Below are 71,071 nucleotides of genomic sequence, written 5' to 3' on the forward strand. Positions count from 1 at the left end.
TACATTTATCCTTGTAGGATTTTATAGGTGGTATTACAGTAAGTATATTTTGATTTACGTAATCTCAAGTAGAATATCGAAGATCAACCAGTTCAAGCCACTTCCAAGGATTTGCAACTGGTATGTCTACCACTAAACATTCAAATTTTTACGGAAACAATTATAAATTTGGAAATATAAAATGAAACATTTTCCTAGTCTATAACTTTGATTTTTTGAAACCCAAGAAAATAGAAAAGGGAGTAGAGAAAGAAATCTATGAATACATTATTGAAGATAAGAAAGAAGTATCATTAAACAACAAGGCACTAAACATGTTTTTTGGCTCTCTAAGTGTTATAGAGTACTCTAGAGTAATTGGTGCATCAAGTGCCAAGTATGAGATAAACTTGAGGTAATTCATGAAGGTTTCACTCAGGACAAATAAACCAAGGTAAATAGGCTTCTTATTATATATGAGAACTTGAAGAAGCAAGATGAAACATTGAAAATGTGAGTGAAACATTCAACATAATCCTAAGTAAGCTAGATCTATTAGATACCATCTACATGGACGAACAAAAAGTTGATAAAGTTCTTAGAAGCTCACCAAAGGAGTGGATGCCTAAAGCCATAATCATTCATGAGTTTAGGATTGTCAAATCTATTAGACTTGAAGAACTAATGGGCACCTTCTCACTCATGAATGAGCTTAGATGAATTTAAAAAGGAAGAAGTTAGGGCTAAGAAAAATGCATTTGTATGTGATAATGATTGTTCCTCTAGTGATTTAGCATATGAATGACAATGAATTTTCATGTTTGTTAGAAGGTTTAAAAAGTTTATCAAGTTTAGAAAAAGGGAGGAGCTCAAGAATAAAGAAGGTCTCAAAAAAGTCAAAGAATCGAGAAAGAAAGCAACCAATGCTACAAATGTGGTAGTAAAGACCATTGCTAACTCCTCTTTGAAGAAGAAAGAAGAAAAGAAGTAAGCAAAAGAACCAATGAAGAAACCAACCAAGAAGCCTTTGAAAGTGGAGACTTGGAATGAAGCTCTCTCATGTTCAAAAAGTGATCGGAAGAGTCAGAAAAAAGAGGTTGCCAATATGGCAATCATGGACTTTGAATGTGGTATGTTATGATCTCGAAAATGATGAATTAATGTAGATATATTAATTGTGAAATGTGAGTATCTTCTTGTAGAAAACAAGAGGTTGACCAAGATGCTCAATCAAGAAAAGGTTGATAAGCACAATCTTGATGTCATGTACAATGAGGTAGTTTGCAGGTTAGATACCTCAAGAGACGAGCATGAAAGCATGGTAAAAATTCATTAGAACTGTACTAAGAAAATGCTTCAAACGATGCCAAGGGCAAGTGTGTGCCAAATGAGAAAAAGAGAAGTGTAGAAAACAACACAAGGAATGGTCCTAGAAACCCTAAGAATCAATGGAACATGAACAACTTTGCTAATAGTGATATTGTCCCATGTACCTATTTTGGAAATAAACGACACACCAACAGTGGAAACTGACATAAAACAAAGCAACTGAAAAAATTATCCCAAGGATATGGCAAAGAAAGAATAATCAGGCCAACTTTAGATGACCCAACGAAAAGGGGCAATCACTAAGAGTTGAATGTGGGACGATATGGAAGAAATATGCCTCAAAATCTATGGAAAAAGAGGAACATGATTTTTAAATTGCGGCTTCTATTTAGAACTCAAAGATGTAGCTAAAGTGAAGTTTGGAAGTAGGAAAAACTATATTTATGCTCATTAACCCTCTTGTACACGATGTACTCTATGTACAAGGTCTCGACTACAATCTCTTTAGCATTAGTCAAAAGATTTAAGGTTGTATTTGGGGGGAATGGATATAAAATATTTTATTATTCAAAACTTGTCTTTTTTACAAAAAGAAAAAAAAAAAAAAGGCACACAAGACTAGGATATGTGGCATGAAGCTTTTAAAGAAGATTCTCTAAAAGGATGCTCCAGAAGGTTTTCTAAATATGAATTTTGAAAATCAAGAATCATTTAGCCCAGAAAATAATTTCCATTACCAAGCTTTTTTTCTTTTATTGAACTATACCTCCCGTGGACACCGCTCTGTTATGAACCATCATGACTTCCATTTCTCATCTGAGATGGGCTAAACTGTAATTTTAAATCGTAAGGAGTATGGATCATTTTAAAAGTTTATACGTTTGTAAATACTGGGGAAAAAACAGGCCCGACTGAGAGATCCTTAAGAACAGAGGAAGAAGAGAGAGACGAGGGTGTTTTATTCAATCGCTTACTCTTCTCCATTTTCTGTAGATTTTTCATGTTCACCGGAATAAAAGGAGAACTGAACCCTTGTTAGTTTTTTTTCTTTCAAATTCCTTTGATCTACTCTCTGCCGAATCTCCGATTCAGCCATGGCCTGCATCAAAGGCGCTTCTAGATCGGCGACGGTCGCCTTTGCGCCGGCATCGCCTTACCTTGCCGCCGGGACCATGGCGGGAGCAGTTGATCTGTCATTCAGTTCGTCGGCAAATCTGGAGATCTTTAAACTCGATTTCCAATCCGATGATCCGGAATTACCCGTTGTCGGAGAGTGTGCCAGCACTGAGCGCTTTCATCGGCTCTCTTGGGGCGGCAACCTAGGATCCGTGTCAGACGAATTTGCCTTGGGTCTCATTGCTGGTGGTCTAGTTGATGGTAGTGTTGGTGTCTGGAATCCTCTTAAATTAATCAGGTAATTTACATCGAATTCACAATAAATTGACGGCAAAGTTAGTAAAATTAAAAACTTCACCTCTTTATTTGATCTGATGTTCTCATGGCTTCGTAAGTTGTCTATCTTAGATTGGAAGATTTTTGTTCTGTTGTGCTTCTTTCATATTCTTTCAGCATTCTGTCTGACTTCTGATTGTTATTTATTATTTTGTTGCTGTTCCTAATCTAATCTTTTCCTCGTTTATGATGTCGCTCCTAGCTGTATCTCTGCTTTTCCACTTTAAATTAAGGTTAACAAGGAATATTTTCTTGTGTCACTAGTCAACTGAAAAATTGATTCCCTTCTGTTTAAAAATTAAAATTTGAAGGCTTGTGATCTTGATGACGTCCGTCTTAATAAAAAACCGTAAAATATTACTGAGTCCTTTGGACGTTAGGAACTAAGATATAAAACTTAATTATCTCTGAGTTTAAGCCGTCTACCTAGATTCTCTCTTTTCTTTCTTTCTCTATTTCTTTTAAATTTCCGAAGGGCCTGTTATTCATGAGGGATGAGTGAAACTTAGTATAGCGAGCATGATGAAGTGCATTTTGGTGCTTGTCTATTGGGAAACAAGCTGTGACACATTCTGTAGTTTGAGAATCTCAATTTAGAGCTTGAGGTGCATGTTTAACAAAAAATTCGTGCCAATTCTATTTCAAGAGTTGTGCAGGAACATGTTGGTTCTAATTTAGTGAGTCTCTGAAATTGTATGATCTTCAGCATTTGCTTGGATGAACACATTTTATGCTTATTTCTTTGGTTTATGCAGTGGATAATAGATTTTACATGGAAATATGATATTTATCTTGTATCTTGTCACAATAAAATTGCAGTGCTGCTCTGATCTAACATACTTCAATAGCATAGAAGACTCTAATTTTTTTTTTCTATGTCATTATTGGACCCATTAGTTTTTTTCCCCAGCAGTTGTAGTATGCTAGAGCTAGATGTGTGTGTGCAGAGGCTTTCCGTACCTTTATAACACAGCAATGCAGGTTGCTGTCCACACTAATGTGTTTCACAATAGGAGGGTTTCTACGTTTTGCAAGAGGTCATCTCTCTGATTCGGGGGAATATCATGAATGTGGACTGCGAAATAGGTGTCTGATGTAGTCATATTTGCTGTGGTAAACTGTTTATTGGTGTTAACTTTGCCTTTAACTGCATCACTAGCAAGTCTTTACTTTTCGAAGGAATTTCCAGGTGCTAATCAGTAGTAACAGACCTTTCCCATTCCCTTACAAGTTGGGAAGTGTTGAAGAGCAATTATGGAAGTCTTACATGACTCTCATAGAAAAAGTTTAAAAGAAGGATAATTAATGTGGTCAAGTTTGTGTCTCATGGGAAGGAGCTGTAGCCAAGGAGGAAGTTTAGTATTATCAAATTTCTACTTTGTTAAGAGTTGTTTAATTATTCTAGGATTTATCTTTATGTAGTTGTTTAGTTCGATTATAATTAGGAGTACTATTCAGGGTGTAACTAGAACTTGGGTGGTTTAGTTTTATTATGATTGTATGTATTTCCTCTATTATAAATAGAGGCTTAGTGTACTCAAATTACTATAAGTCAATGCATTATTTATCTTTCCAGAAATTTGAGCAAGTTCTGTGAGTTGACTCAGTCAACCCATAAAGATAATGTGATCCTTTTCTTATTTATCATTTTTATTAGTTTAGGTTTGTATGCTACTTTTTCTTTCTCATTGATATTTTCCTTTTCCAGTACCAATTTTTTCCTTGATGTTCACACCTTCATACTACACTTTCCATATTACAAATTATACATTAATGGAAGTGATTTTGAGTTTTATTTCCAAGACAATTTTTTTTTTCGGTAATCGAAGTTTTCTACAATGAGAAATCGACATTTGAAGTAACAAAGGTCAAACAGTAAGAAAGGTTTGAGGTTACATTAGAAGGCTTAATTTTTCGAGACGTTTTATGCCATCTAGAGTGAAACTTTATGTGGAGCATTGTATCTCAAAAGAAAGTTCAATGAGTCTAGTTTCTAACTCAACAAACTATTTATTAGTTTGATGTTTCTAGAGAGAGCTATCAATATTGGAAGACTCAAAGGTCATGGTAAAAGTATGTTGCTTTTGGAAATCCGAATTTTAAGCTTTTTCCTCAGATAAGTCTTTGTATTTTAACTCTGGTTGTTTTTCCTTGGAGTACATAAATTCTGGGCTCCAAATTTGTATTTTTTTTTAATTGCATGCCTCATCATTTTACAAACATGCACATCATAGTCCTTTCTTCTCTATAAAAATCCTGTTTTGCATGTATCATATAACAACTATGCATGTCAAAGTTTCTCTTTGTTTCTCTCCGGCCATTACCTTCAATTCATATACCATAAATTTACTCCTGTATGGAGGAAAATTACTTTGAAATTCCATCTTCAAGAAACATTTCTGCTGAACAAAATTAATTTGTTTCCCACATGCCCCTAAATTAGGGTTTGAGGTTGTTTCAAAAGAGAAACAAGGGATAAGAAGGGCCTATTTCTCACCTTTTCTATTAGAGTTTTCTATTTTGTTTTACTAACTTGTTGCTATTGACTCTTAGGTTAAACAAGTTCTTTTATTCAACTCCCTTTACTGCCCTTAAGTGTCATTGAGGTTCCCCAAAAGTTTCTATTTTTTTTTTTGGTCAACTATGGTAAACGTTTTGCTCCCACTTAATGTTACTTCACTCATTTAATAAAATTTCAAAACACATGATAGAAATCTGGTATTCTAATTTGTTTTATCCTTTTTCTTTGTGTCAAGACTGGTCATTCTCATTAATTTATTGATTTGATTTGATGAGCGCCTCCTTATTTGGAAGTCTCCTTTCATTTGAAATATGAGTGCTCCTACCTTTGTGTTCTTCTAGCATTTTTTTTTTTTTTTAATTTATCATCTCTTATTTTTTCACCATTTTAGAGCAATGCATATAGATACTCTACTTGCAGAGTATAAGAGTGCGCCCACTTTCTAACGTGAGTGAAGTCTTTTTTTTCCACCCAATTGGTGATTTTTTTATTGAGTTACCCTAAAAAAAGTGAATAGTATCTTTTTCATGTCTAAAATTAGGCTTTTTTCTGTCTTTGTAATTGAGCAGAGTTTTTTTTTTCAAACTATGACTGTTATGACTGGTGTATGGAGTTTTTTTCATACGATTAGGAGTGATTTTCTTTTCCAATATTTGTTTTGTCCAAACTGGGTCCATGTCCTTTTTATTCCCAGCTTGAAGGGGAAAAATAGAAGAGGAAGTACAAAAAAAAGATATTTTATTTTATGTGACTAAAATAATCAAGTAAGGAGGAGAACAAAAGATGATTTTTTTTTTCAGCCAAAGAAGATTGACGACCAAATTTATTTTTTTCTTGGAAGTTGAAGTTACAAACTCCAGTTTGAGGGGTAGTATTGAAAAACAATTATGGAAGTCTTACATGACTGTCATAGCTAGATGTCTAAAAAAATGATATTTAATATGGTGGAGTCTAACAGGAGTCTCATGGGAGGAAGTCTCATAAATTCAATTGGAAACATCCCAATGACACCTTAGAATTGAACTATGGTAGGAGCTTGAGAGAAACCATGGTCCAAGTGGTTTTGGGCGGGTTAGTAGCGATCATGGTAGCATGCAGCCATTCTTATTGTGGCCCACTTATTCATTTTTTTCTTCTTTTTTTGGAATTTTGCACCCTTTACCATGGTGAGACTTGAATTTAAGACTTGACACTAACTAACCCCCCAACCCCATGTGACAATTAAGTCAAATGCACAATCTCCATATTCTGGATCACTTGGGTCAATGGACTCGACAGAAGTTGAGATTAGAACCTCATTTCTTGAATCTTTTTAGGGGCTCATTCTTGAAACTTTATGCTGGGGAAAGAGATTCGAAAAAGGTGATTAGCAAGCTAAGGGCAGTTCAGCGCCTTCGCAGGACTTTGTTGATTAATCTGAGGAAATTCAAGATTTAGCAAGGATGTCAAAAAAGTATGTCCAAAATCTCTTTTCTATGTGAGGAGAGTGTAAGGATTAAGTAACTGGTTCCATCTTCAAGTGGTGAACAATTTTAATCAAAACTTCAAAGGAGACAAAGTTACTTATGGTGTAGATTTGTGGGCAGGAGCTTGATGAGATGGTCCTAGCTAGATTTGACCATCTTGCTTCTATTTCATTGATTAACAATTTATTATTAAGTCACTGTCATGATAACTTTGATTTCATGTTTACAGGAAAGTAGTTAAGAATGAAGTAGTAGTGAATACTGCTGTTAAAGAAGTGCTCATATGAAAACCCTATTTTGTCCTTTTTTTCTTCACGAACAGACAAATTCTTGTTTATTACTGTTAGAATTCACTTATAATCATTTCCTATAACTGTAAGTTTCTCATAAGGGTAGGAGTAAGTTAGGCTTCATATTATAAGTCTATGTTTCAATTTTCTTTTAATTCTGAGTTGTATTTAGAGAGTTGTGAGGGATATTGTAATAAAGGGCAATGTTGTCATTTTGTATCATAATCACTTAATTGAAGTAATATAAAGAGAAGGTCTCGAATTCTGAGCCCTCAACTCAACGCAGCTCTCTTGCTGGTTTCCCTCTCTTTTTCCTCTTACTTTTCTCTTCTCCTTCTCAAACTTTAATCTTACGATTTTATAATTACAACTAAGATAACATTCTTATTTTAGAAGAGCACTTCTTTTGCAGTTCAGAGGGCAATACGGGTGACCCTTTTGTTGCTCGTCTTCAAAAGCTTACTGGACCTGTAAGTCTATTAAATGCTTTCATCTGACTTCTAAGGATGCTATTTTCATTACTTTTTTATTTTCGATTGTAAATTTTATTAGATGTGTTTATGTATTACCCACAGGTTCGTGGTTTAGAGTTCAACATCAATTCTCCAAATTTGCTTGCTTCGGGAGCTGATGGTGGGGAACTCTGCATATGGGATCTATCAAACCCGAAAGAGCCTCATATTTTTCCTTCCCTTAAAGTATGTATATATATTTTTTTGGTTGTTAAATTGATATCTGTGGTGTTTTATCTTTGTTTTTCCTCATGATTCATTCAACCATATTGATATTTTCCTTGTTACCCAAAAAAATGTTATCTTTCCAAGGAAAAAATCAATTATATTGATAGCATAAATATGTCAATTGTAATTTCACACTCGCTGTGCTTATTTCTAACCAGAGAAACACCTGCCATTAGCAAGAGAAAAGGAGTAGCAATGGCTCACAATTAGGTCTTATAGAGGCTATGGCCTGCTCAGCATCCAGTCTTCCCATTACACATTGGGTTTTGATCATGTTTCCTTACAATGTTGAAGCTACTCTCCCTCTTTCTTTCTCTATGGCTCTGTTATTACTTGTTTTGCTTTCTTTCATTTGTGGCTTTCTGATCTGGCTACACTTTCTTCAACTGAAGTCCTTTTGGCATTCTCATACTTGTAATGGTGGGTTTTTAATTACATTATATATTGTTAAAATATCAACTCAGGGGTATTTTGGTTATTTCATCGATTATGTTTTTATCTTATATGATGTTTATTAGGTAGGCAATGTCTTCATATGCCTAAGGTTCAATTTTTATTCATTTTAGAGGTGTTTTTAAGGAGATGTAAGTTTATGTTTTGAGGGGTATTTTTGCCTTTTATGTAAAAATCACTTAAAACCCTGATTAAAAGAAAATACTTATGGCTAGCTTTAGTTCTGGCTGTTTGATGTTTTGGTTCAGGATATCTTGCCACGAGATAGAGATGTTTTGGCCTCCTCACTATCTTGTGGCAACATGTCCTTTGCTTAGCAAGCAGCACCTCATATTCCTTGGCAAAAGAGGTGGTCACCTGCTCCCAAATTGTAGTTAGAAATTTTCTTCCCCTTAATTCTGAGGTTTGAGTTGGTTCTCATTTCTTCTGCTTGGAGGCCTGAGCCTTCTCTTCCTCTTCGGTTGTATTCATTATTGTTTTTTAATGAAAAGCAATTAACAAATTCAAAGGGAAAAAGTATTAAATAATTTATTCTTCAATCAATTTATTCAATAATTTGACATAGCTTGTAAAATTGCTGCAGAGTTCAGGATCTGGTTCACAAGATGAAGTATCTTTCCTGTCGTGGAACCACAAAGTTCAACACATACTAGCATCTACTTCTTACAATGGAGCTACTGGTATTGCATGTTCATTGGTCAAATTTTATTATTTTGATGCTGTGTGTACTTTGAATTGATTACTCCTTCTGAACCTTTTCAGTCATTTGGGATTTAAAACGGCAGAAACCAGTGATAAGGCAAGTTTATTACTTGACTCAACTGTCATGGTTCATTTTTTTCAAGCTATTTACATTGGCTCATTTAATTTTCTGTGAGAGCTGTGGTGGCTGAATGTTTTATACATGTGCAACAGTTTTTCAGATTCCAAACGTAGGCGATGTTCAGTGTTGCAGTGGCATCCTGATAATGCCACCCATCTCATTGTTGCTTCCGATGATGACAGCTACCCTTCTTTGAGTGTAAGCAACTTGTTTTGGATTTCATTGATCATATTTTTTTTTTTTTTTTAGACGTGAAGGTGAAGTTGTTTAAGTTAATTACGTTTTGGACTGTTTATTTTCAGTTTTGGGATGTAAGGAACACAATCTCGCCAGTCAAAGAGTTTGTTGGCCATACCAAAGGTCTGCTTATATAAAATCAGATAGTTACATAGAATAGATTTTTTGTTTTTCTTGGCCATTTCACATGTTGCTTTCTAATTTTCACTATTTGACCTTCTGATTCTCATGATTTACTTTTCTTGACTGATTGGTTGTTGCAGTTTTAAATGGCTATTGTCTTCTTTTGTGCTAGTCTTGTTTCTTTCAATGTTTCTAGTGCTGGTAGTTTTGAAGTAAATTTGCACATTTACAGAGGCATCTAGTTTGTATACTTAAGTATAAGACACATGTTTGTCTTTTGTGAATTTTAGATCAATCGAAGAGTGTAGAAGTAGATTAGCATGTTTCTAGTGATTCATTTGATTACTTATAACTTTTTCCTTTCTTTATTTTATTACTTGTTTATGAATGAGAAATGAATGAATTAGCTCTCCTTTGTGGCATTATATTACAATTCTAGGGGAAAGAAAGAATATCTGTCTTTACAAGCTGATTCTTCTACTTAATATTATACTTTCTATATTTTGGTGACTACTTTGCAATAATTTCAGACTTCCAACATTTTGGTGACTAGGTGTACTTGCAATGTCGTGGTGTCCTAGTGACAGTTCATTTTTACTTACTTGTGCCAAAGATAATAGAACTATTTGTTGGGACACGACACGTGCAGAGGTATGGGATTTTTCTTAATTTTTTAGATCTAGTGTTTTCCCTCTATTGGAGACAGTACCTGCTTTTGTCATGATTTTCTCAAATGTATTTTCTTGTAATCTCAGCATGGTTTCTTATATTTAACTTTGTGCAGATGGTATGTGAATTGCCTGCTGGGACCAATTGGAATTTTGATATACACTGGTATCCAATGATCCCGGGAGTGATTTCAACGTCATCTTTTGATGGGAAAATTGGTATATACAATATGGAGGTATGACCTTTTTGGTGCTTTACATATTGGTATTTTTTTGTTTTGCTATAACATCATTGTACTTGATGCTTATTTTTTCTTTTCACATACCTGTTTTTCTTTGTGAAAGAGTATATTTACTTTTCTATTGGTACTGCAGGCTTATCCAAGATTGGCTTCTACAGAGGGTGAGTTGGCTGGCACTTTATCAAGTTCTGGCTCTTCTGGAGGTACTAAATTTCATTTAGAATCATAGTTTTTATTAGGTTCACTCTTGTCTCCTTCACGACTAAAAGCATTTCTCTGAATTTTGTGCTATTATGCTCTTTGGAAGTCAGAATTATGCTTATACTTGTCTCCTTCATGACTGGAATAAAAAAATGCTCAAAATGTTGTGCTATTATGCTCTTTGGAACTCCTGGGATTTTGGCTGAGGATGTCACATGTTTGGAAACTAAATGTAACCAATGCTCATTTCTTTGTACTGATGACATTGCACATTTCCTTTGAAAGTGTTGCGTGGGCATGTGTACACGTGAACTCAAAGAGAAAATCTTCTTTTCTCTCTCTCAAAAAAAAGAGAAAATTCAGGTTCCAGATAGAAAGTATTTCAATCTGTAACGATTTTGTTCCTGTTTCATATATGTTATTTCCTTTCATATTATCATTCCATAATGGACGTCTTTGTTGAGGAAGCAGGAGAGAGCACCTGGTCCAATCAATTTTTTTTCCAGGATACTGAATAAGGGCTGATAAAACAGATCCAAGTGGATGTGTCTATGGACCATGAGTTGAAATTATTCTGCCACTTGGTAGAAGAATTTGCATGATAGCTTAGGCATGTTAAATCTTGACATTATCTATAATGCAAATTATTTTGCTGATTGCTGTTTCACCTTGTCTTCTTTTCGTAGTTCATCTAAGAGCACCAAAGTGGTTGAAGCGTCCAGTGGGAGCATCTTTTGGTTTTGGTGGCAAGCTTATTTCATTTCACCCTAGTCAATCAATGTCAAACTCAGAGGTAACTGTATAAACATTGGTAGTTGTATTATGGGTTTTTCCCTGTTGTGTCTCATGGGCTTTTAGTTCTTTCTCAGGTCTATATGCATAATGTAGTTACTGAACCCAGTTTAGTGAACCGCTCAACTGAATTGGAGGCAGCAGTACAGAATGGAGAAAAATCTTTATTGAGGGCTCTATGTGAGAGAAAGACTCAAGAGTCTGAGTAAGTCATTTGTGAAGTAGATATGCGCAGTGCTTCAATGTTGTTGACCCATTATATTTGCTTTCTTGTATTTGTGTTGTATGAAGCAGGTCTGAGGATGACCGACAAACTTGGGGCTTCCTAAAGGTTATGTTTGAGGAAGAAGGAACAGCAAGGACGAAGCTTCTTTCCCACTTAGGTTTCAGTGTGCCAATTGCTGAAAGAGATGATAATCTGCAACATGAACCTAGCCAGGATATTGACAAAGTCCTCCCTTTGGATGAGAGGACAGGTAACATTGAAGCAACTGACAGATTGACAGTAAGTTCACTCCCCACTGACAATGGAGAAGATTTCTTCAATAATCTGCAAAGCCCTAAAGCAGACAGTATTCTGTTACCGTCTGGGGATGACTTTGCAGCTGAAAGTAGTTCTATACCCAATGGGGATGAACCACATGAAAATATTGTGGAGGGTTCTGATTCTTCACTTGATGGGGATATCCAACGTGCTTTAGTAGTTGGGGACTTCAAGGCAGCAGTTTCATTGTGTATGTCTGCAAATAGAATGGCTGATGCATTGGTGATTGCTCATCTTGGGGGTTCATCCTTGTTGGAGAGCACTCATGGTCAGTATCTCAAGAAGAGCAATTGTTCGTACTTGAAGGTTAGAGATTATTTTCTGATTCTTGTAGTGGCTAGATTACACTAAATGGCAAAATGTTCTTACACAAATCACAAATTTCCCAGCACCATTCTTAATTTCACACTACAATATCGTACCATAGTATTTTGTGGAGTCAATTTTGTGATGTAAATTTGATGTACCTTCAGGTAGTTTCTGCGATGAAAAACAATGATCTCATGAAGTTCGTAAACACAAGGTCCTTATATTCCTGGGAAGAAACATTGGCACTTCTATGTTCAGTAAGTTGTTCAATTTTGTGAGGCTAGAATGTTATACTGGCCTGCATGTTTTGAAATTTATTTTGTTTCAATTACTTAACTATCTTTGTGCATGCATTTTGTTGTTTATTTACTTACCATGTTAGTGTATGAAATGCCTTTAAAAGCATGTCTAGTTGCGAAGCCATGATGTTTAGTGCCTTTTTGCACATTAAGGTGGGTTAATCCTATCTGAAAAAGTTTTCTATGAGAAACCAATGACCAATTGCTTATTTGAGGAAAAAAAAGTTCCAGTTTGACCAGTATTTCAGCAATTAGTACGTACACAGGAAATCATTGGAACAAAATTTGATTCCATTCTAGAGACGAATAGAATATGTGATCAATATCAGACATTTTATGAACATTTAACAAAAAATATTTTATAGTAGGTTAATCCCATGTGAAAAAGTTTTCTATGAGAAACCAATCACCAATTGCTTATTTGAGAAAAAACAAAGTTCCAGTTTGACCAGTATTTCAGCAATTAGTACGTACACAGGAAATCATTGGAAACAAAATTTGATTCCATTCTAGAGACGAATAGAATATGTGATCAATATCATACATTTTATAAACATTTAACAAAAATTATTTTATAGTATGCTAATAATTGATATATATATATATATATATATATATATATATATATATATATATAGTTCTCAACAGTTGTTGAATTCTAGAAAAAATAAATACTTAACTGATTTTTTTAATTTGTGTACAATGAGCTTCTATTTGTAATAGAGGAAACAAGTAGAATCTGATTACAATCAAACTACCAATTCCTAGTTACACCCAAAGTCTAACATTTAAAAATAAGTCATAGAATAATTAAACAATTGAACATAAATAGAAGACTGAAATAACTAAAATACCTTTTAACTGAAACACTTTTGTGAGACATCCTTCTATGAGACTCGTGTAAGATTCTGCTATATTGATTACTACTCTGTGAGAGTCATAAAAGAATTTCCAATACCTGCTCTTCAACACTCCTCCCCCTCAAGGTGCAGTTTATGACTTTAGCTTGCAATGAAATAGATTCATGGTCTTCAATTTTCATTGGCTAATTTTTTTCTTATAAATGCCAATTCTTCATTTTATTGTCCACCCCTTTCTTGAATATTTTGGTCACTTAAAAATTACCACATGTGGAATAAAATACTTTTTTCTTGTACTTCTTCTACTTTTTCCCCTCAAGCTGGGGATAACAAGGATATAGAGACCCAACTTGGACAAAACATAGTATAGGAGAAGAAAATCACTCCTAGTCATATGATAAAACTCTATACACCAATCAAAACGGTCAGTTTGAATTACACTCTGCTCAATTTTCAAAGGCAAAAAAAGACCACTCACTTTTTAAAGGTAGCTCAAACAAAAAACACATATTGGGTGAAGAATAAAAAGACTCGACTCAAGTTGGATGTTGAGCACACTTCTATATTTTTAGGTAGTGGGTCCTAGCCCTTACTATGAAGTGATGAAAACACAAGGTGATAAATGGATGAAATACTAGAGGAAAACAACTAAAACAAGAAGGATGTGACTACGCAACACTTATACTTCCGAAAAAATATAGAACATGACCATTTTTTGGAAAAAAAAATAGGGGAGACTGTAACGACAGACTATAAATATAACAAATATGTTGGACTAAGTATGGCCTCAAAGAAAATTTTGGGGGGTGATCATAATTCTTGGAGATCACAATGTGGAAGATACACAACCAAGTAACAAAAACCCTAAAAATTGAAAATAACATTCAAGCAGGATATCCCATACCTTGTATGAGCACATCATGGAGTGATTATGTCTGACCAAAACTCTCTAATTAGAAGAAAACTTGCCTAAAAAACTAGGACTCTTAAGAGAAAAGGACACTTAATTCACGTCAATGCATGGGGAGGTAATAGGAGAGAAAATATGAAAGGAGAAATTTTTGGTAGAACTGACTTTTTGGTACTTATGATATCATTATCTTTCAAAATTTAACTCAGAATCACAAAAAAATTGTTTCTCAAGAAACTAAACTGAAAGAGCTTTAATTTGATATCCAATTTGACATAAAAAGCTTCGTTCTTAAATCTGTTATGATTACTTGATTTGCTTTGTTCTATAGTATGACCTTTGTCGACTCCAATGAGAATATCTCCTTGCATACAAGTGAGATTAACATGAAAGTTGCTCCTTCAAGGATAATATTTCTTCTAGGAATAAACTTCTTTTAAGAGAAGAATTTGATAGATTTCGAAATCGAAGAGCCCTTTCCTCCATATGGAGGGCTCTATACCTTCTGCTTCCAAAATTTCATTCTGCAAGTAGATTCTATGCAGGCATTGGTAGATCGCTCAAGTTTTGGGAAGACTTGTGGATAGGGCAGGAGCCCCTGTAGGCTGCATTCAGAAGTCTTTTTCTTCTCACGACTCGCAGAGACATATCAGTAGCAGAAGCTTTTAAGCCTCCATCCTAGAAGGGGTCTCTCGGATAGTGAGGCTTTGGAGGCTAGTCGATTGATGGACCTTGTTGCTTCGTTTAAAATCCGTCTTTTGGAGGCTGACAAACTCATTTGGTGGCCGGATAAAAAAGGTTCTTTCACTGTCTCATCCACATACGGTTTTTAAACGGTGGTAACTCGGCTTGGAGGGAGAATGAGATCAATTTTGTATGGCGTTTATGTGCCCCTCCAAAGGTAAAATTCTTTATGTGGAGTGCCTGTCAAGGCAAAATTCTCTCGGCAGCTGTATTGAGAAGAAGAGAGGACACCCCTCCGTTGATCCCTTGTGTCCATTCTGCAACTCTGAAAATGAAACTACTAGCCACATTCTACATTGCAGTTTCTCTTGGAAGGTGTGGATCAACATTCTTGGAAAGTTTGGGCTACAATTCTGCATGGCGGCTGATCTACTCTCGTTTTGTAAATCGCTCATGGGTACCCCTATGCCGAGTCTTGGAAAGATGATGCTCTCTGCTTGTTCCAGTTTCATCCCATGGGGCAGCTTAATTTCCGTGAGGATTAAGGTAAGGGAGGTGTAATGGCTGGACTAGAGGTCGGTCAAGGAGTAATTTCCTTCCACCAACCATCTGGGGAACGAAGTAACTCCCATTCAACGACCACTCTCTCTAATCCAGCACCTCTAGTAGGACAGCATCCAGGAAGAGGCGAAGATCGAACCAGTCTGGGGAAGCAGCACCGGCAGCAGCAGCAACGAAGAGGTAAACAACCGGAAGAAGAAGAAAAGAGGGAAAAGGAAGTTATTGAATCTGAAGATAGTTCAGGCGAGAGATGGCAAACTGTAATCTCGAAATCCTCACGCCGAAGGATCCTTGTGGAGGATCCGACCATATACGAATTCCGGAATGGAAAAGCAAAGCTGACTTTTCAAAAGAGAAAGGAGAAGAGTGGGGAGGCCATCCAGATTCATGCGCAAGAGGGGAAAAAGAAATCATACATCTCCCTCCCGATCTCCGCAGTCAGATTTTTCCTAGACATTTTTAGGAAAGTCCAAGTAGGAAACATGGGAAGAAAATACAGCAGATCACTCCTCACTGGCGATCTGGAATTCCAAGTTCACAGCCAGTATCATGGAGGCCTTCTTCATTGCGTCATCCACCAAAGACGTGGACAAATGATAATGGGTATGATTTTCCTCCCACAGCCCTCCACTTCTGGAATGGGTTGGAAACGATTTGATCAAATTCTTCAGCAGCTAGCCACCCCACCAAAAATCCACTCACAACCTAGCGCTTCACACCAGACAACTCTGTCGCTCCCACCGGATCCTCCACTAGAGAAGACTCCGACCTGCAAAACCAATTATCCAATACCACCATCAACACCACTCCCCCAATTTTCACCCCAGAAAAAACAATTCTTTATATCCCTGCCAGCCCACATTGAAACTGAGGGCAAGCGCAAAATGTCCCTGGCAGTCCTCTTGGAAGACCCGGAAAATTTTTTCACCAGAAGACAACTCCAAGAATGGCTGCAAAAACGAAATATCACGTTCACAGCCATCATCAAAGCTCATAAGAGGAGCTGGATCATCAACTGCCATTCGGAGGAGGACCGCAAGAGACTTCATTCACTAAAGGTAGAGACTATTTCAACGATCCTCCACATGACCAATTGGAGCCCAGAACTCACAACCCCCATCTCGGGGCAATGGGTGATCGTCAAAGGTCTTCCGGTGGAAATCCGATGCCGGCATACTCTGGAATGCCTCACAAAAGAATTCGGAGAGGTTATTTGGGCCGAAAGCCAGCCAACGCAGCTTCACAGAGAAAAATTTTTCATCCGGCCAAAATCACCGGTAAGTGGTTTACAATTTTTTCATATCTCCTGCGGAAAAACCATGATCTGGGTCTCCATGGAATTCGGAGATCTGGAAACCCTTCCGGCAGCCAACTCGGAAGAAACCTCACGAAACACAACCCAGACTCAGCAGATCCGTCAGTTACTGACTCGGAAGCCGCACTCGGAGTTCAATCGGACATGGGTTCCGAAAAAACAAAAACAAAAAAAAAATCCAACCACACAACATCAATCCCCATATCCCGAAACAATCCAATCAACACCAGTTCACAGTAACCCTTTCACTGCCCCCGCCGAAAAAGATCCTATCCACATAAGTGCATCCGCAGACAAAATCTCATCTCTGAAATCGCCCTTGGCAACAGTGCCAATCCCCAATTCCAAAACACCTGCAATACACCATTCCCCAAATCCAAAAGCTGATAGGATCTTTCAAACCGATGTGCAGACACATCCGGACAAGGGGATTATTACTTCCCTTTGTTCACATCCATCACTGTCAAACTCTAACCCGCCTCGAAACAAAAAACACTTTCCCCCACATACCTACCTCTCCATTTACCAAAATCCATCATCACCTTCTCAACCTCGAGCCCCGCACCATACTCTTACACAAAAAAAACCACCTTTTCAACCATCAAATCCACAGCCGTCGACCTCTACAACTTCCAAAGCGCCTCAGCCCACATCACGCCGTTGCCCCGTCATGTCCTTTCTACATCAACCCTTTCCCCAACGCCGCACCTCGAGTCCCGAACTCGCCTGCCATACATCAACCTCCAACACCCTTCAGTCGACATCACGCCCCGTCCTTCCCTTTCTACATCAACCTTTTCACCTCTGCCGCTTTTCATTTCCCGAAGCAGTACCCATCTTTCCATCTTTAAATCCCTCCCATCCCCTCCGCCACCCAAATCTTCCTCTTCCCGAAGCCTACCGTACGCCAATCCCTCAGTCCAAATCACGCCACCATCAACCCTTTCCCCAACGCCACACCTCGAGTCCCGAACTCGCCTGCCATACATCAACCTCCAACACCCTTCAGTCGACATCACGCCCCGCCCTTCCCTTTCTACATCAACCTTTTCACCTCCGCCGCTTTTCATTTCCCGAAGCAGTACCCATCTTTCCATCTTTAAATCCCTCCCATCCCCTCCGCCACCCAAATCTTCCTCTTCCCGAAGCCTATCGTACGCCAATTCCTCAGTCCAAATCACGCCACCCTCCCGTCCTTTCACTTTTAAATCCCTCTCCTTCCCTCCGCCGCCTAAATCTTCCTTTTCCCGAAGCCGCACCCCTCACTTGTCATCCCCGTCCCGCAGCTTCTCTAACTCAATAAATCCCCTTTCCCCCCCACTTCCACCCACATTCTCGGCTCGTTATCAAGGATCTCCCTCTGCGACCCCCCCGACCTCAAACCTTCCTCATCACCCATCCCATCCATCCCAGCAACCAACTCCTCTCGCCGTCCCATCAAACCCTCCCTCTCTGACTCAAATCTCCCCTTATACGGCCACCCCTCGAGCCCCGTTAAGGCCATCCCTCTTCTCTAATGAATCCACTTGGGATTTCGAACCCCCCTCTCACTCCCCTTCCCCCTTATATATTCACTCTCCCACTATCCTCTGCCCCACCCCCCTTCGTATTATTTACCCCCACTCCGACACCATGGAAAACTCAAACCCCAAAACCTTCACCCCTCCCTTCCACACCAATACTGAAAAACAAATTGCCACCACCCCTTTCCGATATATCTACTCCAGGAAAAAAGAAGCAGGGAAAACTAAAGCCAAACTCGGTAACCCCACACTTTCCGAGACAAACAAGGACAAAGATAAAATCAAAGACACTACCCCCCCACCTTCCCCCCCTCCAAATTCCCCTCCTGTCCTCCCAATGGAATTTCCCCATGATTGGTACGATCTCCCCCCTGCTTTCCCCTATGGAATCCCTCCAATGTGGTCCGACCTCCCCCCAACTATAACCTCTGAATCTACCCTAGCCAAGGCCTTCACTCCCAATCCGCGCGATGAGCTCCTCCTATTCCTGCTGGAACAGGAACAATCCTTTCCTCGAGAAGAATTTTCAGAAATGACGGAGCTTGCCAACATATTTTGTGCGGGATACACTGAAGCTGGAGCCGTGGAGCGAAACATCAACTCCCACCGTTCCCCATGATCGTTCTATCATGGAATGTAAGAGGTCTCGGCTCTCTGGCCAAGCGTGCTCTCGTTAGAGCAGCGCTTTTTGATGTTAAACCAAAAATAGCTATACTTCTTGAAACGAAGATACAGTCTTTTGATTATTCAATTGTGTGTAATATATGGTATGACTCCAACCCAGCGTGGGCGCATGTAGCTGCAATTGGCCATTCTGGGGGCATTATTGTCATCTGGGATCCAATTGCTTTTGATGCTATTTCCGTCCTTCCGGGGCGATACTCAATAGGTATCCAGCTCCGGGATCACAACCTCGGTACTTGTTGGGCTCTTGCTGGCATATATGGGCCTACTCGGTACCGTGACCGAGCATCTTTCTGGGAGGAAATCTTTCAGCTTGTCCAATTGTGGGACCTCCCTTGGCTCATTGGAGGAGACTTCAATGCGACATTATCTTGCTCTGACAAATGTCCTCCTGCTTCCCGAACCTCATCAACCATGAGAGCCTTTTCTGACTTTATCAATAGTGTTGCTCTCTCCGAGATTCCTCTTTCGGGGAAAAAATTCACCTGGACAAATTGTCAGAACCCCCCCATTTTGTCTAAATTGGACAGATTTTTTTCAAATATAGAATGGAACCTTCTTTTTCCCAACACCTCTGGCCAAGTCCTAAACAAAATTGGATCTGACCATTGGCCTATCCAACTCAATTCCCGGCCTCTTGCGTGGGAAAAATCTCCCTTTCGGTTTGAGAATGCCTGGTTATTAACCACGGCTTTCATCCCTTCTTTGAAATCTTGGTGGCTCGAATTGGAAAATCATCCGAACCCGGGCTGGGCCCTCCCTCGGAAGCTGAAAGCCCTCAAAGCAAAGATCAGAATGTGGGATAAAAATCACCGTGTTTCTGCTGCTTCCCAGAAAGATTCGATTCGCCGCCGCATTTCTGAGCTGGATCTACTGGAGGAACAAAGGTTAATCTCTCCTACTGAATTTTTGCTTAGAAATAAATTAAATGCTGAATACCGTACATTTCTTCATTCTGATTCTGTCCGTTGGAAACAACGTTCAAGATTTCGTTGGATGGCTGAGGGTGATGGAAACACAAAGTTTTTTCATTCCATCGCCTCGGCCAGGAGGAGGACTAACCGTATCACTGCTCTCTGTAACGGAGACCAAGTGGTAACGGATAGTGCCTCCATTTCTAACCTTTTGGTGAAGTATTTCTCAGAGCTATATTCAGAAGTCTGTTTCAGAAGACCAAAAATCCATCAGCTCAATTTCGAGCGCATCTCAACTGAAGACGCAATTGATCTTGAAAAACCATTCTCCTCAGAAGAAATTGAACGGGCTGTGCTGGGCCTTCCTAAAGATAAAGCCCCCGGACCAGATGGCTTTAATGGTGAGTTTTATCACTGTTTTTGGGATCTGTTAAAAAATGATGTATGTGCCTTCGTTCACAATTTTCACCAAGTGGGAATTACTCACTCTGGAATTGGTGCATCTTTTATTGCGCTTATTCCTAAAAAAACAAATTCAGAGGAGCCTAAAGATTTCCGGCCCATCAGTCTCATTTCCAGTTCATATAAAATTATTGGTCGTCTGTTGGCTAATCGGCTAAAAGCTGTCCTTTACAAGGTAATTAATCCTTGTCAAAGTGCTTTTATCCGAGACAGAAACATCCTGGACTCTTCTCTTACTGCTCATGAACTTCTTCATTCGTTCAAAAAATCTTCCCTTCCAAGGTTTGTTCTGAAAATTGATTTTGAGAAAGCCTTTGACCGGGTTGACTGGAAACTGGTGGATTATCTTTTTGACCGTATGGGTTTTGGTACCAGATGGAAATTCTGGATGAGGAGTTGTATTTCCTCCCCTTCTTATTCTGTTTTGGTAAATGGGAAACCCCGAGGATACTTCAAATCCTCTAGAGGGATCAGACAAGGAGACCCCCTTTCTCCATTTATTTTTACTCTCATTGGAGAATACCTTACCTCTATGATCCGGTTTGCTAAACGTTCGGGTTGGCTCAGTCCTATTTTTTCTGATCCAATCCAAGACGTCCCCATTCTTCAGTTTGCAGATGATTCTATTCTTTTTGGAGAAGGGTCCATGAGACAAATAAAACGCATGAAAGCTATCTTGAATATCTTTGAATTGACGTCTGGTCAAAAGATAAGCTGGGAGAAAACCACAATCTTTGGTTTTAATATTGATGCATCTATTCTCAACTCAATGGCGAACTATCTGGGTTGTAAGGTAGCATCAATTCCGAGTACATATCTGGGCTTACCTTTGACTCCTTTCCTGCCTTCGAAAAATTCCTGGTTTCCGGTTGTTGAGAGGCTTGAGAAGCGTCTGGCTTCTTGGAAAGGAAAATTTTTATCCAAAGCTGGTAAACTGGTTCTAATTAAATCATGCCTTCATGGAATACCTTCCTATTTCTTATCTTTGTACAATTGTCCAGCTTCTATTCGGGATAGAATTGAATTTTTGAAAAGAAGATTTTTATGGGATGGGCCAAATGGGGAAAAAAAGGTTAATCTTGTAAAATGGGTTGATGTTTGTAAACCAATTGTAATGGGGGGCCTCGGGATTCGTGACGTTGCTACCACCAACAAGTCTCTGCTACTAAAGTGGGTTTGGAAGTACAACATGCAACCCAATCTACTGTGGCGCCGAATGGTTGCAAGTAAATCAGGAAAAGAGAGAGGTTGGTGGACGGAGGGGGGAAGATTTTACAAGTTATCCCCTGTTTGGAAGAAAATTGCCAAACTCTTACCTTGCTTCAAAGCCGCCGTCAAATGCTATATTGGAAGTGGTGAAAATACTCTTTTCTGGTCCGATTGGTGGATCGGGACTAATTCCTTAGAGGAAAGTTATCCTCTTTTATTCCAGCTGTCAAGATCTCGAAGTTCAATGATTTCTGACCATTGGCAGTCCTCGGGTGGGTGGAATCTTCATCTCAGACGGGCATTAAATGACTCTGAAACTGTTGAAGCAACTGGCCTGATCAATTTACTTTCTGGTGTGGCCTTAAAAAATTCTTCCGATATCCTCATCTGGACACCCAACAAACAAGGTATGTTCTCTTCAGCCTCAACGTACCATCATTTGATTTCCTACCATCCTCTTCACGCAGAACATCCTGTTACTTTTGCTTGGTCGCTCCCGATTCCTCCTCGCATCAAATTTTTCATCTGGACGGTATGTCTTAAAAATTTTTTAACTTCTGACGCTTTGCAAAGACGAGGCATTAATATTCCCAATCCAGAATGCCCATTCTGCAACACATCTCCTGAAACAGCAGATCATACGCTTTTGCATTGCGAATATGCTCATAAGATTTGGACCGAATTAATGGACAAGATCGGTTTATTATATTGCCCTTCGCAAGATTTGCTAAACACTATTTATACTTTGGTTAGCTCCCATCTTCCGAAGTTAGGGAAAATCTTAATATCTTGTTGTGTTGGACACATTGTGTGGAATTTATGGAAAGAAAGAAATAATCGCAAATTCAATCAGAAATCTATTCCTCGGAATATTCTCTGTGATCAGATAGTCGGTCAAGTTAGCTCTTGGGTTCTCTTTCGCAAAGAATTCTGTGATCTAAGAGCAACAAATATGAGGGAAAATTGGAGAAATGTTGCGAAAATGTCTCTTATTTCGAAGGCTCCTATTATGATAGAATGGACTAGGCCTCCTCCTGGACACTTTAAATTAAATTTTGATGGAAGTGCTTTCGGTTGTCCGGGCCCAGCCGGATTTGGTGGAGTAATTCACGATGATCAAGCAAATCTTCTCTACACTTATGCGGGTCCAATTGGAGTATCAGACTCTACTTGTGCGGAATTACATGGCTTGCTCAACGGGCTGAAACTCTTCAAACAAAAAAAGGACGGTGCTCTCTTGATTGAAGGGGATTCTCAAGTTATTATAAATTGGTGCTCCAAGCCTTCAAAACCTCCTTGGCGTCATTGGAAGATTTATGATGAAATCTGTAATTTAACTTCTGATTTATTATGTACTTGGAAACATGTACCAAGATCTGCTAATCATTTAGCCGATGTTCAAGCTAAAAAAGGCGTTACCCTCCAACATCTTGTTGTGGAGGAAATGTCTTTTTAGTTTCTTAGTTTGTATTTTATCTCTTTTGAATGCATTTACAACTCTTCTCAAAAAGTTTCATCCCATGGGGGCTTTGGAATGAGCGCAATAGAAGACGATTTGATGCAAAAAGTGAATCTTCAGACCGGGTTGCGGATAGAGTGGTAGGACATATATCAACTTGGCTTTTAACAAAGAAAGCTTTTTCTCCCTATTTGGGTTCCTCCATTCGTGAAAACTGGAGAAACTTGGCTTTGATGCACGTTGGGAAAAAGGCTCTGGTCATGTAAGAATGGACTCCTCCTGATCCTGGCTATCTCAAGTTAAATTTTGATGGCTCGTCTCTTGGTAACCCTGGTATTTCAGGTTTCGGAGGAGTTATTTCAGATCATTCCGGAAATTAGCTATTCACTTATGCTGGCCCCCTTGGTATATCCGACTCTACGTCTGCTGAGTTACATGGTCTCCTCTCCGGTCTTCGTGTCTTCAGAGATACATGCAGGGGCCCCCTCCATATTGAAAGGGACTCAAAAAGTGGTGATAGGATGGTGTGAGAACACGTCTTCTCCTCCGTGGAGGCATTGGGATACTTATAAGGAAATTTTAGAGATTACCTCAATTGTTTCTTGTATTTGGACTCACATTCCGAGATCCGCAACTTCGGTAGCAGATGTGCTTGCCAGGCAGGGAGCTACCCTATAATCGCTGGTTGTAAGGGACATGTTCCCCCAAATTTTGTAATTTCTCTTGTTTTATTGATACATCTTTTTCAAATTTTTTTTTTTTTTTGATAGATTTCATACACTGCAATTTGACCGAACTAAGTAGTCTTTCTTCTTTGGCCAACATGATCATTGACTCTTCCAATATTGATGTCTTCCTCTAGAAACTCAAAGTGAGAATTGGTTTGATAGCTTAGAAAATAGATTTATAGGTACTTCTTTTGACATATAATTCTCCATATAAAGTCTCATTCTTAATGGCATAAAATGCCTAAAAAATAGAAGTTTTCTATTGCTATTCGAACCTCTCTTGCTTTCTAACCCTTGCTGTTTCAAATATCAATTTCTCTTTGTAGAAAACTCCGATTGCCAAAATTATTTTTGCATTGAAAAGTAGACTCAAAGATCTTTCCGTCAATATAAATTTGCATTATGAAAAGTTCTGTATGGAGGTGTGAGTGCCAAGCTAACAACGGGTATTGGGATGATAAAATGTAGAATGCTAACCTAAACTACTAGAGATGATAAATGATAAAGGATTACATTATCTTTATGGGTTGACCAAGTCAACTCATAGAACCTGCTTTGATGCCATGTTGAATTTCTAGAAAAGATAAATACTTTGTTGACTTGTTTAATTTGAGTACAATGAGCCTCTATTACAATCAAGGAGTACTAAAACAAGTAGAATCTGATTACAATCAAACTACCCATGTCCAAGTTACACCCAAAATCTAACACTTAAAGATATGTCTTAAAATAATTAAACAACTGAACATAAATAGAAGACTGAAATAACTAAAATACCTTTTAACTGAAACACTTCTGTGAGACATCTTCCCATGAGACTCTTGTAAGATTTTGACATATTAATTATTGCTCTGTGAGATTTCTTTCTATGAGGGTCATGTAGCACTCTCTATACCTGCTCTTTAAAAACAGTTTTTGTCCAATGCTCATTGGAGTCAATTTGTTTTCTTGGCATTTCTCATGGGATATAGGAAATTTTTTTTTACTTTTTTAATCTTGGTGACACTAATCTATGAGATATTCATTCTCATTGGAAGCAGCACTAACTAAAAAATATATGGTTAAAACAAAAAAAATTATATTGACCTAGTTTTTGCTATTTTCCAACTGACACTAACAATTCCTTGCTGTTAATTTCTTTGTCAGTTTCCTTTACTGTATTATTGTCTATTTTCCTTCAACATAGTACTGATTGTGTTGACTGCTATCATGTGATGAAATTGAATTTTATTATTTGAAAAACTGCATGCAGTTGTCTTACCATGTTCATCTATCACCATTAAACAGTTTGCTCAGGGAGAGGAATGGACCATTTTATGTGATACTCTTGCATCGAGATTAATGACTGCCGGTAACACATTGGCTGCGACTCTCTGCTATATCTGCGCTGGGAATATTGATAAAACTGTTGAAATTTGGTCACTTAGCCTTAAGAGTGATCATGAAGGTCGGAGTTACCTGGACCTTCTCCAGGTGATGTTTCGTTCTCTTTTGCCATGTTCATGTGTGTCATATTTGGATTGACTTTAAGATTGACTAGGGGCAATATATGCGCAGGATTTAATGGAAAAGACTATTATATTTGCTCTAGCAACTGGACAGAAGCGATTTAGTCCATCATTTTCCAAGCTTGTTGAAAATTATGCAGAACTACTTGCTAGCCAAGGGCTTCTTACTACTGCAATGGAGTATCTTAAACTTTTGGGGACAGATGACTCGTCTCATGAGCTTTCTATATTACGGAATCGTATTGCTTTGTCCACTGAAGGTAGCGCTTCATTTGGTTTTTGTTTCAACAAGTACACTTATCATGTTCAGTGTTATTTCTTATGACGAAGTTCATGATATTTACCTTTTCCTTATTGGCATGGTGAATTTGAACTGATTTTATTGGTTTTTACTGATGTTTTTGGTTGTTACAGAAAGATGTTAAGACATGCCATTGGATTGGCATTGTTATTTTGAAATGGGAGAAGGGTACCTAACATTCAAAAATAAAAGTGGAAGAAGATACCTGGGCTTAGTTATATTGGCTCAGATATAGATTAGAGTTTAATGTAATCCAGATTAAGGCAGAATTTCAGATGAGTTCTCTACTAACAAGAAGAGTATTAATGTGGTGATATTTTATGTTTTAGTAAAAATGTTGTTGAATTTATGGAAAAGAGAAAAACTTAATTTACTTGATATATTTAGAGTACGTGAACTCCTATTTATAATAAAGGAAAGTAGTATTACAATTAAACTACCCTTGTCCCAATTACACCCAAACTCTAACACTTAAAGATAAGTCCTAGCATAATTAAATAACTCAACATAAATAGAAGATTAACATAACTAAAACACCTTTAAACTGAGACTCTTCTGTGAGACCTCCTTATGTGAGATTCTTGTGAAACTTCACCATATTAATTTTGGCTCTGTGAGACTTCTTACTGTGAGAGTCTTGTAAGAGCCTTCCATATCTTCTCTTCAACACTCCTCCTAAAGCTGGGAGGTAATGACAGTGATCGTAGCTTGAACCAAATAACATAGATATAGTAATAAACTCTTCCATCCTTGTGTCCCAACACTGGACACCGACTCTCAAAGGTAGAAATGGGTGATAAAAATTAAGTCGAAACTAAACTTAAAGGATTTCAAATAAATATAATGATAACAATCAGTAAAGTGGGTAATGCCTATCATTCACAAGACGACAATAAAAGACCCACGGGTACCAATAAAAAGTCTCAATGGACTTAAAACACCCATATAAATAAAACGGACCAACCAAATCAATGCTTCAAAAGTCTTGAACTTTCCGAAATACCTCTCTCTGGGAAAAAATTCACGTGGTCAAAAAGCTAGAACCCCCCTGTCCTCTCCAAACTAGATCGTTTTCTTGCCAATAATGAGTGGCTCCAAATTTTTCCCAGCACTACTGGCCAAGTTCTCAATAATATTGGTTCTAATCATTGGCCGATCCAAATCAACACTCATCCCTCTGGTTGGGGCAGATCTCCGTTTCGATTCGAGAATTTATGGATCCTCTCCGATTGTTTCACCTCCAAACTTGCTGGATGGTGGCAAGGTCCCTCTCAGTACCCTAACCCGGGTTGGTCTCTCCCCTTGAAACTCAAAGCTCTGAAGACAAAGATCCGCCAATGGTCTCTCATCCAGTGTGCTACTGCTGTTTCTTAGAAAAATTTGATTTGCCATTTTTTATCTGAGTTGGATCTCCTCGAAGAGCAAAGGTCCCTTTCTTCCCCTTATCTGTCTCTTAGAAATAAATTACATCTTAATCTGTCAAATATTCTTTGTAATGATACCATGTACTGGAAGCAGCGAGCTAGATTTCGTTGGCTGACCGAGGGGGATGGAAATACAAAGTTTTTCCATGCTATAGCCTCGGCTAGAAGGAGGGTTAATTGTATCACCTCTCTCCGTCAGGGGGACCGGGTGATCACGGATAGCCCTTCTATGGCTAACATTCTTGTGAAGTTCTTTTTTTTTTAAATGAATTCTTGTGAAGTTCTTTTTTTTTTAAATGAATTCTTGTGAAGTTCTTCACAGATCTTTACTCTGAGGAATACTTCAACTGCCCTACGCTATACCAGCTTGATTATAAGAACATTTCCTCTTCGGATGCGGACTTCCTGGAACGGCCATTCAGTACTGAGGAAATCAAATTTGCTTTTCTTGGCCTCCCGAAAGATAAAGCTCCTGGTCCAGATGGCTTCAACGGTGAGTTCTATCACAAATTCTGGGATGTTGTAAAAAATGATGTTTTTTCTTGTGTCCGAAATTTTCATAAAGTTGGCATCACTCACAAAGCTGTGGTGCTTCTTTCATAACCCTTATTCCGAAAAAAGCTAACTCTGCCTTGCCTCAAGACTTTCGGCCCATTAGTCTCACCACAAGTTTTTACAAAATCGTTGGGTAAATTCTTGTTAGTCGACTCAGATCCCTCCTTCCCAAAATCATCAGCCCTAGTCAAAGCACTTTTATACATGGCCGAAATATCCTTGATTCTGCCATGGCCACACATGAACTTTTGGATTCCTTTAAAAATTCCAAATTACCCAGATTTGTCCTAAAACTCGATTTTGAAAAAGCTTTTGATCGTGTGAACTGGAAACTTGTTGACAAGCTTTTTGATAAGATGAGGTTTGGGACGCGTTGGAAATTTTGGATGAGGAGCTGCATCTCCAATGTATCGTATTCTGTTTTAGTTCATGAAAAACCTTACGGGTGTTTTAATGCCACAAGAGGCATTCGGCAAGGGGGCCCTTTGTCTCCGTTCATCTTCCCTCTCATTGCTGAACATCTTGCATCTATGGTCCGTCTTGCAAAAAATTCTAGATGACTGAAATCCATATCATATGATCCCACTCAAAATATTTCCCTGCTTCAATATGCCGACGATACTATTCTCTTTGGGGAAGGTACTTTAGAGGAAATTTCTCATATTAAAGCCTTGTTAAATTTATTTGAACTCTCTTCTGGTCAGAACGTTAGTTGGTTGAAATCTTCACTTACTGGCTTTAATATTGCTCCTAATGCGTTAAATTCCATGGCTCATTACCTGGGATGTAAAATTGCAACGCCTCCCTGTACATATCTGGGTTTGCCTTTATCACCTTCGTTGCCCTTCAAAAGCTCTTGGCACTCTATTATTGAGCGTTTGGAAGGACGTTTGGCGGCTTGGAGAGGAAGATTTTTATCTAAGGCTGGTAACTGGTTCTTATTAAGTTCTATATGCATGACATTCCTTCTTATTTCCTTTCCCTTTATTGATGCCCTGCCTCTGTTTGCCAAAGAATTGAACTGCTCAAAAGAAAATTCCTATGGGGAGGACCGAACGGTCAAAGGAAATACTCTCAGTGAAATGGGCTGAGGTATGTAAATCAAAATTTCTTTGTGGGCTTGGGATCCGTGATACTGTCACTACAAATTCAGCACTGCTACTTAAATGGATTTGGAAGTTCAAGTTATCTCCTGAATTAATTTGGAGGAAATTGGTTGCTGCAAAAGCAAATAAACTGTTGGGTTGGTGGACTGAGGGTGGGCGATGTAATAGTTTGTCTCCTGTATGGAAAAAAATTGTAAAATTATTACCTGCTTTCAAATCTGTTGTAAAATGTTACTCTGGGACAGGTTTTGTAACAATATTTTGGACTGATTGGTGGACCGGCGCTGACAACTTCAACGTCAGCCACAACTTGATTTCAAACCTGCCAAGAAATATTGAAGCATCTATTTCGGACCAGCGAACTGATTCTAGAGGATGGAACCTAAATCTTCGAAGATCACTCACTGATTCTGAGGCCTTGGTAGCTTCTGACCTCATTACCATTCTCTCTTCGGTAAGTCAGAAAAATTTGCTAGATACTCTTATTTGGATGCCGAGAACAAAATGTAATTTCTCAACTTCCACTGCCTACTGCTTCCTGAGTTGTCCCAACCCTCGACAAATCAAACATCCAGCCGCCATCGCATGGACTTTGCATGTTCCCCCACGTGTTAAATTTTTTATTTTGTCTGCATGTTAGAACAAAGTCCTTACCTCGGACTCCCTAATTCGAAGAGGTGCCCATGTTCCAGACCCCCTTTGCCTCTTTTGCCAAATCTCTCCAGAAACAACCACCCATATCCTTCTACATTGTGAGTATGCCTATTATGTGTGGACCAGCCCGCTTAGCAAAATCGGTCTCCAATATTGTTCCTCTCAAAATCTTTCTTCAACCATCCTCTCAATTAAAAATACCAACCTCCCAAAACTCGAAAAATTATTAATATCTTGTTGTGTGGGGCATCTCGTTTGGGCGTTATGGAAAGAAAGGAATAATTGTAAATTTAATCTAAAGTCTATTCCTGGAGAAGCATTGGTTGAAAAAATTATTGGTCAAGTTACTACGTGGATCTTATTGCGTAAGGAATTCAGAAATCTTTGAGGATCAAACTTTCATGAGAACTGGCGAGTCATTGCTGGTATGTCTTATCCAGCTTGCCCCCCTAGGATGGCGATTTGGTCTCCTCCCCCTATAGGCCATTACAAATTGAATTTCGATGGGAGTGCGTTTGGATGTTCGGCCCCCACAGGTTTTGGTGGTGTTATTCATTATGAAAATGGAATTCTTATTTTTTTCTATGCTGGGCCGATTGAAATTTCGGACTCTACTATTGCTGAATTATCCGGATTATTTAATGGACTTTAGATCTTTAATAGTCATCTTTCAGGGCCTCTATGTATTGAAGGTGATTCAAAAGTTGTCATAAATTGGTGTGCAAAGATTGATCGTCCCTTCATGGCGGCATTGGAGTATGTTCTACGATATATGTAATTTAACTTCTGTTTTAAATTGTAAATGGAATTATATTCCTAGATTTGCGGGTTGATGCAATGTTAGAGTGAGCGTGAGCGAGAGGGTGATTTTGGTCGAAATTTCGTTGATTGCTAATGTGCGCCATTAGCAATCGTATCGTGTGTTGGCTGGTTCGAAACTGCTAACGTGCGCCAACACCCTCAAATGAGAGAGAGAACTCTCCCGACTGCTGCCGTCCCTACGGCCGGCGACCGGACCACTCCCGTCGACCACCGTTACTCAGGCAAGGCTACGACTAGCCTTTCCGACGCCGACAGAGGGCTCAACGATGCTGCGACGAGAAGAAATGGAGGAAATGTCTCCCCACGACGAGGAAGGAAAAATCATAGACGGTCGGATCTGTCCAGCCACCGCTCCGATGACCTTTCTGAGGCTCCGATGGAGGAATATGAAGCTCGCCGGACGACGGTCTCTCATCGGAAGAAACGAAATAGTATTTTGCGCTTCAGCTACGGTAACTGAAGAGTTACTGTCGAGAGAGTCGTTCGGAAATCAGGTCCGGTGATCCGTATCTCCTTAGCCGACGGATCAAAGCTTTCATTCATCTATGTCCCAGTGGAAGCGATTCACAACTTCAGGATTCAGTTCCAGAGAGCTACCTCGGAAACTGAAAAATCCCGTGAACTCTGGTCATGGGACTCGATGTTCCTCTTCTCGGTGACTGTCTTTCGTGGTCGCTGGGAACGTAGGATCACCCACAGAAGAGGAACCTCCATTTTAGCCAGGCTATTCATACCTGAGCCCACAAACTCAGGTTTTGTCTGGAATGAGCTAGCCGATGCACTCCAAAGCCTCTCTCTAGCACTAGCCACAGCAGAAGAGCCAATACGCCCTGGTGATGCCAGAGTAAGATTTCCACCTCTCTTCCCAGCAACCTAGCGCCACCAAAACACCCTCCTGACATCCCCTCTTACTCATATCAGCACCCCCTCCCCGAAAATTCTTGTATTGCTCCAAAACCATGCATCAGCCCTCCCCACTCCCATAGAAACACTCGAAATCATTCAAATCCCACCAAACCTTCTCCATGATGGGCACAGAATTTTGACTCGCTCCATTCTCGTCCAAACATCCCCCGAAGTCATCAAATCCAGCATTCTTCAATGGCTGATTGACGCACTTCACCTCCCTTACTCCTAGAATCTCCTATCTCCGTCCCTAAACTTGGCTTGTTCATTTTGGAACCCAACAGGAGTCTTTTGCGGCTTGCCATCATACCCCACACCAGCTCTGGCATCATCGGGGTCTCCAAATGGCTCCCCTCGTCACCCTCCAGCCAATACGGCCAATGGGTCGCAGTTATAGGGCTTCCTACTGAGCTATGGCAAAACGCGGTCTTTTCGAGAATCGTATATGAGTTCGGCACTATCATTGCTTTGGACCCACTCACAGAGCACTGGCACCGTCTGGATGAGGCCCGGATCCTCATCAACCTTCTTCACTCATGTGAAGAGCAATATTTCAGATGTGTCACGGTGGATAAAGAGCGCTACTGGATCCGTATCAGCATCGCCGCGATGGATGATTTTAGAGATGTGGTCCCCGAAAGCACAATCAAACCTCGGGAAATCACACAGCCACCCAATGAGCTGGGATGTGCACCTCTCGACTCTGCAATTGCGATCCCTCCAGGCAGCCTTATAGTCATACCCCCCTCACTCAACAAACTTCCCCCCAAATATTGGAATCCCCACCCTGGAAATTACCTCTCCGACGCAGAGTCTGGAAGCAGTGAGCGCACTCCTCGTGCCCACAGGAAAAACAATTCTCCCCCTCCCGTTGTAACCTACCAGTGTCGAGCTAGAGGGCAACAGAGACAACTTCTACAGGGAGGACCCAATGCCACCATTCAATACCCCTGCAACCCAGAGGCGGGGGATTTCATCACTCCTGAGCCGGGTGAACGAGCTCAGGTGTTTGTGGCAACTCTTCAGTCATATCAACACAAATACGACCTAGAAACATGGGGGCCCAGATAGTGGAACTTGCCAAGATGATGGGCACCGTCTTCTCGGAGCCTCTCTCGGGAGATAACCACTCATCTGAGAAGTCAGAAAAGATGAAAAATGATCAATGATTATTCTCTCATGGAATATCCGTGGAATTCGGTCCTTGCGTCGCCGCGCCTCCATCCGGGACCTCCTTGCCTCTACCAAGGCAAATGTTGTTGTTCTTCAAGAAACCAAGGTGACTTCTCTACCCCTTGGATACATCCGCGAGTTGTGGCACCTAAAGGAGCCCGACTGGGCTTCAGTGGGATCGGCAGGCGGTATCCTACTGATGTGGGACACCAGTATTACTGAGGTGTTTGACCGTTGCTGTGGCTCTTACTCCCTTGGCATCAAGCTACCAGACAAAGGTTCGGGGAACATTTGGTACCTAGTTGGTGTCTACGGCCCTACCAGACACCATGAGCGCCACTTATTTTGGGAGGATTTATCGAGGACTTGTCAGAAGTGGCCTATTCCTTTGATGCTTGTGGGTGACTTCAATGTCACTCGCTTCTGCCATGAGAAATCCCCGCCGTGGAAATTACTTCTCCGACGCAGAGTCTGGAAGCAGTGAGCGCACTCCTTGTGCCCACAGGAAAGACAATTCTCCCCCTCCCGTTGTAACCTACCAGCGTCAAGCTAGAGGGCAGCAGAGACAACTTCTACAAGGAGGACCCAATGCCACCATTCGATACCCCTGCAACCCAGAGGCGGGGGATTTCATCACTCCAAAGCCGGGTGAACGAGCTCAGGTGTTTGTGGCAACTCTTCAGTCATATCAACACAAATACGACCCAGAAACCTGGGGGCCCAGATAGTGGAACTTGCCAAGGTGATGGGCACCGTCTTCGCGGAGCCTCTCTCGGGAGATAACCACTCATTTGAGAAGTCAGAAAAGATGAAAAATGATCAATGATTATTTTCTCATGGAATGTCCGTGGAATTGGGTCCTTGCATCGCCGCGCCTCCATCCGGGACCTCCTTGCCTCTACCAAGGCAAATGTTGTTGTTCTTCAAGAAACCAAGGTGACTTCTCTACCCCTTGGATACATCCGCGAGTTGTGGCACCTAAAGGAGCCCGACTGGGCTTCAGTGGGATCGGCAGGCAGTATCCTATTGATGTGGGACACCGGTATTACTGAGGTGCTTGACCGTTGCAGTGACTCTTACTCCCTTAGCATCAAACTGCGAGACAAAGGTTCGGGGAACATTTGGTGCTTAGTTGGTGTCTACGGCCCTACCAGACACCATGAGCGCCACTTATTTTGGGAGGATCTATCGAGGACTTGTCAGAAGTGGCCTATTCCTTTGATGCTTGTGGGTGACTTCAATGTCACTCGCTTCTGCCATGAGAAATCCCCGCCGTCCCCGAGAATCACTACCTCCATGAGGCTATTTACTGATTTTATTGGCAGCTGGGACTTGGATGAGATTGCCCTATCTGGGAAGACCTTCACTTGGCCATATGGCAGGCAACCCCCTGTCCCCTCAATGCTGGACCGTTTCTTAGCTAGCGATGATTGGCTTTAGCTCTCCAGTAATGTCTCCGGCAAAGTGCTCAATAGAGTCGTCTCTGATCATTGGCCAATTATGATTGGTACCCATTTTGGCCCCCCCCCCCCCTTTACCTTTTCGGTTCAACAATAATTGGATGGCGGACCCCTCTTTTGATCTATCTCTCCAATCCTTTTGGGAGAATATGACCGTTGAAAGACCGAGAGGGTGGGCCTTCTCAATCAAACTTAAGATGCTAAAGCCGCTACTGAGGTCTTGGGCTTCTGAAAAGAAGGCCTCCTCCTCAATTGCGAGAACCGATGCCCTTGCTCAAATAGCCGTTCTCGACTCGAAGGAGAAAGTCAAGAGGTCTCTCTTCTCCGGAAGTCTGTCAGAGGTATGCCCTTCAAGGGCAATTGCAGTCCTTCGCCCACAACGAGTTAGTGCTCTGGAAGCAACGTGCAAGATTCAAATGGCTCTCTGATGGGGATGCTAATACAAAATTCTTCCATGCAGTCGCCTCTGCTCGAAGAAGGGCCAACCGCATTGCCATGTTCAACGTCAACGATGAGGCCACCTCGGACCGAGCCATTATTTTTGACTCACTGGTGAATTTTTTTGTAGATTTATACTCGGATCACCAGCCACTTCGGCCCTTCTTCCAAAGGGTTAACCTTCGGGTTATTCCATCAGTTGCAGCTAGTCTCATCGAGTTCCCCTTCTCTACGCAGGAAATTGAAATTGCAGTCCTTGGTCTTCCTTTGGATCGTGCTCCTGGCCCGGATGGATTCAACGGGGAATTTTATCGTCGTTGTTGGCCCTTCATTAGAGAAGACATTTCCAACATGGCCTGCTCCTTTTATCAGCATGGCATCAGATATAGGAGTATCAGAGCCTCTTTCATTGCCCTCATCCCTAAAAAAGATGCGACAGAGCTCCCATCCGACTTCCGGCCGATCAGTCTCACTACCAGTGCATATAAGGTGATTGCGCGCCTCCTTGTTAGTCGTCTCAGGGCAATCCTCCCTATTGCCATTCACCATGGTCAAAGTGCTTTTAAAAAGGGAAGAAACATTCTTGATTCAGCCATAACATGTCATGAACTTAGTCATCATTTCAAGGTCTAAAAGCTCCCCAGATTCATCCTCAAGCTTGACTTCGAAAAGGCATTTGACAGAGTTAACTGGAAGTTTCTGGATACCCTCCTGGGGAAGATGGGATTAGGAGAAAAACGGCGCTTCTGGATCCAAAGCTGCATCTCCTCTGCAAGCTACTCCGTCCTTCTCAATGGCACAATTTGTGGGTATTTTAAGGGAACCAGAGGAATTAGACAGGGAGACCCCCTCTCCCCCCTGCTCTTCAATGTGGTGGCAGAATACCTATCCTCCTTGATCTACTCGGCCAAGAGCATGGGATGGCTCCTACCCACGACTGACTGCACAACCTTTGATATTCTGATTCTCCAGTTTGCAGATGATACTATTTGCTTCGGGGTTGGTACTATGGAACAGATCAGAAAATTACGTGCCGTGCTAGGATTATTTGAATTGGCTTCTGGTCAGAGCATAAACTGGGGAAAAACCACTCTCCTTGGCTATCATATTAATCCAACTGGACTTCGGAATATGGCGGACTATCTGGGATGCTCTGTGGGAAATATGCCAGCTACGTATCTTGGGCTCCCACTTTTTGATTCTCGGCCTTCGGCTTCACTATGGTCCCCCCTCATTGAGAAATTTGAAAAGAGGCTAGCCACTTGGAGGGGTAAACTCTTATCAACAGCGGGGCGTCTCACTCTTCTCAAGTCTTGTCTGGCGGGGCTTCCAAATTATCTGTTATCATTCATGCACTGTCCGCTCTTCGTTTGCTCCAAAATTGATGCCATCCGTCGACGATTTCTATGGAGGGGTTCCGAAGATACCTTTAGATACCATCTGGTCAGTTGGAAGGATATTTGCATGCCCCATAATAGGGGAGGATTTGGCATCCGGCCTACAAAAGAAATGAACAAAGCTCTTATGATCAAATGGATTTGGAATTTCAACAACAAGCACAACAGTTTATGGAAGAATATGGTGAAATTCTACCTTCAGTTTTCGGGTGCATGGTGGAGAGAGGGTGGCGGTGCTCGCCTCCTATCCCCGATATGGAAATCAGTTTTCAAGCTCTTTCCAGTATTCAGAGATGCTACCGCATTTCTCATGGGCAACGAAAGGACCCTTCTCTTCTGGTCGGACGAATGGTGTGGCCCCCGATCTCTCTCAGAGGAGTTTTTGGGGCTGCATAGGGTGGCAAACAACCTCTCATGCTCTGTGGCTGATTCATGGAGTGATCACTTGTGGAGTCTTCAGTTTCGTCGGGGATTAAATGATGAAGAATCGTTGGCTTTTTGTTCTCTCCTTACTAAACTCAGTAGTACTATTATTCGGGAGCACTGAATTGATAAGCTAATTTGGAAGCCCAGTAATAATGATCGATTCGCTGTCACTTTGGCTTACTCTCATATCAGAAAGCAAAACTATAGTCCTCATTAGCACAAGGTAAATCTGGCTTGGTAACTCTCAGCGCCAAGCAAAATCAAGTTCTTCGTGTGGTCAGCCATCAGAGAACAAATTCTTACTTCAGACAACCTTCACAGAAGAGGCTTCACTACCCCCGAGCTTTCTTGTCCCCTATGCGGTGAGTGTGAAGAGACAGTCCAACATGTCCTCTTACACTGTGGATTTTCGTGGCAAGTTTTGACGAAGATATTTCAGAGAATCGGACTCCAACTGGGGCTACATCATGACCTCTTTGTCACCTTTGAGATGGTTCATGGGATTCTCCTTCCTCGGTTGGGCAAGTTCATTCTTTCAGCCTGTCTTGCACATGTTCCTTGGTGCATTTGGCTCGAGCGGAACAACCGAAGATTCAACTCCAAAGCTAGTACCCCAGATAACACGTCTTCTCATGCCGTCGGCCTCATACAAAGAATGATTTTTCCACTCTTTCAGGGGTTTCCCTTTGGGAAAGTTGGAATTTGATCGCTCACATGTCTGGCCCTAGCAGGTTATCAGGGATCCTCCCCCCAGTGACTGCATAAAGCTGAATTTTGATGGTAGTGCTATTGGATGTCCTGGTCCAGCAGGAGCAGGTGGTCAATTCAAAGGTCACAATGGAGACCCTATTCTTTCTTATGTGGGTCCGGTGGGCATTGCCGATTCTAATACAGCTGAAGTTAGTGTTCTGCTATTCGGTCTCCAAATCTTCAGAGATCGTCTCCATGGCAAGTTAATCATTGAAGGCGACTCGAAGATGGTTATTAGTTGGTGTTCCAAAGACAACCTCCCCCCTTGGCGCCATTGGCATATCATTGATAGTATTGCTGACATTGTATCTTCTTTGCATTGTAATTGGAATCACATTCCTAGATCAGCCAACTCTTTGGTTGATAAATTGGCTAAATTCGGAATTTCCCAACAATCTCTCATTGTATGGGAAGGATTCTCTCTTTTGTAATATGCTCGTTTGAGCTTTTGTCTTTAATAAAAATCTGCATCATTTCAAAAAATAAAATAAAAATTCCTAGATCTGCTAATCATTTAGCTGATGCTTAGGCTAAATTAGGCGTCTCTCTCCAACACCTTGTTGTGCAGGGAGGCCCTGTTTAGCAAGGTATTGTAATCTTCATCTTTTCTTTTTAATACAGCTTATACATCTTCTTTTAAAAAAAAGCGATGCTTCAAAAAGGTTTGGCCAAAGGGGTAAGTGAGAGTCAAATAAAGGATGGTAGGAGTAAATCTGCCAAATAACAATGACATAGTAATGGGAATCAAAGGAAGATAAGATGATGGGGCCACAATGTTCTTTATTCAAATCTTCATCAGAATAACCAGTGCTGAAAATAGTCAGCAACCGAGGAGTCCTTCCATTATAATGTCTCAGTCAAAGAGACACAATAGCAACAACAGATATAGGCCAATGCCCAACTAACAACAGATATAGGCCAATGCCCAACTAACACGTTCCAAATAATGAAAGTCCTTAATAAGGACACATGAAATTATCCATTGCGAGTCCATCGCTGAATAAGGAAGTTTTAATACTTCTGATATCAATATCTCCAAAAATATAGATCAGATTGACGTGAAATTTTCTCCTTCTGAAACTAGACTTAAATACCTTTCATCCAGGTATAATTTTTGTTCATAAAATGTACTTCTTTTGAGAAAAAAGAATTTGATAGATTTCGGAATCTATAATTTGGCCGAAATAAGTAATATTTCTTCTTTGGCCAGCGACCATTGACTCTTCCGAGATCGATATCTCCATCTAGAAAACTCAGATTGAGAATTGGTTGAATAAGTAAGAAAATAGACTTATATATATTTATTTGAATATATAATTATCCCTGTAAAGTCTCGTTCTTGATGGCATAAGCCGGTTTGAAAGTTGAAGCTTTCTGCTGCTGCTCGAACTTCTCTTGCGATCTGACTTTTGTTGCTTCAAATATCGATTTATCTTTGTATAAAACTCCAATTGCCAGAATTCGTTTTGCGTTGGAAAGTAGACTCTAATATCTTTCTACCAATATATAATATTCAATGTGAAAAGCTCAGTATAGAGGTGACAAAGCAAAACAAACAACGGTTATAGGGACTGGAAAGAGAGAAAAAATGATTTGAACTTAAACTGATAGAGATAATAAAGCAGAAAAGGATCCCATTATCTTTGTGGGTTAACCGAGTCAACTCACAAAACCTGCTCTGATACCATGTTGAATTTTTGGAAAAGAGTAAAACTTCATTTACTTGATATTATCAGAGTACATGAACCCCTATTTATAATAGAGGAAAGTAGTAGAGTCCAATTACAATTAAACTACTCTTGTCCCAATGACACCCAAACTCTAACACAGACAAGTCCTAGCATAATTAAATAACTCACTAACATAACTAAAATACCTTAAAACTGAGACTCTTCTGTGAGACCACCTTATGTGAGGCTCCTGTAAAACTCCACCATATTAATTTTGGTTATGTGACATTTCTTATTGTGAGAGTCTTGTGAGAGCCTTCCGTATCTTCTCTTCAACAAAAGTAATAAGGTTTATTCTAGGTTTTACAAAAAATAGGATCATTCTTGATGTTCAAATGAGAATACACAAAGGGGGGGGGGGGGGGGGGGGGATCTACTTGAACTTCATCTTCAAACTTGGTGTTAGTGTGGATGAGTTCATTTGTAGTTTCCAGTGTTAGTGTCCCAAAATGAGAAAAATATAAAAAACAAGAGAATGAGTAAATTGTAACAGTATACTTAATTAAAACATAATACTTAAACCCCAAATTAGGTAAAACAAACATAATTACTACACGAATAAGTAATTTAGTGTATAATTAAATTAGATATTATATTATTTAATGATTGCATTTTATTGTACATTAATACAGTAATTACGTGAGCCAATTAACTGTGCACATGATTAATTATAAAAAGAAAAATAACGTTAAAAATAACAGAAACGAATATAATAAGTTCAGTTATTAATTTATTAATAACATATTATATATTTTAACATAAAAAAGGAATGATTAAACAAGAAAAATTGATCAAATTGATCACCTTCCTTTGCGATAATATCCCCTGAGCCATTATCAGTGTTGACTTATATGTACTTTACATTGTTTGGTTGACATGGCTAAGCAGCATAGAACCCTCATGATTTCTTTTAAAAGCAAAATGCCATGAGAAGTATCGGTAGGATTTTGGGTGCTTGATTCATGTGAAACCATAACATCAGCTATGAGTCTGAAGTAGCTTTAACCAGTATCAAGTATATTCTCAAAGGACAGGATAGAGATTGTAACAAAATTTTGAAGCTTGAACAATTTCATGAAACCCTGTCTGGTTGGAGGCAGCCCAAGTTGAAAAAGAAAAGCGCAACTTGTGAAGAAAATTAACACAAAATTATCTTATTCTCATTTCCCTCTGTCACTGGGCATTTGAAGATACCAGGCAGAAGATGGCTCTCCAAATGAGAGAATTCTATTCCAAAAGCTATTCATATAGAACTTTAGGATGGTTCCCCAGTAGACATAAATAGTGAGGAAGACTGATGACGTTCAAGGTTAGTTAAAATCTTAGGTACACAATCTTATTTGCCAAATGCAAAGAACTTGTTTAATGTAGTCTGAAAAATTTAGTTGAAATACAGTAAGCAAGCTTGGCTGCATTATAGAAAGCTCCTCAATCCCTAATTAGTGATGATGGTTCTGAACAAAGCGAAGGCCACAATACTTGCAAATAGCAGGTTCATTCAAGTCAAGGCAGATGAATTCAATTGGATGGCCAAGGGCAGGGTCGGTATCTGCAATTGAAAGTGTGAGGAAAACATGAGTGCAGACATACATAAATTCGAAGAGTAAACAATGTATAGAGAGAATGGAGCACAGATAAATAGCAACTTGATAATTTTACCTCCTTCACAGGCAGAAATTTTTCCATCAACTTGAATAGGTGGAACTTCATTGATCAGCTCCATTGGAGATTTTTTGGTAATGTCCTGTATGGCCATGGAGTTATTTTAGAGATAATAGTGGATGCAATTCAAGGTAAATTGAGCCCGATTGTGTATGGATATAACACCGAAGAAAGTAATTCAACATTTCATGCATGTATCTGTAACTTCACACTTATTTTTGGTATTTAACTGTAATGGGCTAGTCCAAATGCCAAATCAGAACTGGATACATTCAACAAAATCTGTTTCTCCGATAACTCAAAAAAGAATTTAAAAAAAAATGAAGTAGAGAAAAACAAAGTCATCGAGACAAATAATAGGTAATTATACCCAGCAACCAATCTTGAATTTGCTTCAAGACAGGTAGTACAGATTGTTATCTCATAAAAGCTTTACTTTGTTGGGCTTGGCAACATAAATACCTCCTTTTATGCTTCTCTACAATTTCCTACTCCAGCAGAAAATCCCTTCCTTGAGTTTTCTCCAATTACTTTCATTTATATCCTTTTTTGTCTTTGTTAGAGTTCAGGGGTATTTTAATATATATAGTATGATGTATTGTGTTCCAATGTTCTAGTTGGAACAATGTCAATTAGACAAGTCTAATTATGTAATTTTTATCTTTTTGTTGTTGTTGTTGTGTTATGGCTGTAAATGGTATAAGGGTAATATGAACTTTTTGCTTGCAAGTCACTCAAGTCTTTTAATTAAGAGGTTAGGGGTCGACTTGACACCCCAACGTGACTGCTCTCTCGTTCAGTCTTTTCCCCCTTCATTCTCTTCTTCCTCTCCTCTTTCTTACTCTTGTATCTTATTTTTCTCTTAGTTTGCAGTCTTCCTCTATTTTCCATTGGCCCAGATCACTAACCACAAAATTCTCCTCAGCCCTCACTGGTGCACTATCAAGCCTTTATTAAACAAGCCAATCATCTAAGACAACTCCTCTTTATCCATCCATTAATTGAGGGGAAAATCTAAACCAAAAGTTAGAAATAGGGAAAGAAACAACAACTAACTCACAGACCCTCCAGTGCAGCTGGACTTAATTCACAAAAAAGAAAAAAAAGTCACGTTATAACCCCAAACAGAAACTTTCAAGCGAAAATTAGACTTGCCCATAAAATTCACCCCGTTATTCTGATAGTGCAGCCTAGGTAGACGAAATCGAATACGAAGAATGAACATTATAACCATAGTTGAGTGGACAAAAGGAAAAGAAAATGAGTACAACCACACAAGAGTTACAAATTTTGGCAACAAAAGCGAATCATACGGAAAACCCAAAAGAAATCAAAGACAACACTAAATTAATCAAAAAAAAATTATGGTTTAGGCTTACCTTCTGAAATTTGGGGGAAAACTGAAGGCGAAGGGTGAAATCAAAGCTGAATGGGGAAATCGAAGCTGAATCGAAGTAGAATTGAAGAAATCGACACCGAAATGTCAAAAATCGAAATCGAAATGGGGAAAATCGAATGAAATTGGGAGGTATTTTTGGGGAAAAGAGAGTAGCAATAGGGAGAAGGGAGTGGGAGGCCGAGAAGGAGAAGAGAGGGAGATTGAGAGGGATAAGAGAGAGGGAGAAGCGAGCGGGATGCTGAGAGGGAGAGCGAATACGAGAGAGAGGGAGGCCGAGAGGACGTTCATAGCGGGAGGGAGAAGGGAAAGGGAGGCCGAGAGGGAGAAGGGAGATGGAGGCCGAGTGGGAGAAGGGAGATGGAGGCCGAGAGAGAGAGAAAAAAAAAATGGAAGAAGAAGAGACGAGAGGAGGAGGAGACCGAGAGGGAGGGTGCGGGAGAAAGATTGAAAAAAAAATTTCAACGAGGGTTCGAAGCGCTGCACCCGCTTCATCTGGATGATTCGCAATATACTGCAGAATCCGGATTCCCGAAATTAAACCGTGGAGATGATTTTCGGGTTCATCTGATTCATCAGCATGAATCGGATGCAGGTGCTTCACTTACGACTTCAGGAGATGAACTGAGTAATGCGGCTGAAGTTCATTCCCCCCCCCAAAGAAACTAAAACTCAAAATACATATGAATGTTAGAATAAGTCACTGATTGTGGTTTTGTTTGGTACTATGATTATAATAATCTTTGCAATAGTGGCTTGTTTGGTGATATCAAATTGGATATATTGATTGCTAAAGTCAGTTTGGATGAATCATTTTGACATGGGGGGTTAGTGGATGGAAAATTCCTGTGCTAAAGTTTGATGTTGATATTCCTTGTGTTTGTTTACACTCTGTATTTGTTAAAAAAAAATAATTTTTAATTTTTTTTTTGTTCGCTATCTCAATGCTATAAATGCATATTGAAGTTTCTTAGTATCTCCTTGCTATTGTTGATTACATTTATTTGTTATTAAAGTGCAACTAACATGTATGGAGAATCTCTGGATAATAGTTTCCTTCAGAGAAGTATATATTATATTTGGTTGCTGAGCTTTTTTTTTTTTTTTTTTTTTTTTTGAAAGATGTATTTTTTAGCTCTCTCAGTGCTGTAAATGCATATTGAAGTTTCTGACTGGCTCCTTGCTATTGTTGATTACTTTTATTTTTAATTAAAGAGCAGCTAACATGTAAGGAGAATTGCTGGATAATAATTTCTTTTGTGAAGTATATTATATTTTGGATTCTGAGCTCTTGTTTTTTATTTTTGTATAGAGAAAATTATTTTACATAGTTTTTTTCACTTATGGCCTTAGATTTGTTTCTATTTGTGTTTTAGTACTTGAGTTGATATTCTTAATCAAATAATTTGTTTTGCAATATTGCTATTTGCACTAAAAACTGTCCTCTATTCCCTCAAAGGTTTTACTTATCTACTGGCGTGTCATCTAAGTTGCATATTGCCTTTATTAAGTGATATTTACACTTCCGCAGGGGGAGAAGCACCAAAGTCAATGCCTTCTGACCTCACTCAGGCCCAAACACAACTGAATTACACTGCTGATCAACCTGGTTTTGGTTTAACTGATCCATCTGAACATTATTATCAGGTGTTTTTATGGAACATGAACTGGTTCTCTTCTATAGTTTTTTGAGAATAATGAGAACTAGAACTCCGTTCTCTTCTATAGTTTTATTTTCTAAGTGACGATCACTTTTAGATTTTTATGTTTTTGGTCAAAAAAATTCAAAAAGACTTATGTCAGTAATGATAATTTCATTCTTATTTTATTTTTAATTTGTTTTCTAGGATAAAACTCGGCAGTTACAGAGCTCAAACATGCCAGGCAGTCCTTACGAAGTCTATCAACAACCATTAGGCTCCTTGTCATATGGTGGGCAGCATCAACCAGTGCAACCTAGGCAACCAGACTATATGACTACTTTTCAGCCATCTCAATCTCCAAATATTTTTGTCCCTTCTCAGGTCTCTCAGGCTCCACAGGTACTTGTATTCAAGCAAGATTTTATCTTTGATTTGTAAAACAGTGTTGTGCCAGTTTTTTATTTCCTAGTTTGCTTTATCCTTTTTATACTGTCATGTTAATCCACGCATAAGAAAGAAGCAACATTCCATTTAAGGAGAAAATGGCATTCATCATAATTTAAATGAAAAGCAATGTACTGTTATGATATCTAAATCCATTTTCTGTGCGCAATATGAATGAAGAATTGTAAATTGTCTATTAAAAGCAAAATGTGAATTGTAGATTAAAAGCAAGTGTGTTTGATACTATCTAACTTGGTCATTCTGATGATTTCCCCACCTTTCGGTTCTTTCCTTGTTTTACATGAGATATGAAAGGGTAGCTTCATAATTCACATCCTTATTTCTGTGCTTGGATATTTGTGCTCTCTTTGTTTTAAGTTTACTGTTGAATTCATTTAAAAAATATTTTACTGTTGAAGGGTAAAGATGTCATATTGGGAGTGCAGTAAATTTTTTTCTGTGCCACTCACATGATAGTGACTTTCAGGAATCTTTGGAGCTTAGACGTAAACAATTTTATTTTTTTCTCTTGAAATATGCTAAGCTGATTCATAATTTTTTTTCCCCTCAGCCAAGTTTAGTTCCTTCTCCTGTCATTACCCAGCCTGCTGTTAGACCCTTCATTCCTTCAACACCACCTGTGCTGAAAAATGTGGAGCAGTATCAGCAACCTACTTTGGGATCTCAGCTGTATCCTGTTAGTATGCCCACCTTTCTGTAGCATTTACAATACCTTCTTCTTTAAGTTTTATTATATATCTTGATTTTTCTTTGGCTCATTCTTATCCCTCTTTTGGTAGCAAGGAGTCCCTACACCCTCAACATACTCGACTGGTATTCCTGGACCTAGTTCATTTAGCGGTGCTCCATCATATCAGGTTGGTCCAGTACCTGCGGTCAATTTGTCCCATGGTGCAACATCTATGCCTGCACCAAGGGGTTTTATGCCAGTCAGTAGTCCAAGTTTTGCTCCTAGACCTGGTATGGCTCCTGGTCAACCACCAAGTCCCACACATCAAGCACCAGTGCAACCAGTTGCAGCACCTCCAGCCCCACCACAAAGGGTGCAGACTGTTGATACTTCAAGGGTTCCAGGTACATGGGCTATCTTATCATATATGTATATTTATCTTCAAACAAGTCTAGAGCCTCATTTTCGTCTTGTATCTTTTTTGTTATCAATCAGTCTCGAGATTAATTCATGATCTTCATTATGTTTTAATCTATAAATTGTGCGTCCAATCTTGATTGATTGATTGTTGTGCAAGCAGCGGAGTTGAGGCCTGTGATTGCAACATTGAAACAGCTGTACCATGAGACAACTGAGATTTTGGGAGGTCCAGTGGCAGGTGTAGCCAAAAAGCGTGAGATAGATGACAATTCCAAGAAAATTGGTGCTTTATTTGCAAAACTCAATAGTGGGGACATTTCTCCAAATGCTGCGTCCAAGCTAGGTCAGCTTTGCCAAGCTCTGGATGCTGGTGATTTCTCTTCAGCATTACATATCCAGGTACATCTCAAGAACAAGACCTCATGGTAATATGATTGAAGACCAAAGAAATGCTCCACTTATGCCAGCTAAATTTGATTCCCGTTTCTTGCTGGCAGGTGCTTCTAACAACGAGTGACTGGGATGAGTGCAACTTCTGGCTTGCTGCCCTCAAAAGAATGATTAGAGCGAAGCAGGGAAGGTTAAATCAAGGGTAGAAGTTTTTCGGGCGTAGTTTAAGATTCTCTTTTTGCAACAAATGACAATTTTCAAATGCCGAGCCACCAACTGTATACGACTGCCATTCCATAGAATTGCAGGATTCTTTTTGTGCCTATCTTATTTTCTCATCTTTTTGTACTCTTTATTATTGTAAGAAGGGGGCCTTATGAGTGAATCAAAGGGACATTCAGGAGCCTGATTATTTTGATGTTGTGGTTTCTGATTGATGATTCTGTGTTGTTTTGTGGTTTCCAATTCTTTAGTACTTGTGTTTGAGCTTTCGCTTGTTTACATTGGGTTATCTTGGAGGCCCATACTTCTTGCCTAATAGAACAGATTTGTAATTCAGAGTGGTTCAAGTTTTTGTTAATCGAGTGTTAAAAGGTAGCATCGGTAGTTTTGAATCTAGCTGTAATACTTTCCTTTTCTGAGGGGGAGGAGGTAGTTTTAGCTGTTATTGGAGCTAAAAAACTATTCTTAACTCCATTGATAGCTTATTTTAGTTGGAATACTGATGAGGACTTTTGAGTCCAGGATTTTCTAACCCGCCAAGCCAAACACTTCCGAACTGTGAGTTTTCACTTCTCTTGGCTTTCCCCTTAGTTGCGATTTCAGTTTCAACACTTGACTGTGTTGTAGTTTTGGTGGAGTACCGTGTTGAGAATGTAAAGCGGCTTTAAATGAGCTTTTATAGCCTAAGCAGAGAAAATGATTTTTTGTTTTTGTTTTTCTTTTTTTCGGAGACGATATGAATCTTCTTGTGGTGTCTTGCCATGCCTCTGAATTGGAGGAGCTGACGATTGGCGAAACGGGGGGGATTAAAGAACTGCTGCTTGTTTTATTTTCGAGCTCATATGACTAGTTCAATTGTCATTCAGAAGCGTGGCTTTATGGCTGATTTGAATCCTAGGGGTATGGAAATATAAGATTTTTAAGTCATCAGGAGCTGAAATTTGTCAACGATTTTGCCATGAACTTCACCAGAGAGGTCTCGCACCATTTTCGTCTCTAGGCATTCTGAAAGCTGAGAAAGCATGGAAAGGAAAGAAAAAAAGCTGGAGGGAGTAAAAGGAAGGGAGATGGAATTCATAGAAGGATACCCTGTGTACTAATGATGATTTAGAATTCCTATTACACTATGACATGGAACTACATTATGAAGCAGTTAGCCCACATCAGAGTGGCCTGGCTAATGGCCAAAGACGAAACTGGAATAATTTGCATTAGTAAGGACAAGGAACAATCTCCCACGTAGGATTAGTGTATATGAGACATTAATCTTCCCCTTGACTCACTGATTATCTTCGGTGGCTTCGTGTATATGACCAGTTCAATAATTTTTAAGATGTGGATCAGAAACACGGGAATAGCAAAATTGGTGATATATTGAGAATGAGGATAGTTTTTGGATAGTTTAGACCCTTGTTGAGATCCACGCTGGGTAATAGATGAGGAAAATGGGATATTTTTGGAAGAAAGGATATGGAAGGCTATGAGCATTGAGAGGAAGTGCAAAGAAGTAGAAGCCAAGTGAACCAAATATAGGGCAGAGGAATTATAGGTAGAAGAAAGTTTCTGGGAGTTGAGTAGACTTAGGAAAGGTGGAGGCAACTCAGAGAATGAAAATAACTGTTGATTGCTTTTTGGTGGCGGTTGAGTGCATGGTTTTGTGACTCGGGATTAAGACTTAATTCCCCGTTGTCCGATCCAGAGTTTGGCTCGAGCGAGTTGGGTTCACTTGCCCAAGTCAAACCTGATATTTCTACAAGGTGACTTGGCCAAAAAATATTAAAAAATATAGAAAATTCATTATGGCGTATAATATCTAATATATAATTAGCTAAATATCATAATGATTTGTGATGCATAAATTTAATGTGTTGTGTGTCGGTCACGACTAAGTACTTGTTTGGCTAGAGAAATAGAAACACCAATATAAATCCTTATTGTGTAAGACACATCTTTCGGAATTGGGATTGGTATTCAATTCAGTGTCAAATGATCTTGAGTCCCAACTCAACCATGTATAACGACTATATTTTTGTGTTCCCCAGGCTTGCTAATTGATTAGGCCATCGATTAGTCAAAGTCTCAACTTGTAAAAAATGGTTAATTGATTGATCAATCCTGTTAGGTTGATCAATCATACTTTATGGAGCTGACTTTGTAAAGTTTTAGATGATCAATCAGTCTATATGGTATGATCGATCATGCTTTATGACTCAATATGGTTGGATTCTGGATGATCGATCAACCTAACAAGATTGATCAATCAATTAACCATTTTTTACAAGTTGAGACTTTGACTAATTGATGGCCTAATCAATTAGCAAGCCTGGGGAGCACAAAAATATAGTTGTTAGACATGGTTGAGTTGGGACTCAAGATCATTTGACACTGAATCGAATACCAATCCCAATTCCGAAAGATGTGTCTTACACAATAAGGATTTAGCTAAAGGGTTTTTCAAATTTAAATCTTTTTAATGCATCAGTTGAATATGATTATGAAAAATATGCCCTAAAGTTCCAAAGTCTCTTGTGTACCTCAAAATTGGAGTTTGGCATTGTCTTCTGTATATGGCTAGAGTTCTTGAGACATGTCTATACATCCTAGACTTTAGTCTTCAATTCTTTACATATAGGTGCTTCTTCAAGATGATTTAACACATGACTGAGGTTGGGGTCGTGCATTGAGTTTTGTCGGTTCTTTATGTAGACATTGATCTCTATATCTCTTGATGGAATTGCATATGAAATGTTTGATTTCAAATATTAATAAAAACATGGTTAAGTTTTGTTATCATCAAAACATAGATGGAGGTCAACCTAGGTACACATCATAGACAAGGCAAGGACCAAAGTAGGTTTTGGTGCCTCGTCACCATTTATGGACTGTTGGGTGGAGAACAATGCTCATATCCATTCCTAGGGTCCAAGGAAGCACGAGCATCATCTAGAAACAAAAGTATTGCTTGTATCATGAACTGATTAAAGCAAGAACAACATGTAGTGCTACAAGCTAATAGAATAAAGAAAGTTGCTTTACATAATAGGGAAAGACACTAGAGATCAAGAAGGAAATCTTACGGGAGAGAGAATTCAAAGTGGGAAAAAAACTAAAGTGGGACACGAACAAAAAATAGTTATTAGGAAAAAACTCTAAGAACTAATATTCAACTGAAGGAGAATAGCTTCATTGTCTCTATGGGTTGATCGAGTCAACTCACAGACCATGCTCTAAGACCATAATGATTTTTTGAGAAAGAGAATTAATTTATTGATTTAATGTTAACTGAGTACAATAAGCCTCTATTTATAATAGAAGAAACAAACATAAACAAATTATAATTAAACTACCTAAGTCTCAATTGCGTCCAAAGTCAAAGACTTAAAGATATGTTTTAGAGTAATTAAATTGATCAGTAATAGAAGGCTAACATAACTAAAATGCCTTTTAATTTAGTCCATTCTGTGAGACTTCCTCTCGTGAGACTCATATAAGGCTCCACCATATGAATTGTTGTTTTGTGAGACTTCTTGCTATGAGAGTCATATAAAACATTTCCATACCTTTTCTTCAACTATTATAAATCAATGAAGACTCGGATAGCCAATTGGTCAGTATTTCTAAAACTATCTTTGGGAGTCTAGGTGCCTTACCTAGCCAATGTTAACAATAAGTCTCAAGTGTAGGGTAGGTGTTGTAATTTGGACCCTCTGAACTTGCTATTATAGATATCATTTGATTGTTAAATAGTAGATTCAACTCTTTGGTGGAAACATCTCGAGAATAGAGATAAAAACCTCATTTTGGGCTATGAACCGCTCTAAATCGATTATGCTCATTGTGGTGAATTGATTGATTATGGCATAACTTGTTTGATTTAGCTACTTTACAAGTTCTAATGAGCCATTAAAATTTGATAAAAATTGTTAAGAGACACCCACATGTGTAGGGGTGGCATGACTAGTAAATAAGGAAAACTTTCATAGAGATGACATAGAATTATAATTATGCAAACTGGTGTATGCCCTTTTATGCCTTTTTCCTTTTGAAGCATGTAGCCTTAAGGGCATTGTAGTCATTGTAAACACCTTCACACGACTATAAATACAACCTCAGGGCATGGGGTAGAGCATTCAAACTTCTTCCTCTTGGCTCAAATTCATCCATACACCTCTCTCTCATTTCCTCTTCCTTCTCTCCCTTGGTGTCTTCTCCCCTCTTTCCCAAGAGCTAGAATTCCTCTCTTCTCTCCTTCCCTTGAGATCTCTTGTGTTTCTTGTCCCTAAAAATCAACATGGTACCAGAGTGTGCATAGATCTAAGATGAAAAATGAGAAGATGGAGAAGAAGAGGAGGAAGAAGAAGAAGAAGAAAAAAGAAAAAGAAAAAAGAGGAGTTTCTTGTTTTTCCTCATGTTTTTCTTTCCCTATTATTGTTTTCATTAGATGTTTTACACTCTTTTTGTGTGTTTCATAAAGAAGATTATATATAGTTGGAAAGATATTTGAGTCTAGTTTCCAACTCAAAAATAATTGTTGAAATCAAAATTTTTTAGAAAGAGAAATCGACATCTAAAGCAGCAAAAAAGTTTCATATAGTAGCAAAAAACCCCAACTTCATGGTTTATACCAAAATTTCTGAGGATTTATATTGAGAACTATATCTCAAAAGAAAGCTATATGAGTCTACTTTCTATCCCAATTAACCGTTTCTCAATATGATCTTTCTAGAGATAGATATCTACATCGGAATAATCAAAGGTCATGGTATCCTGTGACATGCGAAGATCCAAATTTTTTGCTTCACTTTTTGAGTTGATAATGTTGGTTAAGTTTCCTATTTGTTTTCAAAATCTGGTCAAGGTTTTACCAACTTGAGTATCTTTCCTTCATTAAAAGTTTCTTTTGTTTGATCTCACATTACATTAGTTTCCTTAAAAGAAGTCTATCTTATTATGAAATTCGTTTCTTTTTTGAAAAAGTTAGAAATTTTTTTATAGAAAGTTTTGTTTCCTAATTCTAGATTCAAAATAAGTGTCCTACATCTCCCCTATACCAGAATTATCTCTTAAATATTTTCTTTCCAAATTGCTCAAGTTGTGTAAAAAAGTAATTGGCTTATACGAGAAGACTTATTTAGAAAGTTTCCATTATAATGTTCTATCTCAAAACATTTTTATTGGTTTTTTTTTAAGTTTCCTTAATCACCATGTTCATAGAGGAATTAATTTTTTTACCTCCCTCTTGTGTAAAACTTGGTCTATTTTTATCCATCTATTGGTCTAAAAATACCTCCTGCTTCTTGGAAGTATGAAGAGTTGCATTGTGCGCATCCTCCCTTTTGAAGTATGAGAGGTGTTATCTTTTTATTCACATCCTTAATTCCTACAAGTACTTTATTTGATTTATTTTTTTTGTTAAAATTGTTGAATTTAGGATTCCATGATTGAAACCTTGAGCAAAATAAGAAAGGTAGAAGAAAAAGAGCAAAGAGAGAGAGAGAGAGAGAGAGAGAGAGAGTTAGCGTAGAGAGGAGAGAAGAGAAAAGAGAGAAAAAAGTTTAGACTAGAGAGAGATTCTTCACGAGTTGAAAAGTGGAGAGTTTGATTGAACCCTTTAATCAAGACCCCTATTTATACATATTTAGATATAAGATAGGACTCCCTAATATCCCTAATTACATCAAATAATGATTATCCAAATCTACATAAGTCAAGGGAAGATAAATCGATTACATCAATCAAGGAAGATTACCAAATATTCCAACTCATGTGATAAGGATGCCGGCTCGTGTGGTGACTCATCATGCCACCTCATGTGATCATGGTGGGTCCCACCTTGTAACACTCCCCCTCAAGTTGGGGGTAAAAAAACATCGTAAATGCCCAACTTGCTACGGATGGTGGACAAGATCCTATGAGCGACTGGTTTGGTGAGAATGTTTGCAACTTGCCCTTGTGAGGAGATATGTTTGAGAGATAATATGCCGATTTGGAATTTCTCTCGTATGAAATGACAATCTACTTCAATGTGCTTCTCTCATGGAAGACCAAATTTGAGGTGATATGTATTGCTGCCTGATTATCGCAATGTAGATCCATAGGGGCTTCATTATAGAATCCAAGTTCAGTGAGAAGGGATCTGATCCATAGAAGCATTCTAATTGTGTGTGTTATGGCCCTGTATTCTGTTTTTGCACTAGACCTTGTAACTACATTATGCTTCTTGCTTCTCCATGTAACCAAGTTCCCTCCAACCATTGTACAATATACCGAAGTAGATTTTTTGTCATTTGGGGATCCATCCCAGTCTGCATCTGAGAACCCTTCTATGTTGAAGTGACCATGGTTCTTATAGAGAAACCCTCTTCCTGGAGTTTCTTTCAAATATTAAAATATTCTTTCTAGTACATGCCAGTGAGTAAGTTGTGGTTTGTGCATGTATTGACTCACTACACTTACTGCATATGATATATCCTACCTTGTTCTACAGAGATAAATGAGTTTCTTCACTAGTCTTTGATATTTTTCCAGCGCCTACAGATAATTTTGTATTGGAATCCATAAGGTTTTTTGTTGGTCTACACTCCATCATTTTTGTCTCCTCCAGTAGATCAAGGACATACTTCCTTTGAGACAGTATAATCCTATGTTTGGATTGGAGTATTTCAATACCCAGAAAGTATTTAAGTAGTCCAAGATCTTTTGTCTTGAATTCTTCATATATCTTTTCCTTGGTTTCTTGAATGCCCTCAGGATCACTACCGGTTATGACAATATCATCAACATATATGGCCAAAATCACTTTGCCTTTAGGTGTATCTCTAAGAAATATGGAGTGATCTACAGACCATCTGTGAAATCCGGCCATATGAGTGCTTGGCTAAATTTATCAAACCATGCACGAGGAGACTATTTTAGACCATAAAGGGGTTTCTTCAATCTACATACCGACTCCCCCTCAACCACAAATCCAGGTAGTTGTTGCATATAAATTTCTTCCTTTATATCCCCATTGAGAAATGTATTTTTCACATCAAACTGATAGACCGACCAGGAAGAATTAGCAACAAGAGATAATAAAATATGTACCTAGTTCATTTTGGCCATCGGAGAGAATGTTTCCTCAATATCGATCCCATAACACTACCTATAGTCTTTAGCAATGAGTCGGACCTTAATGCAAGCAACTGACCTATCCAGATTGTGTTTGACAGTAAAAACTCACTTACAACCAACAAACTTTTTATTTGATGGAAGAGAAACTAGAGCCCATGTCTGATTCTCATAGAGTGCTTGCTTTTCTTTGTCCATTGCCGCCTTCCACCCTAGACGTGACAAAGCCTCCTAATAGGATTGTGGGACTGAGATGGAGGAGATAGATGCAAGGAATTGACAACACGAAGAGGATAAACGATGGTGAGACACAAAATTGGATATGGGGTGAAAAGTAGAGGGCCTACTGCAAGTTCTGGTTTCTTTTCTTACGACAATGGGTCAAGTATCATATTGTGGTCCAAAAGGAATAGGAGAAGATAGACTTACCTCAATGGGATCCGCAAACTCTGCAGGTGTGGTGTCAGCCAGTGCTTCAGGGGGTTGAATAGTTTTCGTAGCACGAGGCACAACTGGTTGAAGAGAGGCTGGTACAAAAGAGAGACCTAGAGGAGCATTATCAGAGTAGTATGAAGAGTCTTCAAAAAAAAGTTACATCCCTGAACACAATTAACCTTTGGAGAGTAGGATTGTAGCAAATATAACCCTTCTGCGTGCGAGAGTATCCTAAGAAGATACACTTGACAGATTTTGGATCAAGTTTACTATGTTATGGGGAGGTAGTATGAACAAAGCATGTACAACCGAAAACTTTCAAGTGAAGCGAAAAGGGGTCACCATGTGGAAACAATAAGGAATATGGAGATTTATGATCAAGTACGGAAGAATGTAGCCTACTGATAAGAAAACATGCAGTAAGGATGGCATGCGGCCAACAAAAGTATGAGATTTTCATGGTATACAATAAGTTACGAGCTACCTCAAGAAGGTAGGCACAAGATGTTTGATGGATAATACCATTCTCTTGATAAAAATAGTCAAGATCTATGGAAGTATATTCTTTGGCATTATCAGATAGAAGTACTTTAATTTTCTGACCAAATTGAGTGACAACCATAACATGAAATGATTTAAATATGGATGGTATTTCAGATCGTTCTTTAAAAAGAAATAGCCATGCGGTACAAGGAAAATCAACAATAAAGGTAAATGTTTGAGACACTTAAGGGTCCCCATACATCTGTGTGGATCAATGAAAAGGAAGCAACACTTTTAAGTTTTGGAAGAGGTGAGTGTGTGGTCCTCTGGTGTTTGCTCAATTGATTCACTTCACAATTTAAATTTGACCTATCTTTAAAGGTAGGGAAAAGAAGATGAAGAGATTGTACGGATGGATGTCCCAAGCGATTTTACCTTAGACTTGTCTCAGTTTCCTTGGTTGAGATGACATTTATTTGAGGCACGTTCAGGTAATAGAGCCCCTTGTTCATGGTCTCCACTAACCACCTGCTTCATTATAAGATCCTGAAACACACAAGAAGTGGGTGAGAAGGTAATTTGAACAATTAAAATGTTGTGCTAGTTGACTAATAGATAAAAGATTCAAGGGAAGGTAGGAACAAAAAAAATATCTATGAGCGGAAGTGATGGTGAAATAGAGGTGGATCCTTTCCCGAGAACTTTAGTTTGGGAGCCGTCAGATATGGCAACAAGCTTATTCGAGAGATAAGGAGAAACTGAGTGGAGTAGATTTTTGTTACTTGTGAGATGCTCGGAGGCGCCTGAGTCAATTATCCAGGATGAAGAGGAGGAATTGGCAAAGAGCATACCTGAAGCGATGATGGCAACAGTAGTTGAAGAGGAACTTGGAGGAGAGACCATCAGTGTTTTCTTTTTTTGGAACAAGTCATACTCATCATCGGTAAGGGTTTTTTTTTTTTGTTGATGGGGTAGATTGGTCCTCATTTGTATCACTTACTGAGGCTTGATTAGCCTTATCCCAATCCTATATGCCATGGATTTTAAAACATTGATCTATAGTATAACCATATTTCCCACAATGGGTGCATTTCCTGCCGTCTATTCTAACAAAACCATTCCTTCCACCTCTTCCTCGTCCCCCTCTATAATTTCTTCCACGACCTCAGCCATGGTCTGTTAATGTTCCCCTATGCCCGGAGTACATAGTGGATGACACTTTAGTAGGAGAATGAGAAGAAGAGTTTGGAATGTAGAATAATGTTGCACATACATCATCAAAGTGGGAATAGCAGAGGTGCTAAGGAGTTGACTTTTAGCAACTTCAAGATGTGACTTAAAGTTTGCTAGGCAAATGGTAGTGGCTAAGGCTTCCTTCTGCTTATCTTGGACAAAGACATTGGTGGAGTTAGGCTAAGCTAGCTTCCATTCTTGAAAAAGGTCCCTAAAATGAGTCAAATATTCATGGAAAATTTCTCCTCTTTTAGTGTTGAAAATTCTTTGGAGAATATCATATGGCCTGTGTAAGTTGTCAAAGTTAGAGTACAACTTAGCACAAGTATCCCAAATTATTTTGGCTGTGTCGAGATGAATAACATTGTTGGAGACAAGTTCTTCCATACTAGTAATGACCCAACTAATTACCAAATTGTCATTTTTCAACCACTTAGTATAAGCAATTTCTTCATCAATGGGTGACCCAAGTTTGGTGAGGTGACCAAGTAGATCCCTTGTTATAAGGAACCGTTGAACCGATGTGGACCAGCTCAAGAAATTTGATATCCCTCACAAGGGTATGGTAGTAATCTTGAGAATATCATTCTTGTTACCCATATATTCTTCGGCCATAAGAGGCAATTCAAGGGTAATACTGTACTCAATTTTGAAGTAGCTTAATTAAGCTGCTTGGAGATTCAAGACCAGCCAAGGCTAGCTCGGGTAGATGGGAGGAGAACACGAACTTATCAAGGCTTTAGGCAAGGAGGGAACCCTCTTAGGCCAATCAACTTGCTGGGAAAAAAATTATATAATTAATTCTCTAGTCTTCCTTTTAGAGAATAACAAAAATCAATCAATAAGCATCAGATCAAGTAAGGTAAGGTAGCAATTCTGATTTAGATCTTTACAAGATCAATCCAAAAATATATTTGAATCCAAATTTGGATAAACCAGTATATATCCAGTTTCTCATGAATTAAACAAGATATACTTGATTAAAAATCAAGCAAAATCAGGCCTAATCAAGAAGATATTGTAAGATCTTCAAAAAACAACAATCGTTCTTCAACTAGCCACTTCCTTTCTTATTTTGTGCTTGATTCATTTTATGTAAAATAAAATATTCGATGATTGATTTTCAAAGAACAATCAGCCACCTCACGGCTCTCAAAAAATTCTCCAAAAAATCACCAAACTGAGTAGAGTTCTTCAAACAACTCGGTCAATGGAGGAACTTAGCATAAAAGCTAAGTAATTAGATTTTTGAAATCCAATGGATAAAAAAATCACTCATAATACTCTCAAGAACGATTTTATTCAACAGGAAAATCTTGTTCTCACAAAATTATAATATTTTATGTAGAAAATCTCAACATAAACCGATTTTCAGCCAAGAACTTGCATATAGATAAAACTGCATTGGTAAACTTCTTCTAATCCGAGATGCATAAATCTCAAAAAATTTGATAAGATGAAGACAACAATAAAATAATATTTGAACCATCTTCTAAAGATAAAAAAACCAAGAACATGAAGTAATAATAACAAGAATGAAAAACTTATCTCACAAACTTAAATCTTGCTTCACAAAGAGCCTTCTTTGAGTAGCTTTCATCATAGCTTCTTTGAGCATTCTTTTGACGAGGGGATCCTAAATTTGATGCTCTGATACCATGTTGAATTTAGGACCCCATGATTGAAACCTCGACCAAGATGAGAGAGGGAGAAGAAAAAGAGCAAAGAGAGAGAGAGAGAGAGAGAGAGAGAGAGAGTAAAGAGGAAAGAAGAGAAAAGAGAAAAAAAGTTTAGACTAGAGAGTAATTCTTCATGAGTTGAGAAGTAGAGAGTTTGATTGAATCCTTCAACCAAAATCCCTATTTATACATATTTAGAGATAGAATCCTTAATATCCTAATTACATTAAATCATGATTATCCAAATCTACATAAATCAAGGGAAGATAAATTGATTACATTAATCAAGGAAGATTGCCAAATCTTCCAACTCATGTAATAAGGATGCCAGCTCGTGTGGTGACTCATCATGCCACCTCACGTGATCATGGTGGGTCCCACCTTATAACAAACACCACTTCAGATAAATGCCTATAAACCCACTACCTAAAAACTATAGGAGTGTGCTCAACATTCAGCTTGAGTAAAGTCTTTTTATTCTTAACCCAATAGGTGATTTGTATTTGAGCTACAATTTAAAAGTGAGTAGTCACTTTGTTGTGCCCTAAAGTTGGGTTACTTTTTTGCCATTGAAATTGAGCGTAGTGTGTTTCAGACTATGACCGTTTTGACTGGTGTTTGGAACTTTGTTGTACAACTAGGAGTGATTTTTCTCCTCCCATTGTTATTTTGTACAAGTTGGGTCTCTTGGTAAAAAAAAAAGAAATTGAAAAAATATTTTAGTAGAAATACATTTCTAGAGACTATTAGTGGTTTTTTCAATAAATGTTGAAAAGACATTTTTAGTAGAAATATAGGGACCATTAGTGCCTCATATTTTTTCAAAATATTTTTGTAATTATAAATTCTTTTTAAAAAATCATATAATTTTCTAAGTAAGATTTTCTTGCTAAGATGGGTTAAAAAACCATATAGAAAATTTTTGAATAAGTATTTGACAGTTGATGATATAATACTTTGAGCATGAGGCAATTTTCATAGCAATTTTGTGTTTGACATTTTATGTGATTAAAAATTTATCGATAAGTATAATAATATATTAGATTAATTATTAATTTTTATTTATTTCCATAGAAAAGGCAATAAGAGGTCCATTTAACTTTCCTAAGAAAAATTTAAAATATTTCCTGTAATTTTCTAGTAAGTCTGTAATAGTAATAAGATTTTATTTAAAGGATTTATAGTTTTTATTTGGGTGATTGTAAATTGATAGTAATATTTCATTTAATTTTGTTGTGTTTGATTATTGTATAGAGTTTATTTATAATGTTATGTAGTGTATGGAGTGTTTAGACTATTTTATGGAGTGTATAAATAATTTCATGGAGTGTTTATGGAATGTGTAGACAATTTTATAGAGTGTTTATGGAGTGTTTATGCAAGTATTATGTATATTGATTATGCCCAATTTTAAGTAGAGGTCATGTCGAATTTTATACAAGTATTATATATATAGATTATGCCCAATCTTATACACGTATTATATATATAAGTTATGTCCAATTTTATGTAGAGGTCATGCCCAATTTTATGTAAAATGTATGCATAATTTTAAATAAATTTTATTCGATATATATTTTTTGAAAAATTTTAAATGTATGTCGAGGCTCGAGCTCGATAAAAATTTTAGGCTCGAGACGAGGCTCGGCTCGAACTCGTTGGGCTCGAGCTCGATAACAATTTTAGGCTCGAACTTGTTGGAAGCTCGGCTCGAACGTAAGCAGGTTCGGGCTCGGCTCGGCTCGGCTTGATGCCACCCCCAGAGATAGCAACCTCATTTTGGGCCAGAACCACTATAAATCAGTTGTGTTCATTGTGGTGAATTTATTGATTATTGTTGGAAGATAGGGCCCAAACCCACATGACCAAGGAAGTCCTACATATCCAAGTGTATTAGAAGATGGGCCCAAACTCATAAGACCAATGAAGACCCATGCATCCAAGAGATATAGAAGACAGACTCAAGGCCCACAAATCAAAGAGAAGGCCCATAGGCCCACACACAATGATAGCAGGATGGTAAATAAAGAGTAATCTCATAGAGATGGCATTGATGTAATTAGATTAAAGTTCCAGGGTTAAAACTCTAAACCCTAAACCCTAAGTTTAGGGGTATTATTGTAATACAATAGTTTCATTAATATATAAATAGAGTTTTAAGGGGAGGGTTAGGATCATCAAGTCCATAGCCTCTTCTTCCTCTGGTTTTCTCCCAATGAGTCTCTCTCATTTTTTCTCCATGCACTAAATCCATGGAGTCCTGAAAATCAGCAAGTATTGCATAACTTGATTGATTTAACTACTTTAGAAGTTCTAATGAGCCATTAAAATTTTATAAAAATATTCAGACCCCCCTATAAGTTTATCCTTGTAGGACTTACTCCTTAGTCATTTAGACCCAATATTCCCATGATTCTTAGAAAGTAAGTCCAATTGCATCAATAGCATCTTTTATCTTCGCATTCACTAAAAGAAATGCTTAACACATGTTGTTCAATGTGATCCTCTATGTTTCCCTTTGTAGCTGACATGGAAGTTTTGGTGCCACGTTTAAGCTCCAAGCCGTGAAAGAAAGTAAAGTGGTAGATGTTGATGAAATAGCGGTGTAAATGGGTCCATCTTCTTGAATTGAACTCCTTCTTGGAGGTGACATTGCTAGCCTTTGGGCTTAGTTAAGACTAATTCCTTCCTAGCTAGGTTAAACGAAGCCCCTATGGGCAAGAGAGAGAGAGGCAAGATCATTCATTCTCAATATATGATAAAAATTTGAATTTTTAGGTGGAAAAGTTTGGGTTACCCTACGGTATCTATAGTAAGTTATCTCTAAGACTAATTAATACAAGGATTAATGACAATTTGGCATAGAATAGACAATTACCTGAGCCCTGAGGTGAACCCAGCGAGCAAACCTCCATGCTATCAAACAAACAAAGTGGAATTTAAGGTCCTCAGCTACCTTCTACCTTACTTATATGAGCTCTATGCACATGTTTGGAAGAGTCCCTTCCCATGACAGTCCAAGAAAGAACACATAACACGTCCATGATTAACTGTGTCAGTTTTTTTTAATATTAGTATTCCTAGGCAAAAATCTAAATACTTTCGAAGTCATCAAGAGTTTAGCTAATCACTCAATGAAGCTCCCCTTCTATTCGCCGATGCAAGTAATGGAAAAGAACAGAATTGGGTGACAAGCAGGGACAAGCAGAAGAGCCAGAAAAGCTCGAATGCTTTAGTTACAGAGTAGAAAAAGAACTCGATTCGGTGACAGGGACAAGAAGATGTGCCTGAAAGCTCGACAAACGCGACAGAGGGTCGGATAGACGTGGCGCAGACATAGTCAGACAGAAGAAAGGAATCCAATAAACGAAACCTGCGAGCTGCTGTGTCGATCTTCAGACAGGAAACGGGCAGGCAAGGATACTACTCATTCATCAGGTACCAAACCAGAAGAGAGAGATGCGTGAAGCATCCCTTTAAATCTGGTTGGTTTACTCACGTTATGAGCTTCTTCATTTCTTAATGTCCTTGAACTCATTCTTTTGAGTCTGGCTTCTGTCATCAGTCATCCAATATCTTAGTTAAATGGTGTATTCACGGAAAAATAAAGATTTTTTATAGAATTGATGTTACTTCTCAACATCTCCCAAGATATAACTCAGAATCATAAATAAACAGTGAATGGTTTTAGTATTATGCCATCCCAGGCACCCCGCCCCCCCTCGCCGCATGATCTTCCTCTCCCCGTAACAAATCCGCCTGGAAGCGTGACATGTGGTCCACCTTTACCCCCCATGCGCAAATCCATTTTACCCCTCTTTCCTTCAGAAAACCACGAAAATGCCATCGTCCGCCACCGGTTGCTGGTAGCCGGTACGCAGCATTTCCTTAACCATTTCCACCATTGAAAATTTCCAGACAGATACGGAAGTTTTGGCCTTTTTCTTACTTTAAGAGTGACCGGGATTCTTTGGAGAAGAAGAGTGGGAAAGGTTTGGATTCTTCAGAGAGCGGTTGCTTTAAAGTCTGGAATGGAACAGAGTGGGTAATTCCGGCGATTATGAGAGAGAATCAAATCGAAAGGAGGGAAGAAGGTGATTCGGGCTCGTCTTTTTGTATGGGTTTTCTATAAAGAGTAAAAGGAGGGGAAATAATTGCAGGAGAGATGGCCCTAATCTTTGATGAAAGGTCGTTTCCAGTTTAATGAAAAGGAGGGCATTTTGACTTGCCTTTTTGCGATTTCTCCACCGGATCCCATGAACAACTTGTGGGTGGCATCCCCATTTTTAGACTCTCATTATTTTAACTTTCTGAAAGATCCGCTAAGCGATTCTCCGTTTTTTTTTATCGCTTTAGAATTACTTCGTCCCTTTCTTGGCTTTTCTCTCTCTCTCTTTTTCTTTTTTTCTGAATTGCAGTCTTGTCTCTCTGCTTTTACGACCAAGACTCCTTCCTCAACCCGCTCACGAGGAGCAAAACTGATGGATGGATACAGAGGCAGAAGAATAGGTGTGGGTGGGTTAGTTTGTTGATCCCATCCTTGCTCTCATTATTACAGAGCACACTTATATGCTTGTTTCTGGTAGCAAAATGCTGTCTATATGTCGGCCACCCAAGGTGGCGGACAGTCTGATGAAAAGAAAACTCAGGGACGGATTCAAGGAAAAGCTAAAGCAAGAGAACAGAGATGTCATTAACATCCCAAGGTCACGACCAAAAGAGACCAGGGAGGGGGCCATCAATAGAAAAGTCTCTGGTCCCCAAATACCAAATAGCGGATTTGGTGTTCGTATTCGATGCATTTGGTGCGCAAGTCAATTCCTTCCTGCTTTGGCAATCATTCAAACGCTTGAAAACCCGGGTCTCGTCGGTGGCCTGCAACCCCTTCTCTCTTTTGGCTATCTGAAACCCAACTTTTCTTAGAACTTTTGGGGTTCAGTGAAGAAGAATGATGAATCCTTTTTAGAGTTTTTCTTTTTCAAAAGTGAAGAGAAGTGAAAAACTCCTCCTCCTCCCGCAGTCGCTACTTGCAGACATGAACACGGAAGCGTGTTGAATATGTATGGGAAACGACGAAAGGACAGGATCTGGGTGTGTCTCACATTCAAGATTTGGTACGAAAGAGACGATGTTGAAACTTCAACGATTTGGAAAAACCAAAAGTAGCAAAACGAGTTCTCTCGCGTGGTCTTAGACAGACAGCTCTTGGGTCTCTTCAGTGGCCATGAATGAAGGTTGAAACGTTTTCTGGAATTGTTTAGACTAGCCGTTGATTGTTTCCTTGACCCACTTCTATCATCTATAAATACCTCCATCCTTAAACTGTCAAACAAAATTTAATTGATCATTAAAAGATTAACAGCTCCTACTTTTTCTACTAGAATTTAGCTTCTATTACACAATATTTAAATCTACCAAAGCCTAAATGGTTGCTGAATTGCATGTATGGGGATGGGGATGGGGATGAATGGTCATGGGAAGCAAAATCTTTGGGAGAATCAAATAAATTTGGCTCCCCAAAGGGTACCCCTCCCACACCTGCTCAAGATTTCATGATTTCATACCGGAGAAAAAGGGCAAATGCTTACGTCAGATAATCTCTACCAGGGATTTTGTGTGGGCCCACTACAGTCCCAAACAAATGTAATTGACTCGACCCCACCACTCACCTCCTCTTTAAAAACTATCTTAATTATAAAATCGTCCTTTTCTCTATCCTTCCCATTCTTAACACCCAAATATATATATGCAGGAAAGAACGTCCCTTGCTTCTTCTCCAATTCAAAAATCATCCAACAAAATTCGGCAGATTCGGAAGATATCTGGTCGGATCTTGCTTTCTATGTCGTGGTGAGAGTGTATTTCAACTCACATTTCTTCTACCCTTTGCCGAAAGAAACGATCCTCCTCTGGGAACCTCCTTTTTATCTCTTCTTGTATGGCGATAGCTGGGGAGTCCCGATTTCATGTTTTAGCTGTCGATGACAGCCTCATTGATAGAAAGCTTATCGAAAGGCTACTCAAGACCTCTTCCTATCAAGGTATGCGCCAATTTCTCGCTTGCTCCGTCTCTCTGAGTTTGTTTTGAAGGTGTTCGGGATGGGAGTGCTGAATTTCCCTCTGACTTTCGTCTCGCATTTTCAGTTACAGCTGTAGATTCCGGAAGCAAGGCCTTGGAATTTTTAGGTTTGGCGGACGAAGAGAGGAACAACGACCAACCGTCTGTGTCACCAGATCACCAAGTAATTACTCAATTTCCTTGCTATTTCCTTTTCTGGCTGCGAATTTTGGTAAGGTTGCTTGTTTCTTTTCCGGATTTTGACGGAAACTTCAATTCTTGGAAGCAGGAAGTCGAAGTGAATCTGATCATTACTGACTACTGTATGCCGGGTATGACTGGTTATGATCTTCTCAAGAAAGTAAAAGTAAGAAGATTCTTTGCTCTCTTGACTCTTCGCCTTTTCCCAAACCAGATTACCTTACCAAAGTGTCTTCCTTCTTTTCCTTTAGCATCAGTCCTCATCTTTGAAAGACATCCCCGTCGTGATCATGTCTTCTGAGGATGTGCCTTCCCGGATTAACAGGTGAGAAATAGCGAATTTGCAGGCGAAAAATGAAATTCTTGTTTGTTACTAGTGGTTTTACTGAAACCATTTGAATGGGAATTGAACAGATGCTTGGAGGAAGGCGCAGAAGAGTTCTTTCTAAAACCAGTACAATTATCGGACATGAAAAGGCTAATTCCCCATTTGTTGAAGTCGAAACCTAAAGAACAACAACAATCAGAGCCCCAACAACAACTACTACAATCTCAATCGTCCCCGCAGCATCAGCAGCAGCAGCAACAACAACAACAAACAAACAATAAGAGAAAAGCCATGGATGAAGGCCTATCTCAAGAGAACAGAAGACCGAGATTTAGTGGCTTGACAGTAGTTTGATGATATAAATCTTATATTCTTTTCTCACACCAATTTTTTCCTTTTTACTTTTTTCCATCATGTCTCATAAGACTGGCTCAAAATGTAGATTCAGAGAAAAGCGTGAGGATGAGGAAGATGTTCTTATTGAAATCTGTATACAAAAAATATACACTTCGAATCAAAATTTCGTTCTGTCCATTTCATATTGTAATTGTGAGATTGTGTAATCTAATTAACTCTTTACTTTGAGTTTCACATTTTTGTTCTAATTTTCTCTTTATATTTTTGTCCAAACTTATTGTTAATGGAGAGATTATCTTCTGGGGAAGCTGCAGTAGTGACAGAAAAAAGAAATGAAGATGGGGGTTCTTATGCCGTCTCAGAACGATGTGCTTCATCGCCTTGTCTCAAGGAATGAATCTCGGAGATCTCTCTTTATTAGTTCTCAGCTGGTGTCAACACTTATCCACCAATTTTTTTATGGCTTCTTTGACTTGTTGTTGTTGGTGACAATTATAAAAGTTTGCCAACTGAACTTGTATTTTTAAGCAAAACATCTGAAGAAAAAAGGAATGTGATTCAATGAGAACTTGAAAAGAACAGAGCATTGCCTTCAAACTCTTGCAAGAGATCTGCTCTAGTGAACGCTAGGGCTTTACCACCAATAAATTATGAGGAACGCATTCAAAAAGAATGGATCAAAGAACTGTAACAAGGATGAACATCCTCCATGACCATAGAGAGGGTTTTGCCTTGCAGTGGTGATTCCTCCATCAAAAGTCAGTCAGTAGTTGTGGGGTGAGATGTGTGCTTTGTGCAGTCAAATGGTCCTGCATTTGTATTTCGTTTGATCTGTCCAAAATAAACATGACAAGAGGGAAAGTAAATTGCTAGAACTGACAATATTTTAGTATGTTTCTCCCAGTTTCACCTCAAGCCACAAATTTTTTTTTTATAAAACAAGGATTTTCTGTAGCAGGAAACTAATAATTTAATGATTTGAAGTAACAGAAAAGCAGAAAGAAGTAATTGTGAACATACTAAAAGCAGCGATACATAATCGAAATTCCATGTTACCCTTTCTGTTGAAGTTCAGAAGACACCAAATCAGAAAATTGAGCATTGTTATGAGTATGCTATAGTTGAAAGGAAATGTAAGAAAAAGAAATTGAAATTACAAATCTCTCAAAGAGCATAAAAAGAAGAACATTTTTTTGGCTTAAAAGAGTCAGCAACAAACTCTTCACAAAGTTTCCCTACCCTCATTTCACTGGCTCATTGATTTCAATCCAGGAAAAATTAGATAAAGTAGACGAGACCAAGTGAGAATAACATAGACCTGAGTGTGTGGCACATCACAGATAATAAAATAGCTCACTTCACTGTTGCAAAATAGGAGAAGTTTAAGAAATTATGTTGAAGGGTATTTTGGTAATTCTACCTGTGTAACATTACTCTTGGTGGTCAGGGAGTATGTTAGGAAGTTTGATACCACTTCAGATCTGTTTTTCATTTTGTAATTCTTTTCCATCTCACATTTAGTATGTATTAAGAGAATGTGTACTAAAGGAGCATTTAGGTCCTTTTTATCTTTTTCTTACTTAAAAGTGATATAAAGAGCCTGTTAGCACTCGAGTTCTCCCCATAACAAGCATGCTCCTCCTATGCTGCTTTAACTCCTTTCTTCTTCTCTTTCCCTCTTTTTATTTCTTCACCTCTTTATTACTACAGATTTTCTGTTTCTTCACAAAAAGAACTCCACCAGACCACTAATCATGCTTTCACTCAGATAAGATCAAAGATATCAAGCATACCGGAGACCATGGGCCAGGCTCTGGAAGAGTTTTCTCAGGTGGAGAATTTTGCACAGCACCAGTCTTCATTTTCAGAAGATCCTGCATAGATATTTTGCAATAAGGCAAAATATTATTGAAAATAAGCAATTTAGTGATTGAAATCCACTTCATATGCCACCTAGACACTCTTTGCATGATTGTTTCACAAAAGGTGTACAAGCATATTACAATAACTAGCAACTGAAAATTGGTACAGTAAAAGCAACTAAAGCTGCTGAAATTCTATTTCAGGTGCTTCTCATCAGCAAGCAAACATACCTCTCCAGCAGCTTCAATAGCAGCCAGCCATTCATCAGAGAATGGTGCAGCATTCAGTTTCATACAAGCAAACCCTTGCTTTGAAGCACCCATAAGCTTTTCTTCACTGCCAACAAATGGAATTAGATTGGAAGACCTACTATACAACCAATGCTTTGTGAAGAATGGCTTAAATGGCAATTAACTTTGCTTCAGATTTGAAGACTTACACAGGTGGCATGGATGCATCTTTCTCTCTGGAAGGAGATGCAATTTCCTTTAACCAGTCATGTCCTACACCATCTTCTGTTGTGCTGCATTCGGGAACAAATATTTCCGTTTCCGTTGACAAAGCATTGCTTGTCAGTTCATTGTCTATATTCTGGGAGGTGCTTGGGCATGGCAGTGAATCAGGATTAGGTGTTAAATCCATCTTTTTACTCTGATAGCAAATTTTACCGGCTCTTTGGTTGAAAAAACTCCTAGAATCAGATAGACCTTTCAGATCTTGAACCATCAATAGCTTTTGTGGTTCAGAATCTAGCTCAGAAGTCTCCGCCAACAAGGTGTTGTCCATACCATTCTTGCACGAGAAGACACTTCCACATGGAAGTGAATATGCATGTAATATTGAATCTTCCTTTTCTGATGAAGTACAAACTTGAAATTTTGCTTGATTGCATAAAGTTGAGGAATCAGATTGACATTTCTTTTCAACCTTTGTCAATCTCCTTGCTTCCATATTGAAATGTGGAGTTGAAACTGAAGCAGTTCTTATCTCAGAAGGAACGGAGCATTTTGATGAACAAACACAGTTGTTGGACATAGAGCTTGAAGCCTCACTACTTGTGGTTATGACTATCTGGGTTTGGATTTTGGGTGATGCAGACATGCGAGAAAGATTCAAATGTTTCCTTGAAGCAGGCTGATGGGATTCAGGAAGATTGAATTGGTCATTATTCTTCAGTAAACTGATACTTTGTGGAATAGCAGATTTTGCCTGCAACATCCCACCTGTCAGAATAGCACTAACTAAGAAGCTAAACTGGTTCAAATAAATAACGCAGCCAAGTTAAATGTTTCCTGATATTTGATTTGGTTTATGGGCACTATATAGCAACCAGTCCAGAGCTCTTATCGAACTCCCAAGGTGTCAATGTAAAACATAGAGCATTTCAAAATCATTTGGTCACCATTAGAAGTATCCAAAATAATCCATCCATGGTCTAAAGCATGATAAATCAGCAAACGATATGGCCATCAGATATGTGGGATATTATCTTTTATAAAGTCAATGTGAATCAACACCGGTGGGTCCTATTCAAGGGATTTTGAACCACTGTGATGGCTGCATTACCCATTCTTGGTGCAACATGTAAAAGAAACAACTCAAGATTCCATGAAGCTAGGAGTTCTTGAATTGCCAAGTGAATCCGGGTTATATACCTGAGAGAAGAATCCTAAAGAGGGGGATGGCATGCGCAATTGTGATGGTTTTGTGTGTGCAACAGCCTGAAGCTTTGGCTCAAGATTGATCTTTGAACCAGTATTAGACATGCCTATGTGCGTATACTCCTTGTGGTGTGGCTGACTGATCTGTCCATCAGTTTGAGGTAACAATCATCAAGAAGAAAGAAGAAACAAAACAAACAGAGTAATAAATCAAGTCAGAATAGTAAAACAATTAAGTCCATTCAACATTTAGCTTTCTATGCAGATTACATGATCACGTGAAGCATATCTCACCAGATTATCTTTAGAACTGTTAGAGAAAGATCTAATCGAAGATGTCAAGCAACCAAGCTTGTCTGTTGTATTTTCATTAGTAGTCTTCAAGGCAATCTTCGCCTCGATTTGAACTACAAAAGGAAATCAGCTTTATTAAGAACAACACGATTCCAGATTCTTATCATATGACCATCAAGTCAAGAGAAACACCTGTTGGGGTGCTCCGACAAGATTTGGGGATGACGCTGCCAGGACCTGCAGAAATAAATGTAGTCAACTTGTCTGTGCTATTTTTATTAATGGTCTTCAAGGCAATCTTTGCCTCAATTTGAACTACAAAAGAAAATCAGCTTTATTAAGAACAACATGATTCCAGATTCTTATCATATGATTATCAACTCAAGAGAAACACCTGTTGGGGTGCTCGGATAAGATTTGGGGATGGCACTGCCAGGATCTGCAGAAATAAATGTATTCGCCTTTGCTGCGTCAAACTTTGGCAATTTGCAAGTTGCATTTGGTGTGTTTATCTTTGTAAGCTTCTTGTGTGTACATTAGAGTTAAGATTCATTTCAAAAGAACCCATCTAAAACAAAACTGTAAGTAAATTTGAACTTATTTTTTTGCCATAAAACAACAAAAAAAACTCTTATCTTATAGATAGATAAATGAAAGGATATGAAGATAAAGCCGGTGGTCTAGGACATCCTCCATGTTGAGACACCAATTTGTTTATATTCTTGGTAGAATGAACTGCCAAGGTGCCCTGGATAGGGGAATAGAAGAAAGTTATGATACACATTGCCAGTACCTAAGATACTTTATCAGGTATCAAACAGAACTAACCTTGTGACAAGAGTGGCCATGCTGAGGTGAACATTCCAATACACCATGTCTGCTGTTGAGCTTATTATCTTTAGTGATTGAGTCTGTGCTCAGTTCTTTGAACAAATTTTCATCAAGCTCCTTCAAATTGCACCCATCATTATTTATGCTATAGGACTCTGTCAACAGTAATGTTTTCTCTCCTTTTACTCTAGCCAAGAAATTCTCATCACATTCACTCAGAGGGCCGGTCAAAATGGATAGTTCATCTGGATCGAGAACACCTAAAAAGGATAAAATAACACCAGTAAAATGAGCCCAATAAATCTTGTTTAACAATAAGACATGAAAAACAGTGATCTTTCCCTATTTACGTTACCTTCCTCGGTGAAGAAAGCCGAATTCCAGGCTAAGCTTTTCCTCAGGTTACATCCACCAGCCTTTCTTTTCCTTTTTGGTGGTTTTGGCTCCTCACTGGTAATTGGCTCCCATAAGCTACTATCTGTCATGGGCACAAAGTTCCTGTTCTTTTCTAGCTCTTTAGGCAAGGGATGGCAAAGCTGCTCTTTTATATCCTTGGATGGCTCTGCAGAAGTGATGACATATATCTGATCAAATCTAGACCTCCACGAAAAGCCCTTGTTAAGAAGAGCACAGAATATTTCTTCCACTTTCTAGAAATATTTATTGAGGGCATGATCCATTTTGATCCTCAGAACAGTGAGCACTTTCTTTTATGAAAGCAATAACCGATCATTCTTGAATATTATTTTCTTCATTTTTATGTATGATAAAATAATTGTCTGGCTCCTAGTTCACTTAGAAGTGCCAATGGACCATCCTTGAAATTCTAAAATTGCTTTTTACCAGGAAGGATTCATTACATTGTTAAGCATGCATACAAATTAATAAAAAAAATGACTTTTCAAGGATGAATGAGCCAGGGAAGACTCGCTAAGAGCCTAGCTCTATCAGAGACAACCAAAGACATATCACCAACCAACAAACCTTCACACTCAGCAAGTGATCGCTTCGGCATATTTGGAAGAGAATTTGTGGAATATGTTATTCCAGAAAGATAATCTTAACTGAAATGAGTCTCCACACCTGAGGTCCAGTTATCAGGTTCTCAGTTTTCCATCATTGTACTGTTTGAATACACTGAAAAGGCAATAATTTCCATAAAATAATAGAAGTAATTACAAAGCATACGAGGAAATAAAAATCAGTGCCTATTCATGAATAACAAAGATTTGTAAAGAAAAAATCATGAGTAACCTAGAAACAAAAACTAAAACAATTTTTTATACTTCATTCCTCAATCAAAAATCATATTGTTGGTGAAAAAGATTAAAATAATATAATTGGAATTTCCAAAAGTTTAATTTTTGAATTGCTTTTCTTTCAAAAACCATGGCATCCCTTGGAGAGACAAGGAGACTCAAGCACCACCTATATAAAGGTGATTATCCTCTATACTTAACACTCAACTAAGTCTCTCAAATCAAGTCATTTTCAAGAAAGAATTTTCGTCACATTCTTTCTAGTTCCAGCTATCTTGAATGTAGTGCTTCATTGAGGTTCATGGGTTGTTTATCAGAATTGTTGTATGCCGAATACCATAAGGCTCCAGTGTATTGGAGAAGGAAACTCGTCATCAATCTATCATCAACTCCAACATAAAGTGGAGGCAATTATTCCTTATGGAAAATCATTCTTGTGCCACAGAGTCGCTATACATTCGAACATGTTTTTGTTTAAACTCATTATATATATGTTGAAAACTTGTCAGACTAGGGTGATCCGACCCAAACTCAGGAACCAAATCAAACACCTAAAAACCCAGTTAGGTCAGAACTTGAAAATCCAGTTGCTGGACTCAATAAGAAGGGCAAGTTTGAGCCCCCGACCCAACCCTATCCTCCTGACTAGAAAGTCAACACAGCCAAGCGGCAGGTCAACTTGGCAAGTTGGAACACCATGGTTTGAACTCATATTAAGCTGCAGGTTCAAGACATACTAGGTTATAATATATAATACAATGTGACAGTTCATAACAATACTTGGTCATTGTGGATATTATATTGCAGACTAAAACAATACCAGGTTACAGTCTCTACCTACATTACTTTACAAACTTTGACAATAAGTGGTTGTGCAGAAGAGGACTGCCTGGTTAACAACAGAAGTTACTACGTTATCAGAAAAAGGAATATACTAGGTTGCTACCAAGTAAAGAGCTTCACAAAGTTGATTGGTTGCAGATGTTACTAGGTATCCCCATACCATAGCTAATAATATTAAGGGAATAATTCATCTCTCTAGAATGGCTTCCTCATTATCAAATAAGGCATCAACCAAAACCATGAACCAAGATCTTGTGAAACTTGAAAGGTTTAATAGTATCAAATACATGAGATGGGCTGACAAAATGAAATTCCTTGTCACCACCTTGAAGATCTCATACATTCTAGATCCCATCCATGAACCACTTCCAAAACCAACAACAAATGACACTGAACATATAAAAGAAGAGTGAAGGAAGAGGGAGGAAGATGCATTATTGTGTAGAGGCCACACTATACAATGTATTTAGAGTGGCTCATTGATCACTACACTCCAATAAAGTTAGTCAAACAAATTTGGGATGTTGTAATTCAAATACAAAGTGGAGAAATAAGGTTCAAACAAACACCTTATCTTTTAAGTACTTCGTATTCAAGATGGTAGGTGATACATCCATACTTGACCAATGTGTTTTAAATACTAAGCTACTAGAAGTTTTCCAAGTAGGAGAAATGATTGCAAGTTACCCTCCTCATGGAAAGCTTGTCAATAAGACCCAAAAATTCACCCTAGAGCAACTACAGAGAAACTTAAGGTTAGAAGAGGAATCCAACATTAGAGATAAGAGAGATGAATTTGTTTTAAGGCCTATGTGAAAAAAAATGTGTTACGTTTTAGAGAGTTTACTAAAATTAAAGGTAGCTTAGTCACTTAAATTACAAAGTGACTAATCAAGTTAGGGCATTTTGTAACTATAATTAAGGAAAGTTTCCCTGTATTGTTTAGTCATTAGGGATTGAACAAAACCCTAATTACTATTGACGCCAAAATTGAAAAGAAGAAGCTTGGTTCTGCTCTCTCATCTCACTTTCTACTTACCTTTGATCACTTTTTCAAATGCTATATGCAACAAGTGGCTTTGGCAATACTTTATAGTACTTACACTAAGAGAAAATGTTAAATTCGGAAAACGCTTTCTCT

The 71,071-nt window shown here is 38.7% G+C and overlaps 4 protein-coding genes across 7 annotated transcripts in view; 2 read left to right on the forward strand and 2 right to left on the reverse strand.

Annotated features, from left to right (window-relative positions):
- Nucleotides 1-2,225: 2,225 nt before the first annotated feature.
- On the forward strand, nucleotides 2,226-45,510 carry LOC137957075 (protein transport protein SEC31 homolog B-like). 2 transcript variants are annotated; one of them, XM_068804779.1, is made up of 22 exons: nucleotides 2,226-2,722; nucleotides 7,450-7,507; nucleotides 7,613-7,735; nucleotides 8,814-8,910; nucleotides 8,993-9,029; nucleotides 9,146-9,251; nucleotides 9,356-9,413; nucleotides 9,967-10,064; nucleotides 10,198-10,317; nucleotides 10,457-10,526; nucleotides 11,211-11,317; nucleotides 11,394-11,521; nucleotides 11,608-12,166; nucleotides 12,334-12,426; nucleotides 25,065-25,250; nucleotides 25,335-25,545; nucleotides 43,017-43,132; nucleotides 43,333-43,527; nucleotides 44,144-44,269; nucleotides 44,373-44,667; nucleotides 44,844-45,082; nucleotides 45,181-45,510. In XM_068804779.1, the coding sequence occupies exons 1-22, from the start codon at nucleotides 2,403-2,405 to the stop codon at nucleotides 45,277-45,279; spliced, it is 3,441 nt and encodes a 1,146-aa protein (XP_068660880.1). In that variant the 5' UTR covers nucleotides 2,226-2,402; the 3' UTR covers nucleotides 45,280-45,510. The 2 variants fall into 2 exon arrangements, with proteins under 2 accessions (XP_068660880.1, XP_068660881.1); XM_068804780.1 differs by having other exon boundaries at nucleotides 11,611-12,166.
- A 16,470-nt stretch (nucleotides 45,511-61,980) lies between these two features.
- LOC137956092 (two-component response regulator ORR9-like) lies at nucleotides 61,981-63,413 on the forward strand. 3 transcript variants are annotated; one of them, XM_068803419.1, is made up of 5 exons: nucleotides 61,981-62,276; nucleotides 62,380-62,477; nucleotides 62,580-62,660; nucleotides 62,746-62,819; nucleotides 62,909-63,413. In XM_068803419.1, the coding sequence occupies exons 1-5, from the start codon at nucleotides 62,174-62,176 to the stop codon at nucleotides 63,174-63,176; spliced, it is 624 nt and encodes a 207-aa protein (XP_068659520.1). In that variant the 5' UTR covers nucleotides 61,981-62,173; the 3' UTR covers nucleotides 63,177-63,413. The 3 variants fall into 3 exon arrangements, with proteins under 3 accessions (XP_068659520.1, XP_068659521.1, XP_068659519.1); XM_068803420.1 differs by having other exon boundaries at nucleotides 62,583-62,660; XM_068803418.1 differs by having other exon boundaries at nucleotides 62,380-62,660.
- Nucleotides 63,414-63,716: 303 nt separating this feature from the next.
- LOC137956091 (uncharacterized) lies at nucleotides 63,717-67,523 on the reverse strand. Its single transcript, XM_068803417.1, has 8 exons — nucleotides 67,392-67,523; nucleotides 67,190-67,234; nucleotides 66,998-67,110; nucleotides 66,698-66,847; nucleotides 65,482-66,251; nucleotides 65,273-65,378; nucleotides 64,973-65,053; nucleotides 63,717-64,010 (listed from the first exon to the last, which is right to left on the reverse strand). The coding sequence occupies exons 4-8, from the start codon at nucleotides 66,806-66,808 to the stop codon at nucleotides 63,939-63,941; spliced, it is 1,140 nt and encodes a 379-aa protein (XP_068659518.1). The 5' UTR covers nucleotides 66,809-66,847; nucleotides 66,998-67,110; nucleotides 67,190-67,234; nucleotides 67,392-67,523; the 3' UTR covers nucleotides 63,717-63,938.
- Nucleotides 67,524-67,628: 105 nt separating this feature from the next.
- LOC137954842 (uncharacterized) overlaps nucleotides 67,629-71,071 on the reverse strand; it is a 5,713-nt gene continuing 2,270 nt past the window's right edge. The window contains exons 2-5 of the mRNA XM_068801745.1: nucleotides 68,813-68,911; nucleotides 68,184-68,390; nucleotides 67,826-68,088; nucleotides 67,629-67,745 (exon numbers count right to left, since the gene is read on the reverse strand). Of these exons, the coding sequence (XP_068657846.1) occupies nucleotides 67,629-67,745; nucleotides 67,826-68,088; nucleotides 68,184-68,390; nucleotides 68,813-68,843 (618 nt within the window). The 5' untranslated portion in view covers nucleotides 68,844-68,911. The remainder of the gene's footprint in view (nucleotides 67,746-67,825; nucleotides 68,089-68,183; nucleotides 68,391-68,812; nucleotides 68,912-71,071) is intronic.

This window comes from Aristolochia californica, unplaced genomic scaffold, assembly GCF_029961685.1.
Source record: "Aristolochia californica isolate CCGP_79_NKW_82.1479 unplaced genomic scaffold, dmAriCali1.0.hap1 SCAF_2, whole genome shotgun sequence".
NCBI classification, from domain to species: Eukaryota; Viridiplantae; Streptophyta; class Magnoliopsida; order Piperales; family Aristolochiaceae; genus Aristolochia; species Aristolochia californica.

Excerpts from the sequence above, each read along its gene's own strand:
- LOC137956092 (XM_068803418.1), top strand. The coding sequence starts at position 62,174 with ATGGCGATAGCTGGGGAGTCCCGATTTCATGTTTTAGCTGTCGATGAC. Across the intron at positions 62,661-62,745 it reads ATCTTCTCAAGAAAGTAAAA|CATCAGTCCTCATCTTTGAA; the intron begins GTAAGAAGATTC and ends CTTTTCCTTTAG. Across the intron at positions 62,820-62,908 it reads GTGCCTTCCCGGATTAACAG|ATGCTTGGAGGAAGGCGCAG; the intron begins GTGAGAAATAGC and ends GGAATTGAACAG.
- LOC137956091 (XM_068803417.1), bottom strand. The coding sequence starts at position 66,808 with ATGTCTAATACTGGTTCAAAGATCAATCTTGAGCCAAAGCTTCAGGCT. Across the intron at positions 65,379-65,481 it reads GATGCATCCATGCCACCTGT|TGAAGAAAAGCTTATGGGTG; the intron begins GTAAGTCTTCAA and ends ATTTGTTGGCAG. Across the intron at positions 65,054-65,272 it reads CTATTGAAGCTGCTGGAGAG|GATCTTCTGAAAATGAAGAC; the intron begins GTATGTTTGCTT and ends ATATCTATGCAG.
- LOC137957075 (XM_068804779.1), top strand. The coding sequence starts at position 2,403 with ATGGCCTGCATCAAAGGCGCTTCTAGATCGGCGACGGTCGCCTTTGCG. Across the intron at positions 7,508-7,612 it reads TTCAAAAGCTTACTGGACCT|GTTCGTGGTTTAGAGTTCAA; the intron begins GTAAGTCTATTA and ends TATTACCCACAG. Across the intron at positions 25,546-43,016 it reads TATTGCTTTGTCCACTGAAG|GGGGAGAAGCACCAAAGTCA; the intron begins GTAGCGCTTCAT and ends ACACTTCCGCAG.